This window comes from Arachis hypogaea, chromosome 3 (genome assembly GCF_003086295.3).
Source record: "Arachis hypogaea cultivar Tifrunner chromosome 3, arahy.Tifrunner.gnm2.J5K5, whole genome shotgun sequence".
Taxonomy (NCBI): domain Eukaryota; kingdom Viridiplantae; phylum Streptophyta; class Magnoliopsida; order Fabales; family Fabaceae; genus Arachis; species Arachis hypogaea.
In genome coordinates, this window is record NC_092038.1 from 46,771,545 (window position 1) to 46,843,633 (window position 72,089).

Below are 72,089 nucleotides of genomic sequence, written 5' to 3' on the forward strand. Positions count from 1 at the left end.
GGGTCATTTCTCAAGGAGTCGCAGGAAAATGTGTTTATTATTGGTTATGATGTACTTCTTTTTTTGGGATTTTGAAATAAGAAACAAGGAATGTAAAATGGCAAGAAAATAAACTAATAACTAAGAAAGCTTTTAGCAAGGAAAGGAAATTAGAAGTCCTATCCTCATTATCATCGTCAATTGTGATGGTAAATGTAAATTGCCTTCACTTAGTTAACCTCTAACCAATAAAGGAAAGTCAAGTGCATACAATCAACTTGAGTTCACAAGTCCTAGTCAATTCATAGTGAGAGACTAGATTTAGTGAAGTTCAAGCTAACTGGCAATCTTCAATTTCTAATCAACAAGAGACTTTGACAATTCAAGAGTCTCCAAATCATCAACCCAAGTTAAGAACACCAAAATCTAATTTAAAATCCAACCAAGAATTTTATCAAACACTTGGAAGGCACAAAATAAAAACATAGAAAAATATAAGACTAACACATGCAAGGAATTAATAACCAATAATTAAGGAAAGAAGCCATAAACATTAAATACTTCAAATTGCATTAAAAGGGAATGAATCTAACAAGGAGAGTTCATAAAGTAAATTGGGAAAATAAAGAAATCAACAAGGGAAGATAAACTAAGATACTAGAACAATAAAAGGTAGAAGAACTATATTAAAGCAAGATAAAATTCTGAAGCTAAGAAAAAATAAGACTAAAACCCCTAAAACCTAGAGAGAGGAGAGAGCCTCTCTCTCTAGAATTCTACATCTAAAACCTAAAGCATTTGAATGAATGAATGATTCGAATAATGCCTCTCAGCTCCACTCTACAGCCTCTTGTTTTCATTTTTGGGCCAGAAACTGGGTCAAAATCAGCCCAGAAATCACTCCCAACAAATTCTCTTTACTGAGGCACGTGACACTCGTCAAGCGTACGCGTAAGCTATGTGTACGCGTCATTGGACTCTGCATTGGCCACGCGTAGGCGTCAACCACACGTACGTGTCATTTGGTTATGGCTCGGTCATGCGTACACGTCAGCCATGCGTATGCGTGGATACCAGCTTCTCAAAACTTCGATTTCTTGTATGTGTTCCTTCTACTTTTGCATGCTTCCTTTTCATCCTCTATGTCATTCCTGCTCTATAAATCCTGTAATTACTTAACGCATATATCATGGCATCGAATGATAATAACAGAGGATTAAAAATTAGCAATTTTAAAGTCAAAGAAGCATGTTTTCAATCATAGCACAAAATTAGGAAGGAAACTCAAAAACATGCATTTACATGGATAAGTGTGAGAATAGTTGAAAAATTCACTCAATTCAATACAAGATAAACCGTAAAATAGTGGTTTATCAATCTCTCCACACTTAAACATTAGCATGTCCTCATGCTAAGCTCAAGATAACCAAAAGAGTGAAGGAAAAGGGTAGGACTTATGCAATGCAACTTATCTATATGAATGCAACTAAATGCAAAATGCTTCTACCTACTTGTTTAAAAGTAAATAAATCTTTCTAGAAAAAATATAAACTGGATTCTACTAATTCAAATCTCAAAATGAAGTACAAGTATACTTGTAGAAGAAAGCTCGTGAAAGCCAGGAACAAAGGATCGAGTAGCGAACCCTCACCGAAAGTGTATATATTCTAATCACTCTAGTGTTTTAGGGTCGATTCTCTCGATTCTCTACTAATATTATTTTCTAAGGATTGCTCTTCTTCTACCAATAAAAAAAATTTAATGCACAAATACACATATCAAGAAGTCTTTTAAGGGTTGTAATGTGGTTAGGGTCAAGGTAGGAATGTATTTGGTTAAGTGGACTAAAATCTGAATCCTTGATTAACCTAAACTTCCCACCTAACCTAAGACAATCGATGTAATCAAAATGCAAAAACCTAACTACCCATTGACTATCTTTTGCCACATATTCATGCATCCTAAATTCGAGTATAATACATATGCCTTGCCAACACCACTTACTTTAGGGCATTTTGTCCCCTTGTTATTGTTTTCTTTTTTGTTTTTTCTTTTGTTTTTCTTTTTTTTTTCTTTTTTATATGTGGTGGATTATATATACATATACGAGAGATCAATGCATATGATGAAGGTATTGAATGCAAGAATATGCTCAAAACACAAATGGAACTTTGACTTGGGATAAGTTATGGAATTCCTTCCTTGCCATGACCACAACTATGATAATTATGATGGATTAATCTCACTTAGTCTACCCTTAACATCGAAGAGTAAGTCAAGTGAGCATAATTGTTATTAATCCACAAATCCTAGCTAACTTACTAATTATCTTAGCAAGAAGCTAGCGTTAGTGGAAACAATAATAACTAACAACTCAAGAATTATCACTAAATGTCAGACATTATGACTCTAGTGTCCCATATACTCATTTTCCCAAGGCAAGGGGTGGAAATTTACTCCATAATCAAAATTGGCATTTTATCAAACACATAGAGGGCATAATAATAAAACATGACAAAATTGGGAAAATGGTGAAAACTATGAACCACAAATGATCAAAATCAACAAAGGCAACTCAAACAAACATCAAATCAACTAACTAGAAATCAAAATTGCAAAACTATATATGTAATGATAAAGGAAAGTAAAATATAAGAAAGTGTAAAACAAGTAATGTAATAAAAGAAAAATTAAAGAAATACTTACAATGGGAAATGGCTAGAATCAAAGATCAAAACTTGAACTATAAAATTCTACAAAATTCTAATTAAAAATCTTAAGAAATTTGAGAGAAAATCTAACTTAAAACTACCCTAAAACTACTCCTAAGTGTATTCTCTAATGCATGATAGTGTATGTTGTGATATGGTGTTGCTTCCCCCTTCATATATGCTCTAAAGCCTTCAGAAATGGGCCAAAAATTCCCTCAAATTGTAATCCACATGACTTTTTAATGAAGTCACACGCTGGTACTTGTGCGTATGCACAGGTCTGTGTGTACGCACACTTGCGGATTTCAATTCTGTGCATGGGCACAGGTGCTGATTTTTTACCCTTGTGCGTGGGCACAGGCTAAAATGCCTCTCTCCTTTGATTTCTTCATGTTTTCTCCCAATTCTAAGCTTTTTTTCCACTCTCATCAAGCCATTTGATGAGTGAATAATTTATACGCTTTTTGGCATTGTTTTTAGGTAATTTCTAGTATGTTTTAGTTATTTTTTAGTATATTTTTGCTAGTTTTTATGCAAAATTCACATTTCTGGACTTTACTATGAGTTTGTGTGTTTTTCTATGATTTCAGGTATTTTCTGGCTGAAATTAAGGGACCTGAGCAAAAATTTGATTTAGAGGCTGAGAAAGGACTGTAGATGCTGTTGGATTCTGGCCTCCCTGCACTCAAAGTGGATTTTCTGGAGCTACAGAAGCCCAATTTATGTGCTCTCAATTGCGTTGGAAAGTAGACATCTTGGGATTTCTAGAAATGAATAATAGTCTATATTTTTCCCGATATTTGATGGCCCAAACTGGCGTTCAAATGCCACCTAGGGACCCTTTTCTGGCGTAAAACGCTAGAACTGGCACCAGAACTGGAGTTAAACGTCCAAACTGCCACCCAAGCTGGCGTTTAACTCCAAGGATGGCCTATGCACGTGAAAGCTTCAAAACTCAGTCCAAGCACACACCACGTGGACCCCGGAAGTGGATTTCTGCACTATCTACTCATTTTCTGTAAACCTAGTTTACTAGTTTAGTATAAATAGCACTTTTTACTATTGTATTGAGGGTCTTCTTTGGAACCCTTGAGCTTTATGATCATCCTTGGGGTGGCTGACCATTTGGCCATGCCTAGACCGTTTTCTCTTATGTATTTTCAACGGTGGAGTTTCTACACCTCATAAATTAAGGTGAGGAGCTCTGCTATTCCTCATGAATTAATGCAAGTACTATTATTTTTCCTTCAATTCACGCCTACTTCTTTTCTAAGATATACTCTTGTACTTAATTCAGTTAAGTCAGACTGAAAGGGTGACCTGTGACAATCACCCACTATCTTCAGTACTTGCTTAGCCAAGATCCGCGTGCCTGACAACCACAAAGTGGTCTACATAATGTTCAATGTAGTCATTGGACGCTAGCCGGAGTATACTCTCTTGGGTCTCTGATCCATGGATTCGCATCGTGTCTCCTGACAACAGAGCATCCGACCCTGTGATTAGGATCTTCGTGGTATAGGCTAGAATCAATAGACAGCATTCTTGAGATCCGGAAAGTCTAAACCTTGTCTGTGGTATTCCGAGTAGAATCCCAGAAGGGATAACTGTGAAGAGCTTCAAACTCGCAAATGTTGGGTGCAGTGACAGTGTGAAAAAGGATCAATGGATCATATTCCGACACAAGTGAAAACCGAAAGATAATTAGCCCTGCGGTAGCTGTGCCTGGTATTTTTCATCCGAGACGAGAAATCCGACAGTTGATTAGCCGTACAGAGACCGTAGCCAGACCATTTTTACTGACAGGATCACACAGCTTGCCAGGGAAAGGAGGTTGCATGATTAGATGAAGACAACAGGAAAGCAGAGGTTCAGAAGCAACAAAGCATCTCCAAACGCTTATCTGAAATTCCCACCAATGAATTACATAAGTATCTCTATGTTATTTTCTGTCTTATCTATCTTTTAATTATCAATACTGATAGGCAAAATTGTGATTTACTCTTTTCATAACTGGAACAATTCTTAGCAATGGCTCCAAAAACTTGGTGCACACTACTATGGTTCACTCACATTCTTCATAACTTCGCACAACTAACCAGCAAGTGCACTGGGTCGTCCAAGTAATAAACCTTACGTGAGTAAGGGTCGATCCCACGGAGATTGTTGGTATGGAGCAAGCTATGGTCATCTTGTAAATCTCAGTTAGGCGGATTCTAATGGTTAAGATGGTTTTCGAATATAAAATAAATAAAGCATAAAATAGAGATAGAGATACTTATGTAAATCATTGGTGGGAATTTCAGATAAGTGTATGGAGATGCTTTGTCCCTTCTAAATCTCTGCTTTCCTATTGTCGTCCTCCAATCCTTCATACTCCTTTCCATGGCAAGCTGTATGTAGGGCGTCACCGTTGTTAATGGCTACTTCCCATCCTCTCAGTGAAAATGGTCCAAATGCTCTATCACAGCACGGCTAATCATCTGTCAGTTCTCCATCATGTCGGAATAGAATCCATTGATTCTTTGGTGTCTGTCACTACGCCCAACAATCGCAAGTTTGAAGCTCGTCACAGTCATTCAATCCCTGAATCCTACTTGGAATATCACAGACAAGGTTTAGACTTTCTGGATTCTCAAGAATGGCCGCCAAAGGGTTCTAGCTTATACCACGAAGATTCTGATTAAGGAATCCAAGAGATACACGCTCGGTCTAAGGTAAAACGGAAATGGTTGTCAAGCACGCGTTCAAAAGGATGGATGATGATGAGTGTCACGGATCATCACATCCATCAGGTTGAAGTGCAGTTAATATCTTAGAATAAGAATAAGCTTGAATCAAATTGAAGAACAATAGTAATTGCATTAATTTTTGAGGTACAACAGAGCTCCACACCTTAATCTATGGTGTATAGAAACTCCACCGTTGAAAATACATAAGTGATAATGGTCTAGGCATGGCCGAATGGCCAGCCTCCCCAAATGGCATATGAATTCAAAAATAGGAAAAAGGACCTGGTCAAAGACTGACACTAGTACAATAGTAAAAAGTTCTATTTATACTAAACTAGCCATTAGGGTTTACAGAAATAAACCTAAGTGCAGAAATCCACTTCTGGGGCCCACTTTGGTGTGTGCTTGGGCTGAGCTTGAGCTTTGCACGTGTAGAGGCTTCTCTTGGAGTTAAACGCCAAGTTGTAACGTGTTTTTGGCGTTTAACTCTGGTTTGTGACGTGTTTCTGGCATTTTACTCCAGAATGTAGCATGGAACTGGCGTTGAACACCAGTTTGCGTCATCTAAACTCGAACAAAGTATGGACTATTATATATTTCTGGAAAGCCCTGGGTGTCTACTTTCCATCACCGTTGAGAATGCGCCATTTGGAGTTCTGTAGCTCCAGAAAATTTATTTCGAGTGCAGGGAGGTCAGAATCCAACAGCATCAGCAGTCTTTTGTCAACCTCCTATCAGATTTTTGCTCAGGTCCCTCAATTTCAGCTAGAAAATACCTGAAATCACAAAAAAATATACAAACTCATAGCAAAGTCTAGAAATGTGAATTTTTCATAAAAACTAATTAAAACATCCCTAAAATTAGCTAGATCCTACTAGACACTACCTAAAAACAATGCCAAAAAGCGTATAAATTATCCACTCATCACATCACCAAACTTAAATTTTTGCTTGTCCCCAAGAAACTGAAAATCAATTAGGATAAAAAGAAGAGAATATACTATAAATCTCAAAACATCAATGAATATTAGTTCTAATTAGATGAGCGGGACTTGTAGCTTTTTGCTTCTGAACAGTTTTGGCATCTCACTTTATCCTTTGAAGTTTAGAATGATTGGCATCTATAGGAACTCAGAATTCAGATAGTGTTATTAACTCTCCTGGTTAAGTATGTTGATTCTTGAACACAGCTACTTTTATGAGTTTTGGCCGTGACCCTAAGCACTTTGTTTTCCAGTATTACCTCCAGATACATAAATGCCACAGACACATGACTTGGTGAACCTTTTCAGATTGTGACTCAGCTTTGCTAAAGTCCCTAGTTAGAGGTGTCCAAAGCTCTTAAGCACACTCTTTTTTCTTTGGATCACGACTTTAACCACTCAGTCTCAAGCTTTTCACTTGGACCTACATGTCACAAGCACATGGTTAGGGACAGCTTGATTTAGCCGCTTAGGCCTGGATTTTATATCCTTGGGCCCTCCTATCCATTGATGCTCAAAGCCTTGGATCTTTTTTACCCTTGCCTTTTGGTTTTAAGGGCTATTGGCTTTTTTCTGCTTGCTTTTTCTTTTTCTTTTATATTTTTTTTGCCACTTTTTTTTTTCGCAAGCTTTTGTTATTCACTGCTTTTTCTTGCTTCAAGAATCAATTTTATGATTTTTCAGATCATCAATATCATTTCTCTTGTTCATCATTCTTTCAAGAGCCAACAATTTTAACATTCATAAACAACAAGATAAAAAATATGCACTGTTTAAGCATTCATTCAGAAAACAAAAAGTATTGTCACCACATCAATATAATTAAACTAATTTCAAGGATGAATTCGAAACTCATGTACTTCTTGTTCTTTTGTATTAAAACATTTTTTATTTAAGAGAGGTGAAGGATTCATGGAATTATTCATAGCCTTAAGACATAGACACTAGACACTAATGATCATGTAGTAAAGACACAAACATAGATAAACATGAAGCTTAAAAATCGAAAAACAGAGAGATAAGAACAAGGAAGTTAAGGAATGAGTCCACCTTAGTAATGGTGGTGCCTTCTCCTTGAAGGACCAATGGCGTCCTTGAGCTCCTCTATGTCTCATCCTTGCCTTTGTTGCTCCTCCCTCATAGCTCTTTGATCTTCTCTAATCTCATTGAGAATGATGGAGTGCTCTTGGTGTTCCACCCTTAATTGGTTCATGTCATGACTCAATCCTTCTAGAGAAGTGTTGAGTTGTTCCCAATAGTTGTTTGGAGGAAAGTGCATCCCTTGAGACATCTTAGGAATTTCTTGATGATGAGCTTCCTCATGCATCTCTTGAGATCCATGGATGGCCTCTCTTGTTTGCTCTATCCTCTTCTTAGTGATGGGCTTGTCCTCTTCAATGAGGATGTCTCCTTCTATGACAACTCCAGTTGAGTAGCATAGATGGCAAATCAGATGAGGAAAAGCTAGCCTTGCCAAGGTGGAGGGATTTTTGGCTACTTTGTAGAGTTCTAGAGAGATGATTTCATGAACTTCTATTTCCTCTCTAATCATGATGCTATGGATCATGATGACCCGATCCACAGTTACTTCAGATCGGTTGCTAGTGGGGATGATGGAGCGTTGGATGAACTCCAACCATCCTCTAGCCACAGGCTTATGGTCCAGTCTTCTTAATTGAACCGGCTTGCCTTTTGAGTCTCTTTTCCATTGAGCTCCTTCTACACATATGTCCATGAGGACTTGGTCCAACCTTTGATAAAAGTTGACCCTTCTAGTGTAGGGGTGTGCATCTTCTTGCATCATAGGCAAGTTGAACGCCAACCTTACATTTTCCGGACTGAAATCTAAGCATTTCCCCCAAACCATTGTAAGATAATTCTTTGGGTTTGGGTTCATACTTTGATCATGGTTCCTAGTAATCCATGCATTGGCATAGAACTCTTGAACTATTAAGATTCTGATTTGTTGAATGGGGTTGGTCAGAACTTTCCAACCTCTTCTTTGGATCTCATGTCGGATCTTCGGATACTCATTTTTCTTGAGCGTGAAAGGGACCTCAGGGATCACCTTCTTCTTGGCCCCAACTTCATAGAAGTGGTCTTGATGGGCTTTTGAGATGAATCTCTCCATCTCCCATGACTCGGAGGTGGAAGCTTTTGTCTTTCCTTTTCTCTTTCTAGAGGTTTCTCCGGCCTTAGGTGCCATAGATGGTTATGGAAAAACAAAAAAGCTATGCTTTTACCACACCAAATTTAGAATGTTGCTCACCCTCGAGCAAAGAAAAGAAAGAATAGAAAAGGAAGAAAAAGATATGAAGGAGAGGGAGAGGGGTGTGTATTCGGCCAAGGGGGAGAAGAGAGGGTTGTGATGTGTGAAAATGAAGAAGGATAGAGGGGTTTATATAGTGGAGGGAGAGAGTAGTAGGTTCGGTCATTAGGGTGGGTTTGGGTGGGAAAGGGATTTTGAATTTAAAGGTAGGTGGGGTTTGTGGGGAAGAGTGGATGGATGTGAGTGGTGAAGATGTGATGGGGAAGAGAGATTGAGGTGATTGGTGAAGAGTTTTTGGGAAAGAGTGTTATTGGATTGTGTGAAGAAGAGAGAAGGTGAATTGAGGTAGGTAGGAATTTTGTGGGGTCCACAGATCCTGAGGTGTCAAGGATTTATCATCCCTGCACCAATGAGGCATGTAAAATGCCCTCTGCATGCAATCCTGGCATTTAACGTGAGATTGATGCTTGTTTCTGGCGTTCAACGCCAGCTCTATGCTTGTTTTGGGCGTTCAACGCCAATCTACAGCATGTTTCTGGCGTTAAACGCCAGTTCCATGCTTGTTTCTGGCGTTTAACGCCAGCTCTCCTCAGGGTGTAATCTTGGCGTTTAAACGCCAGATTGCTGCTTGTTTCTGGCATTCAACGCCAGATTCATGCTCTGCTCTGGCGTTGAACACCAGTCAGATGCTCCTTACTGGCGTTTAAACGCCAATAAGCTCTTCCTCCAGGGTGTGCTATTTCTTCTGCTGTTTTTGATTCAGTTTTTAATTTTAGTAATTGTTTTATGACTCCACATGATCATGAACCTAATAAAACATAAAAGAACAATTAAAATATAGATAAATAAAAATTGGGTTGCATCCCAATAAGCGCTTCTTTAATGTCAATAGCTTGACAGTAAGCTCTCATGAAGCCTCACAAATCATCAGAGCATTGTTGGGACCTCCCAACACCAAACTTAGAGTTTGAATGTGGGGGTTCAACACCAAACTTAGAGTTTGGTTGTGGCCTCCCAACACCAAACTTAGAGTTTGATTGTGGGGGCTCTGTTTGACTCTGTATTGAGAGAAGCTTTTCATGCTTCCTATCCATGGTTGCAGAGGAAGATCCTTGAGCTTTAAACCCCAGGTATTCTCTATTCAATTGAAGGACTAGCTCTCCTCTGTCAACATCAATCACAGCTCCTGCTGTGGTTAGGAAGGGTCTTCCAAGGATGATGGATTCATCCTTATCCTTCCTAGTGTCTAAGATTATGAAATCAGCAGGGATGTAAAGGCCTTTAGCCTTTACTAACACATCCTCTACCAATCCATAAGCTTGTCTTATTGACTTGTCTGCCATCTCTAATGAGAATGTGGCAGCCTGTACCTCAAAGATCCCTAGTTTTTCCATTACAGAGAGTGGCATAAGATTTATGCCTGACCCCAGGTCACATAGAGCCTTCTCAAAGGTCATGGTGCCTATGGTACATGGTATTAAGAATTTACCAGGATCTTATTTCTTTTAAGGTAAAGTTTACTGAACCCATGTATCTAGTTCACTAATGAGAAAGGGAGGTGCATCTTTCAAAGTCTCATTACCAAACAACTTGGCATTCAGCTTCATGATAGCTCCTAGATATTGAGCAACTTGCTCTCCAGTTACATCTTCATCCTCTTCAGAGGAAGAATAGTTTTCAGAGCTCATGAATGGCAGAAGGAGGTTTAAAGGAATCTCTATGGTCTCTATATGAGTCTCAGATTCCTTTAGGTCCTCAATAGGGAACTCCTTCTTGTCTGGGAGACGTCCCATGAGGTCTTCCTCATTGGGATTCATGTCCTCCCATTCCTCTCTAGGTTCGGCCATTTTGATTATGTCAATGGCCTTGCACTCTCTTTTTGGATTCTCTTCAGTATTGATTGGGAGAGTACTAAGAGGAATTTCAGTGATTTTCTTACTCAGCTGGCCCACTTGTGCCTCCAAATTTCTGATGGATGACCTTATTTCACTCATGAAACTTAAAGTGGCCTAAGATAGATCAAAGACTATGTTTGCTAAGCTAGAGGAGCTCTGCTCAGAATGCTCTGTCTATTGTTGAGAAGATGATGGAAAAGGCTTGTTATTGCTAAGCCTGTTTCTTCCACCATTATTAAAGCCTTTTTGGGGCTTTTTTTGGTCCTTCCATGAGAAGTTTGGATGATTTCTCCATGAAGAATTATAGGTGTTCCCATAGGGTTCACCCATGTAATTCACCTCTGCCATTGTAGGATTCTCAAGATCATAAGCTTCTTCTTCAAAAGATGCCTCTTTAGTACTGTTGGATGTATTTTGCCATCCATTCAGACTTTGAGAAATCATGTTGACTTACTGAGTCAATATTTTGTTCTGAGCCAATATGGCATTCAGAGCATCAATTTCAAGAACTCCCTTCCTCTGAGGCGTCCCATTACTCACAGAATTCCTCTCAGAAGTGTACATGAATTGGTTATTTTCAACCATGTCAATGAGTTCTTGAGCTTCTGTAGGCATTTTCTTAGGTGAATGGATCCACCTGCAGAATGGTCTAGTGACATCTTAGAGAACTCAGATAGACTATAATAGAATATATCCAAAATGGTCCACTCTGAAAGCATGTCAAAAGGACACCTTTTGGTCATCTGCTTGTATCTTTCCCAAGCTTCATAGAGGGATTCACCATCTTTTTATTTGAAGGTCTGAACATCCACTCTAAGCTTGCTCAGCTTTTGAGGAGGAAAGAACTTAGCCAAGAAGGCCGTGACCAGCTTATCCCAAGAGTCCAGACTATCTTTAGGTTGTGAGTCCAACCATGTTCTAGCTCTGTCTCTTACAGCAAAAGGGAAAAGCATGAGCCTGTAGACTTCAGGATCTACTCCATTAGTCTTAATAGTCTCACAAATCTGCAAGAACTCAGTTAAAAACTAGTAGAGATTCTCTGTAAGGTTTTCTATGGATTGTTGTGCTTTAGCTTCTCTAAGCTTCTTCTTCAGAGTCCTTTCAGGTTCAAGATCTGCTTCAACAAGAATGTTCTTGTCCCTGCTCCTGCTCATATGAAAAAGAAGAGAACAAAAAAGAAAAGGAATCCTCTATGTCACAGTAAAGAGATTCCTTTATGTTAGTAGAAGAAGAAAAGAATACAAGAAGGAAAAGAGGAAAATTCGAACTCAGAGAGGAAGAAGGGGTTCGAATTTTTAAGATGAAGATAAGTGTTAGTAATTAAATAAATAAATAGAAAGAGATGAGAAAGAGAATTTCGAAAATTAATTTTGAAAAAGAGTTAGTGATTTTCGAAAATTAAGAGAAGAAATAAAATTAAAATTAAAATTTGAAACAATTAGTTAATTAAAAAGATATTTGAAAAAGAGTGAGGAATTTTCGAAAATTAGAGAGAGAAAAGTAGTTAGGTGGTTTTGAAAAAGATAAGAAACAAATAAAAAGTTAATTAGTTAGTTGAAAAAGATTTGAAAATCAATTTTGAAAAGATAAGAAGTTAGAAAAGATTTTGAAAATGATTTTGAAAAAGATATGATTTGAAAAGATTTGATTGAAAAAGATTTGATTTTTAAAATTAAAATTGATTACTTGACTAACAAGAAACTAAAAGATATGATTCTAGAATTTAAAGATTGAACTTTTCTTAACAAGAAAGTAACAAACTTCAAATTTTTGAATCAATCACATTAATTGTTAGTAAAGTTTTCGAAATTTTGAAATAAAAATAAGAAAAAGATTTTGAAAATTAATTTAAAAATATTTTCAAAAATAAAAAAATGAAAAAAATTGATTTTTGAAAAAGATTTTGAAAAGATAAGATTTTTAAAAATGAAATCTTGACTTGACTAACAAAAAACAACTTATTTTAAAAATTTTTGACTAAGTCAACCCAAAGATTTCAAAAATTATGAGTAAAACAAGGAAAATATATTTTTTTGATTTTTTTGAATTTTTAATGATGAGAGAGAAAAACATAAATATGACCCAAAACATGAAAATTTTGGATCAAAACCAATGATGCATGCAAGAACACTATGAATGTCAATATGAACACCAAGAACACTTTGAAGATCAAGATGAACATCAAGACTTATTTTTGAAAATTTTCAAGAAAAGAAAATCATGAAAGACACCAAACTTAGAAATTTTTAATGCTTAGACACTATGAATGCACAAATGCATATGAAAAACAACAAAAGACACAAAACAAGAAAATATAAAGATCAAACAAGAAGGCTTACCGAGAACAACTTGAAGATCATGAAGAACACATGAATGAATTTTTGAAAAATGCAAAAGTTTTTAAAACATGCAATTGACACCAAACTTAAAAATTGACACTAGACTCAAACAAGAAACACAAAATATTTTTTATTTTTATGATTTTATTAATTTTTTTGGATTTTTTTTCAAAAATAATTTTTGGAAAAACAAAAAAAAATAAAAATTTTTTGAAAGATTTTGAAAAATTTTTTGAAAAGAAAATTACCTAATCTGAGCAACAAGAAGAACTGTCAGTTGTCCAAACTCGAACAATCCCCGGCAACGGCGCCAAAAACTTGATAGGCAAAATTGTGATTTACTCTTTCATAACTGGAAAAATTCTTAGCAATGGCTCCAAAAACTTGGTGCACACTACTATGGTTCACTCACATTCTTCACAACTTCGCACAACTAACCAGCAAGTGCACTGGGTCGTCCAAGTAATAAACCTTACGTGAGTAAGGGTCGATCCCACGGAGATTGTTGGTATAGAGCAAGCTATGGTCATCTTGTAAATCTCAGTTAGGTGGATTCTAATGGTTATGATGGTTTTCAAATATAAAATAAATAAAGCATAAAATAGAGATAGAGATACTTATGTAAATCATTGGTGGGAATTTCAGATAAGTGTATGGAGATGCTTTGTCCCTTCTGAATCTCTACTTTCCTACTGCCTTCCTCCAATCCTTCATACTCCTTTCCATGGCAAGCTTTATGTAGGGCGTCACCGTTGTCAATGGCTACTTCCCATCCTCTCAGTGAAAATGGTCCAAATGCTCTGTCACAGCATGGCTAATCATCTGTCTGTTCTCGATCGTGTCGGAATAGAATCTATTTATTCTTTTGCGTCTGTCACTACGCCCAACAATCACGAGTTTGAAACTGGCATAGTCATTCAATCCATGAATTCTACTTGGAATACCACAGACAAGGTTTAGACTTTCTGGATTCTCAAGAATGGCCACCAAAGGGTTCTAGCTTATACTACGAAGATTCTGATTAAGGAATCCAAGAGATACACGCTCGGTCTAAGGTAAAACGGAAGTGGTTGTTAAGCACGCGTTCATAAAGATGGATGATGATGAGTGTCAAGGATCATCACATTCATCAGGTTGAAGTGCAGCGAATATCTTAGAATAAGAATAAGCTTGAATCGAATAGAAGAACAATAGTAATTGCATTAATTTTTGAGGTACAGCAGAGCTCCACACCTTAATCTATGGTGTGTAGAAACTCCACCGTTGAAAATACATAAGTGATAATGGTCCAGGCATGGCCGAATGGCCCACCGCCCCAAATGGCATATGAATTCGAAAATAGGGAAAAGGACTTGGTCAAAGACTGACACTAGTACCATAGTAAAAAGTTCTATTTATACTAAACTAGTCACTAGGGTTTACAGAAATAAGTCTAAGTGAAGAAATCCACTTCCGGGGCCCACTTTGGTGTGTGGTTGGGCTGAGCTTGAGCTTTACACGTGCAGAGGCTTCTCTTGGAGTTAAACGCCAAGTTGTAACGTGTTTTTGGCGTTTAACTCTGGTTTGTGATGTGTTTTTGGTGTTTTACTCTAGAATGCAGCATGGAACTGGCGTTGAACGCCAGTTTGCGTCGTCTAAACTCGAACAAAGTATGGACTATTATATATTGCCGGAAAGCCCTGGATGTCTACTTTCCAGCACCGTTCAGAGCACGCCATTTGGAGTTCTGTAGCTCCAGAAAATTTATTTCGAGTGAAGGGAGGTCAGAATCCAACAGCATTAGCAGTCCTTTGTTAGCCTCTTATCAGATTTTTGCTTAGGTCCCTCAATTTCAGTCAGAAAATACCTGAAATCACAAAAAAACACACAAACTCATAGTAAAGTCCAGAAATGTGAATTTTGCATAAAAACTAATGAAAACATCCCTAAAAGTAGCTAGATCCTACTAGAAACTACCTAAAAATAATGCCAAAAAGCGTATAAATTATCCGCTCATCAAATACCTCATTACCATTTGAATCCGCTTGATTGAGATTTACAAGATGACCATAGCTTGCTTCAAGCCTCAATCTCCATGGGACCGACCCTTACTCACGTAAGGTATTTCTTGGACGACCCAATGCATTTGCTGGTTAGTTGTGCTGAGTTATGAAAAGTGTGATCACAATTTCGTGCACCAGGTTTTTGGCGCCGTTGCCGGAGATTGTTCGAGTTTGGACAACTGACGGTTCATCTTGTTGCTTAGATTGAGTAATTTTATTTTATGTTTAAGCTTTTTATTTTTATTCTCGAAAAATACAAAAAAAATTAATAAAATCATAAAAACCAAAAATATTTTTTGTGTTTCTTGTTTGAGTCTAGTGTTAAATTTTAAGTTTGGTGTCAATTGTATGCTTTAATTTTTCTTAATTTTCGAAAACATATGCATTTTGTTCTTCATTGATCTTCAAGTTGTTCTTGATGATTTTCCTTGTTCTGATCTTTAAATTCTCCTATTTTGTCTCTTTTCTTATTTTTCATATGCATTTTCAAATCCATAGTGTCTAAACATTAAAAATTTCTAAGTTTGGTGTCTTGCATATCTTTCTTTTCTTAAAATTTTTCAAAAATATGTTCTTGATGTTCATCATGATCTTCAAAGTGTTCTTAGTGTTCATCTTGACATTCAAAGTGTTCTTGCATGTATTACTTGTTCTGATCTTAATTTTTCATGTTTTGTGTCATTTTGTTATTTTTCTCTCCTAATTTAAAAAATCAAAAATATATCTTTTCAAGTAAATAATACAGAGAAATAAAGATTCAGAACATACAGCAGAGGAATCACAGAGAAAAAGCTAGGCATTTAGAAAAACGCTCAGTAAGGAAGGAATTTTGGCGTTAAACGCCAGCCAGGGTATCTGGCTGGGCGTTCAACGCCCAAAAAGGTAGCATTTTGGGCGTTAAATGCCAGAATGGATAGCGTCCTGGGCGTTTAACGCCAGGATGACACAGGGGAGGTAATTTTGTTTCAAATTCAAATTTTTTTCAAATTTTCATGTTTTAATTCATGATTTTAAAATCTTATATTTCTCTTTTAATGCTTTTGAAAATTTTAAAACTAATTTTTCAAAAAAAAAATATTTTTCTTAAATTTTCAAAAAAAAAAATCTTTGCTAACAATTAATGTTTTGATTCAAAACTTTCACGTTTGTTACTTTCTTGTTAAGAAAGGTTCAATCTTTGAATTCTAGAATCATATCTTTTAGTTTCTTGTTAGTGAAGTCATCAAATTTAAAAATCAACTCTTTTTAATTCCCTTTTTAATTTTCTTTTCAATCATATCCTTTTTCAATCAGATCTCTTTCAATCATATTTTTTTTAATTTTAATTTCAAAATCTTTTTCTAACTTCTTATCTTTTTCAAAATTTATTTTCAAATCTTTTTTACTTCTCATTTTCAAAAATCACTAACCCCTTTTTCAAAAATCTTTTTAATTAACTAATTATTTTAAATTCTAATTTTATGTTATTTCTTTTAAATTTTTTGAAAACTCTTTCTCTCTCATCTCTTTCTATTTAATTTATTTAATTGCTAACATTCCTCCTCCACTCATCTAAAAAAAATTTCGAACTCACCTCATCTCTCTTCTCATTCTTCTACTCCTTTTTCTCTGACACATCAAGGAGTCTCTATATTGTGACATAGAGGGTTCCACTACTCCCTTTTGTTCTCTTCTTTTTCATATGAGCAGAAATATGGATAAAAACATTCTTGTTGAAGCTGATCCTGAACCTGAAAGGACTATGAAGAAGAAGCTAAGAGAAGCTAAAGCACAATACTCCGGAGAGGACCTTACAGAGATTTTCGAAAAAGAAGCAGACATGGCAGTCGAACCCAATAACAATGCTAGAGATGCAAGGAAGATGCTTGGTGACTATACTGCACCAACTTCCAACTTCTATGGAAGAAGCATCTCAATTCCTGCCATTGGAGCAAACAACTTTGAGCTTAAGCCTCAATTAGTTTTTCTAATGCAGCAGAATTGCAAGTTTCATGGACTTCCATCGGAAGATCCTCATCAGTTTTTAGCTGAATTCTTGCAAATCTGTGATACTGTTAAGACCAATGAGGTTGATCCCAAGGTCTATAGACTTATACTATTTCCCCTTTGCTGTAAGAGACAAAGCTAGAACATGGTTGGACTCATAACCTAAAGAAAGCCTAAACTCTTGGGACAAGTTGGTCAATGCTTTCTTGACCAAATTCTTTCCACGTCAAAAAATAAGCAAGCTTAGAGTGGAAGTCCAAACCTTCAAACAGAAGGAAGGTGAATCCCTCTATGAAGCTTGGGAAAGATACAAGCAATTAACCAAAAGGTTTCCTTCTGACATGCTTCCAGAATGGAGCATCATATGTATATTCTATGATGGTCTGTCTGAATTGTCCAAGATGTCATTGGACCATTCTACTGGTGGATCTCTTCATCTGAAAATCCTGTAAAAGTCTAGGAACTCATTGAGATGGTTGCAAATAACCAGTTCATGTACACTTCTGAAAGAAATCTTGTGAATAATGGGATGACTCAGAAGAAAGGAGTTATTGAGATTGATACTCTGAATGCCATATTAGCTCAGAATAAAATATTGACTCAGTAAGTCAATATGATTTCTCAGAATCTGACTGGATTGCAAGCTACATCTAGCAGTGCTAAAGAAGCCTCCTCTGAAGAAGAAGCTTATGACCCTGAGAATTCTGCAATGGAAGAGGTGAATTACATGGGAGAATCCTATGGAAACACTGACGTTAGGATTTTTGCTAGTAAAGAATTTGTAAAAATATAGTCGCATTGTGAGTATAGATTCTAAACCAATAGAAAATCCCTTCGTACAAACGTTTTGGTTGTCACAAGTAACAAAACCCAATAAATTTATAAATCAAAATATTCAAACCTCGGGTCGTCTTCTCAAGGAATTGCAGGGAGGTATGTTCTTATTATTGGTTATGCAAAGGTATATTTTGGGGTTTTAAACAGGGTTGAACAAGTAATTTAATTGACAAGAAAAATAAATAAATGACTATAAAATAAACTCTTGGCAAGATATGAGAAATTGGAAGTCCTATCCTAGTTATCCTTATCAGGTGTGATGAGAATTGGATTTTAATCCCACTTAGTTAACCTTTACTAAAGCAAAGGAAAGTCAAGTGGACTAATTTGTTTGATCCTCAAGTCCTAGTCAATCCCTGTGGGAAGACTAGCTTTAGAGCGATCTAGATCAATTAGAATCTGCCAATTTCAACCACTGCTGAGTTTGACAACTCAACAGTTACCAGTTAATCAACTAAAGCCAAAAGGGAATAAAATCTACTTGAATGAAAATAATTTGGATAGAGCCCAAGCATCAATAACATAAATTAGAGAAAACAATCATAAGTCTAAAATACCTCAAATTATATTAATTAAGAAAATCCTAACATGAAAAGTTCATAAGCCAAATAGGCAACATAAGTAATACAAGCATTAAAGCATCTGGAAGTAAAAGAGAAATATAAAGTAAAAGGAATATTGAACCTGATGAAGAGTTGAAATCCTAAATCCTTTAAGAGGAATCCTAATCCTAAATCCTAAGAGAGAGGAGAGAACCTCTCTCTCTAAAAACTACATCTAAAACTATGAAAAGTGAAAATTATTCGCTATCTGATTGTCACGCTCTCCTGAATGCATTCCCTCACTTCATAACTTCTAATATGTGCCTCTTGGATTTGGATCTGGGCCAAAAGGGCCGAAAAATCACTGGAAACGAGATCTGCAAATTCTACAGATCGCGCATGTCACGCGTCCGCGTCACCTGGAGTGTTGCTCTTCCATGCGGTCACGTCAGTCATGCGCCCGCATCAGTTGTATTTCACAAGTCACGCGTTCGCCTCATCCATGTGCTCGCGTCGATTCTCTTTTGTGCGAACCACGCGTTCACGTCGTCCATGCGGATGCGTCACTGCCAGCTGCTCCAAAACTCTAATTTGTGCTTTCCTTCCATTTCTGTATGTTTCCTTTCCATCCTTTAAATCATTCCTGCCCTATAAAACCTGAAAGTACTCAACACACAAATCACGGCATCGAATGGTAATAAAGGATAATTAAATTTGATTATTTTAAAGCATAAGGGACATATTTTCTCATATATCACATAATAAGAAAGGGAAAGTGAAACCATGCAATTTACATGAATAAGTAGGTGAAGGGTTGAATAAATCACTTAAATTGAGCTCAATATACATCATAAAATATGGGTTTATCAAACACCTATAATCCTTCATGGAGGGATCATCCAAATTTCTCATGGAAGGATCAACAGAAGCCTCAACAAGGCTTCAACAACAATAATGGTGAGGGAAATAAGTTTGGAAATAGCAAACCTTTTCCATCATCTTCTCAACAACAAACAGAGAATTCTGAGCAAAGTCTCTCTGGCCTAGCAAACATAGTCTCTGATCTATCTAAGGCCACTCTCAGTTTCATGACTGAAACAATGTCCTCCATCAGAAATTTGGAGGGACAAGTGGGTCAGATGAGTAAAAGAGTTACTGAAACTCTTCCTAGTACTCTCCCAAGCATTATAGAAGAGAACCCCAAAAGAGAGTGCAAGGCCATAACCACATCCAAAGTGGCCGAACCTCGAGAGAGTGAAAAAGTAGTGATTTCCAGTGAGGAAGACCTCAAGGGACGTCCACTGACCAATAAGGAGTTCCCTATTGAGGAACCAAAGGAATTTGAGGCTCATACAGGGACCATAGAGATTCCACTGAACTTATTGTTGCCATTCATGAGCTCTGATGAATATTCTTCCTCTGAAGAGGGTGAAGACATTGTTGAAGAGCAAGTTGCTCTGTATTTGGGAGCAATCATGAAGTTGAATGCCAAGTTATTTGGTAATGAGACTTGGGAGGATGAGCCTCCATTGCTCATCAATGAATTGAATACATGGATTTAGCAGACATTGCCTCAAAAGAAACCGGATCCCGGAAAGTTCTTAACACCTTGCACCATAGGCATCATGACCTTTGAAAAGGCTCTGTGTGACTTGGGGTCAGGTATCAACCTCATGCCACTCTCTGTAATAGAGAAACTATGGATCTTTAAGGTACAAGCTATAAGAATCTCACTAGAGATGGCAGACAAATCAATGAAATAGGCTTATGGACTTGTAGAGGATGTCTTAGTGAAGGTTGAAGGCCTTTACGTCCCTGCTGACTTCATAATCCTAGACACTGGGAAAAATAAGGATGAATCCATCATCCTTGGAAGACTCTTCCTGGCCGCAGCAAGGGTTGTGATTGATGTGGACAGAGGAGAGTTAGTCCTTCAATTGAATAAGGACTACCTTGCGTTCAAGACTCAAGGATCTTCTTCTGTAAACATGGAGAAGAAGCATGAAAAGCTTCTCTTAATACAGAGTCAGATAGAGCCCCCAGCATCAAAAATAGCACTCCCTGGAGAACGAGCTTACTAGCGTTCAAATGCCAGTAAGGCTAGCAAAGTGGGCGTTTAACGCCCAGTTTGGCACCATTCTGGACGTTAAACGCCAAAAATGGCACACAGACTGGCGTTTAATGCCAGAAAAGGGTGTCTGGTGTCTGGCTGGCGTTAAACGCCAGTAAGGGTAGCAGAATGGGTGTTTAACGCCCGGTCTGGCAGCATTCTGGGCATTAAACACCAGAATTGGCAGCCAGACTGGCGTTTAACGCCAGAAATGGGCAGTAGCCTGGCGTTTGATAAACCACTATTTTATGTTTTATCTTGTGCTAAATTGAGTGATTTTTATCAGCTTTTCACCCACTTATTCATATGAATTGCATGATATTACAATGCCTTCCCAAAATTATTCTATGATTGAAAACTTGCTTCCAAAAGCTTTAAATTGTGTATTATAATTTCTCCTTTATACCATTTGATGCCGTGATCCGTGTGTTAAAGTGTTTCAAGCTTCATAGGGCAGGAATGGCTTAGAGAATGGAGAGGAAGCTTGCAAAAATGGAAGGAACACAAGAAACCTAGGTGATGACCAACGAACACCGACGCGAACGCATGGCTCACGCGACCGCCCTAATTGGACAAAATCACAGCGATGCATATGCGTGCTTGACGCGTACGCGTGGATTGGAGTTCGCACAAACGACGTGAACGTGTGCCTGACGCGCATGCGTCGAGAGAAAAATCGCTGAATGACGCGTACGCGTGACCGATGCGTACGCGTGACATGCACAATCTGCAGAAATTACAGAGTACGCTGAAGACGATTTTGGGCCATGTTTTGACCCAGTTTTCGGCCCAGAAACACAGATTAAAGTCATGGAACATGCAGAGACTCAACAGATCAGATCATACACACAATTTTAGGTTTAGATGTAGTTTTTAGAGAGAGGGTTCTCTCTTCTCTCTTAGGATTTAGGATTAGGATTCCTCTTAAAGGAATTAGGATTTCTTCTTCTCAATTTTCAGGTTCAATGTTCCTTTTACTTAATTTCTTAATTTGGTTTATAAACTCTTTATGTTTGGATTGATTTTCTTTTGTTAATGCAATTTGAGATATTTCAGATCTATGATTTTATTTAGCTTTTTACATTCTTAGCTTTGGTTGATTAATTGGAGACACTTGAGTTATCAAACTCATCTGTTGATTGAAATTGGAATTACTGATTGATCTGGATCACTCTAAAACTAGTCCTTCCATAAGGATTGACTAGGATTTGAGGATCAAGCTAATTAGTCCACTTGACCTTCCTTTGTTTAGTAAAGGCTGACCAAGTGGGGTTAAAACCTAATTCTCATCACACCTGATAAGGATAACTAGGATAGGAATTCCAGTTCTCATACCTTGCCAAGAGTTTTATTAATTATTAATTTATTTTTCTTGTCAATTAAATTACCTGTTCAACCCTTTTGAAAATCCCAAAATATACCTTTGCATAACCAATAATAAGAACACCTTCCTGTAATTCCTTGAGAAGACGACCCGAGATTTAAATACTTCAGTTATCAATTTTATTACGGGTTTGTTATTTGTGACAACCAAAACTTTTGTAAGAAATGAATTCTTGTCGGTCTAGAAGCTATACTTACAACAGGAATTTATTTGTGAAAATTTTAGATCGCGCGAGAGTTTCGTTCTTCAATGTTCAACGCCAGAAATGCCACACATAGGGTGTTTAAACGCCAGAAAGGTGCAAGGATGAAAAATCCTTGACACCTTAGGATCTGTGGACCTCACAGGATCCCTACCTACCCCAACTCATTCTCACTCCTCTTCACACCTTTCCATAACACCCTTCCCCAAATACTATTCACCTATCAAATCCTACCCTCTTCCCATAATCTCTTCACCACTCACATCCATCCCCTATTTCCCATCATACAACTCACCTACCCCACCCACTCAAATTCAAACCAATTCCCTCCTAAACCCACCCCTTCTCACACGGATTCCCTCTCTCTCTCTTACCCTATAATACCCCTCCTCACTCCTTTATTTTCACACATCATAACCACTTAAAACCCCCTTGGCCGATTGATGACAGGAATTCACTACCCCTTTTAAAAATTAGTGAATTAGTTCTTTTGGCAAGCGCACCAAAATTATCGCCAAGTAATAACCCACAGTGGAGTGGGATCGTATCCACAAAGATTGGCAAATCCAAGCAGTTTTAATTGATTGATGAATTAGTCAAGTGGATCAATAAGATTGTGAAGTGCAGAATTGTAAATGACATGAATGTAAATAACTAGAATATAAAGAAAAGCAATAAAGTGCAGAAATGGAAATTGCAGAATGTAAAGTGCTAAATCGTAAATGACTTGAATGTAAATGGGAGTGGGGAATTTCTGAATGTAAAATTAAACTATAAAGAAATGGATAGATAAGAATGGGGGAATTCATTGAGATTGGGAGATGTTGTCTCTTTGGATCAAATCTAGCTTATATCTTCTTTAATCATGCAACTCATTGACCTCTTGGCAATCATGATTGATTGAGCCCTAATCCCTTGGTGACTCAATCTCTCAGATCTTGATCAATAGTCAATTCCTTGATCTAATTGCTCATGAAGAGAGATATGCTTGGTCCCTGATTATACCACACACCCTCATAGGTGCAGGTAAAGGGGGGATTATATGTCACGTATCCCATCACCAAAACCCAGATTCTACTCAAGTGTGAGAAGGGATTTCAAGCATGGTTTCATGTTTCCTTTCCCAAGGTTCCCATGAAAACCAATTGCATTCAATCTCTTTCCCAAGATAATTGAACACTAAGCATTAAGAACGAAATTCCTTCTAGCAAATCAAGAGAAGATGAAGAGAAGAAGAATTTCACTATTATCAATCCATCAAGTACAATAGAGCTCCCTCTCTCAATGAGAGGGAAGTTAGCTACTCATAGCTTGAAAAGTACTCAAAAATGGAGTGTAAAAGTGGATCTAGAACTAACTGCTTAACCCCTCTTCAGTACTCCTTAGGGGTATTTATACTAATCCTAGCAAAATTAAAAGAATTACAAAAGTGAAAAAGGGAAAATTACATTTTGGAGGGAAAGAAAACCCTCAATAAGTGTGACTCCTCAGCTGGCGTGTGGCTGGCGCTTCACCGGTGTGTCACGTGCCCTTCAAAATAGCTTGGCGTACCACGCTCAATCCTTCAAGTGGCACGCTCGTCCCTTTATCAACCTTGGCTTGCCATGCCTTCGAACTCAAGTGGCACGCCAAAGTGGAATTCTTGTGTTGGCATGCCACGCCTTCGAGCTCAAGTGGCACGCCCTTTGCTTTTTCCACTTTTCTTTGCCTCTGGAAACTTGAACTAGCGTGACATGCCCAGGGTCTGGCGTGCCACGCCCTTGTTGTGTGCTTGGCTAAGCTCCTCTGGAAAGTTGCACTAGCGTGGCATGCCCAAAATCTGGCGTGCCACGCCCCTTTGTGAGTGAGTGGTTCCTTTGTTTGGCGTGCCACGCCACGAACTCAAGTGGCATGCCCCAATGCTTCTTTGTCCTCTGAATGACACTGGCGTGCCACGCCTGGTTGCTCAAGTGGCACGCCTAAGTGGAGAATAGTAGATGGCGTGCCACGCCTTCGATACCAAGTGGCACGCCCTATGTAATTGGCCTCTTCCATCCTCTCTGGAAACTTACACCAGCGTGCCACGCCTAAAGGTTGGTGTGACACGCCCATGATTTTGTCTTGTTCCAATAGTTGGCGTGCCATGCCTCGGCCTTCAAGTGGCACGCCTAAGTGACATGTTCGGATTGGCGTGCCACGCCTTCGACACCAAGTGGCACGCCCAGTCCTTGCTTATATTATCTTGTGCATTGGCGTGCCACGCTTGGTTGCTCAAGTGGCATGCCTAAGTGAGGTTGAGAGGTTGGCGTGCCACGCCTTCGACTTCGAGTGGCACGCCCAGTCTTCAATTGCCTTCAGCCCCTTCTCTGGATCATTGTATCGGCGTGCCACGCCATGTTGCTCAAGTGGCACGCCCATGTATTTGTGCACTCTTCAAGCTTGAAGTGCCACGCTTGGTCTTCAAGTGGCACGCCAAAGTGACTTTTTGGAGCTGGCTGATAAACCACTATTTTATGGTTTATATTGTGTTTTATTGAGTGGTTTTATCATGCTTTTCACCCACTTATTAATATGATTTGCATGTATTTACAATTCCTTCCTAAAAATATCCTATGATTAATAACTTGCTTCCTAAGGACCTTTTAGTTGTATATTTTTATCTTCCTTCGTACCATTCGATGTCGTGATCTGTATGTTAAGTGTTTCAGGCTTCATAGGGCAGGAATGGCGTAAGGAATGAAGAGGAAGCATGCAAAAATGGAAGGAACACAAGGAATTGAGGAGATGGCCAGCAAGAAGTCACGCGATTGCATGGCTCACGCGACCGCGCGAAATAGAAGGAATTACCGAGAGGCGCTCGTGTGCCTGACGCGACCGCGCGGATTAGAAGCTGCACGAATGACGCAAATGCGTAGACGACGCGCACGCGTGGTACGAAAAACGCTGAGTGACGCAATCACGTGGACGACGCGGCCGCGTGACATGCGCGATCTGCAGAATCACAAAAGTCACTGGCTGAGATTCTGGGCCGCATTTCAACCCAATTTTGGCCCAGAAATACAGATTAAAGTCAGGGAACATGCAGAGACTCAAAGGGGGAATTCATATCAGATCATAATTCAATTTTAGGTTTTAGATGTAGTTTTTAGAGAGAGAGGTTCTCTCCTCTCTCTTAGGATTTAGGATTTAGGATTTCGACTCTTCATCAGGTTCAATATTCCTTTTACTTTATATTTCTCTTTTATTTTCAGATACTTTAATGCTTGTATTACTTATGTTGCCTATTTGGCTTATGAGCCATTCATGTTAGGATTTTCTTTATTTAATATAAATTGAGGTATTTCAGACTTATATGTTATGGATGCTTTGACTTTATCCAAATTATTTTCATTCAAGTAGATTTTATTCCCTTTTGGCTTTGGTTGATTAATTGGTAACTCTTGAGTTGTCAAACTCAGTGGTGGTTGAAATTGGCAGATTCTAATTGATCTAGATCGCTCTAAAGCTAGTCTTCCCACAGGGATTGACTAGGACTTGAGGATCAAACTAATTAGTCCACTTGACTTTCCTTTGCTTTAGTAAAGGCTAACTAAGTAGGATTAAAACCCAATTCTCATATCTTGCCAAAATTTTATTTTATAGTTATTTATTTATTTTTCTTGTCAATTAAATTACTTGTTCAACCCTTTTTAAAATCCCAAAATATACCTTTGCATAACCAATAATAAGAACACCTCCCTGTAATTCCTTGAGAAGACGACCCGAGGTTTAAATACTTCGGTTATCAATTTTATCAGGGGTTTGTTACTTGTGACAACTAAATGTTTGTACGAAGGGATTTTCTGTTGGTTTAGAATCTATACTTACAACGCTACTATATTTTTATAAAATTCTTTACTGGCAAAAATCCTAACGTCACTGGCGTGCCACGCCTTCGACACCAAGTGGCACGCCATGGTGGAGGTTCTTCGTAAGATGGTGAGTTGGCGTGCCACGCCTTCGACTTTAAGTGGCACGCCCATAGTAGTTGATGGGTTAGGCGTGCCACGCCCTTTTTGTGTCCTCTATCTTGCTTTCTGGAATTTTGTATTAGTGTGCCACGCCCAGTCCCTAGCATGCCATACCCACTTGCATGCTTGGATCTCCCTTCTGGAATTTAGTACTAGCGTGCCACGCTTAGCTCCTGGCGTGCCATGCCAGTGTACTTTTGTGGTGTTTGACCCCAAGTGGCATGCCAGTTTCACACGCCCAGCTTCTTGTTTGTCTCCTTCCCATTCTTGATGCCTTTTTCACCTGAAATTTAGCACAACTCATCTCAAAGTAATGTACCATAATATTCCCCAAATAATGCATGAATTGTACTGATCAAATGAGATTTGTGCTCTTTTATGATCTTCTTTATGCAAGAAAGAAGGGTAGATGATGTAAGTCATCACCGAACCACTCACCCCCTCTATCTCCTCTATTTCTTCTTCTTCTCCTCCTTTCTTTCTTCTTTTGCTCGAGGACAAGCAAACCTTTTAAGTTTGGTGTGGAAAAAGCTCTGTTTTTTGTTTTTCCATAACCATTAATGGCACCTAAGGCTGGAGAGACCTCTAAGAAGAGGAAAGGGAAGGTAGTTGCTACCAACTCCGAGTCATGGGAGATGGAGAGATTCATCTCAAAAGCCCATCACTAGAAAGAGAATGGAGTAAACAAGAGAGCCCACTCATGGACCTCAACAAGAGCATGAGGAAGTCCCTCATCAAGAAATTCCTGAGATGCCTCAAGGGATGCATTTTCCTCCACATAATTATTGGGAACAACTCAACACCTCTTTAGGGGATTTGAGTTCCAACATGGAGCAACTAAGGATGGAGCACCAAGAGTACTCCATTATCCTCCATGAAATTAGAGAGGACCAAAGAGCCATGAAGGAGGAACAACAAAGGCAAGGAAGAGATATTGAGGAGCTCAAGCACTCCATAGGATCTTCAAGAAGAAGAGCTAGTCGCCATCACTAAGGTGGACCCACTCTTTAATTTTCTTGTTATTTGTTTTCTGTTTTTCGTTTCTTATGCTTTATGTTTTGTCTATGTTTGTATCTTTATTACATGATCATTAGTGTCTAATGTCTATGCCTTGAAGCTATGAATGTCCCATGAATCCTTCACCTTTCTTAAATGAAAAATGTTTCTAATTGCAAAATAACAAGAAGTGCATGAATTTTGAATTCTATCTTGAAATTAGTTTAATTATTTTGATGTGCTGGCAATACTTTTTGTTTTCTGATGAATGCTTGAACAATGCATATTTTTTATAGTGAAGTTTATGAATGTTAAAATTGTTGGCTCTTGAAAGAATAATAAAAAAAGAGAAATGTTATTGATAATCTAAAAAATCATAAAATTGATTCTTGAAGCAAGAAAAAGCAGTGAAAAATATAAAGCATGTGAAAAAAAAAAGAAGAAAGAAAAAGAAAAAGCAAGCAGAAAAAGCCAATAACCCTTTAAACTAAAAGGCAAGGGTAAAAAGGATCCAAGGCTTTGAGCATCAGTGGATTGGAGGGCCTAAAGGAATAAAATCCTGGCCTAAGCGGCTAAATCAAGCTTTCCCTAACCATGTGCTTGTGTCATGAAGGTCCAAGTGAAAAGCTTGGGACTGAGTGGTTAAAGTCGTGATCCAAAGCAAAAGAGTATGCTTAAGAACTCTGGACACCTCTAACTAGGGAATCTAGCAAAGCTAAGTCACAATCTGAAAAGGTTCACCCAGTTATGTGTCTGTGCCATTTATGTATCTGGTGGTAATACTGGAAAACAAGATGCTTAGGGTCACGGACAAGACTCATAAGTAGCTGTGTTCAAGAATCAACATATTGAACTAAGAGAATCAATAACACTATCTGAATTCTGAGTTCCTATGGATGCCAATCATTCTGAACTTCAAAGGATAAAGTGAGATGCCAAAACTGTTCAGAAGCAAAAGCTACTAATCCCGCTCATCTAATTGGAACAAAGCTTCATTTATGTTTTGGAATTTATTGTATATTCTATTCTTTTCATCCTATTTTGTTTTTAGTTGCTTGGGGACAAGCAACAATTTAAGTTTGGTGTTGTGATGAGTGGATAATTTATACGCTTTTTGGCATTGTTTTTAGGTAATTTCTAGTATGTTTTAGTTACTTTTTAGTATATTTTTGTTAGTTTATATGCAAAATTCACATTTTTGGACTTTACTATGAGTTTGTGTATTTTTCTGTGATTTTAGGTATTTTTTGGCTGAAATTGAGGGACTTGAGCAAAAATCTTATTCAAAGGCTGAGAAAGGACTGCAGATGATGTTGGATTCTGACCTCCTTGTACTCGAAGTATATTTTCTAGAGCTACAGAAGCCTAATTGGCACGCTCTTAATTGCGTTGGAAAATAGACATCTTGGGCTTTCCAACAATGTATAATAGTTTATATTTTTTCTGAGATTTGATGGCCCAAACTGGCGTTCAAATGCCAACCAGAGACCCTTTTTTAGCGTAAAACGTCAGAACTGGCACCAGAACTGGAGTTAAACGCCCAAACTGGCACCCAAGCTGGCGTTTAACTCCAAGGATGGCCTACGAACGTGAAAGCTTCAAAGCTCAGCCCAAGCACACATCAAGTGGGCCCCGGAAGGGGATTTCTGCACTATCTACTCATTTTCTGTAAACCTAGTTTACTAGTTTAGTATAAATAGCACTTTTTACTATTGTATTGAGGGTCTTCTTTGGAATCCTTGAGCGTTATGATCATCTTTAGGGAGGCTGGCCATTCGGCCATGCCTAGACCTTTTTCTCTTATGTATTTTCAACGGTGGAGTTTCTACACCTCATAGATTAAGGTGAGGAGCTCTGCTGTTCCTCATGAATTAATGCAAGTACTATTGTTTTTCCTTCAATTCACGCCTACTTCTTTTCCAAGATATACTCTTGTACTTAATTCAGTTAAGTCAGACTGAAGGGGTGACCCGTGACAATCACCCACTATATTCAGTACTCGCTTAGCCAAGATCCGCATGCCTGACAACCACAAAGTGGTTTACATGATGTTCAACGTAGTCATTGGACGCCAGCTGGAGTATACTCTCTTGGGTCTCTGATCCATGGATTCCCATCGTTTCTCCTGACAACAGAGCATCCGACCCCATGATTAGGATCTTCTTGGTATAGGCTAGGATCAATAGACAGCATTCCTGAGATCCGGAAAGTCTAAATCATGTCTGTGGTATTCTGAGTAGGATCTGGGAAGAGATGACTGTGAGAAGCTTCAAACTCGCGAATGTTGGGCGCAGTGACAGTGTGCAAAAGGATCAATGGATCTTATTCTGACACAAGTGAGAACCCACAGATGATTAGCCCTGCGGTAGCTGTGCCTAGTATTTTTCATCCGAGACGAGAAATCCGACAGTTGATTAGTCGTACAGAGACCGTAGCCAGACCATTTTCACTGAGAGGATCATACAACTTGCCATGGAAGGGAGCATGCATGATTGGATGAAGACAATAGGAAAGCAGAGGTTCAGAAGCAACAAAGCATCTCCAAACGCTTATCTGAAATTCCCACCATTGAATTACATAAGTATCTCTATGTTATTTCCGTCTTATCTATCTTTTAATTATCAATACCTCATAACCATTTGAATCCACCTGACTGAGATTTACAAGATGACCATAGCTTGCTTCAATCCGTCAATCTCCGTGGGATCAACCCTTACTCACGTGGTTAGTTGTGCGGAGTTGTGAAAAGTGTGATCACAATTTCGTGCACCACCATTCCTACCTATTACACCTGAAATTACTCATCAAACATATCAAGGCATCGAATGGACTGAAAGTAGAATAAAATTGATTAAATTAAGCACAAAATAGCATGTTTTTACAATTAGGCACAATTTAGAGAGAAAGCACAAAAGCATGCTATTTAGGTGAATAAATGTGGGTTTATATGATGAAATCTACTCAAATTAAACAAAAATATATCGTCAAATATGGATTCATCAATATATTAAGAAGTTATTGTACCATAGTGTAAGTTATTTAATTTTGACATTAGGAAAAACAGAGACGTTGAAACTACAATGCATATACTAGAGTAACATGATCTAAGACTTAATAGACTTATGAAACACTATTTCACTAATCTGATGTTAGGGCATTAGGACATTCTTGCCTGGTATGACCTTCTTGACGACAAAGACCGCATTTTTTCTCGATACTGGTCTTCTAGTCGCCTTCTTGTGCATAGATGGGTTCGGCTTAAGTTTTGCACCATAACATGGGTTTCACATCCACTCATCTGGTATTGGCGGAAACTCCATCTCATAAACCTTGAAAACTGAGGCCATGCAGTACACGGGATCAATGAAGGTTCCCCACTCAATGCTCGCAGCAGCACATGCAGCTAACGCATGACGACATGAATAGTGTAGAGATTGGAAAACCCCACAGTCGCACGTCCATTGGTTGAGCCTAAATACCGATGCCCGACGATTGCAATGGGTGACTCATCTTGTTCAGTGACTCTCTACTCATCTTTATGGCTGCGAGTAGCCGCTGTGAGCATACCTGCCTAGAATGTAACTGAGCATGCGCCTCCTTACACTTGCGACAAATAGTTGTTGCAAGCGCTCATAAGTTTCCCTCGCAATTGCTGCAACCGAAAGGTTTGTTGTTCCCTTTAACACATAGTTGATACACTCTGATAGATTTGTGGTCATGTGGTCATAGCGACTACCCTCGTCACAATGCTGAAGCCACATTGCCTTCCTAAATCAGAGTACCCACTACAGCATATCCCTTGATATACCACCCAAGGTGTCTAAGTACCAATGACAACCTTCTTTGCTTGGACTATATGCTGCATTTATAAGATATCTCTTGCTCTCTGTAGATTTAAATCGAGTATCAAAATTGGAAGCCATATACCATATATAGTATGCATGGTGGGTTGTGGGCTCATGCCATCCACTATTGGTCGAATTAAGGACGGCTTTAATGGCTTGTGATCTATCTGATATGAGAAGTATACCATGTTGCGAAGTGACTTGCTACCTCAAATTCGTTAGGAAGAATGACCATAACTCGGCAGACTCCAACTCCACAATCACAAATCCTATAGGCAGGATATTGTTGTTTCCACCTTGAGTAACAGCAATTAATAGCACATTCCCGTACTTGCCATACAAGTGTGTCCCATCAACTAACACAAACAACTTGCAGTGCTTAAAAGCTTTGACACACGGGGAAATGGTCTAGAACACCTTATTAAGCTGGCTATACTCTCTGTCAATGAGATTCCCATTGTAATATAGAACAGCAACACAATCATGTACGGTGCCAAGGAGGCAGTCAGACAAAGCTTGTAAGAGTATAGGAAACTTATTGTACGACTCTTCCCAATCACCTCTTACTTTGCCTTCCACATCTTTCGATATAATGGCTTGAAATGATAGCTTTGTTGCGCTGCACTTTGTAGCACTGGTATGGATACACTCAGATCAGCATGTATAATTGGTAGGATAACAGTGCAAATCAAAGTGCTATCCAACTGAGCATGATCTTGAGACATCGTTAGCACCAAACAACTATGTGGCCCTCCAAACCTCCGCACCTCCGCACCTCCCTACAAGAGAACTCTCAATTTTCATCATGTAACACAAACTTTAATCAACATTACTTTAATTCAAAATATAGTAAGAAACAATATTTACCAATAGTTTAGATTTTGCCGTAGTGATACCGGAAGGCTTCATGGATACCCAGAAGAAAATTGCTTGCATCGACAATGGTATTTCAGTCTATCGAACTCCAAAACCTTGTTTCAGCGTTTCTTTGAATGCAGTATCACTGCAATCAACACAGCATATCTACTCCTAAATATGTGGCCCAATCAAAATTCCACCCTTGCCATCCATGTTGTAATCTTGTTATCGCTAAGATTGAAAGGGTAATCTAGTTGCATTGCATCTAGATTAAGAGTGTGATAATAGGTTGGAACTTCTGATAACCGTAGAATAACCAATAGGGAGAAGAAGAAACTGAGCACCCCTACAAGTTGAACTCTCCAGCACATACTCCTCAGATGAATCACTCTTGTTGGATGACCAGCTTTCAGCCACATAATCTGAATCAGTCTCACTCAAATCTACATCAACATTATCTCAAGGATCAACAAAGTGAATTGGTGGACGAAATTGTGATCATCAACAATGGCTCCAAAGACTTGGTGCTCTTAGACATGAATCACACTATGTCACAACTCCGCACAACTAACCAGCAAGTGTACTGGGTCTTCCAAGTAATAAACCTTACGTGAGTAAGGGTCGATCCCACAGAGATTGTTGGTATGAAGCAAGCTATGGTCATCTTGTAAATCCCAGTCAGGCGGATTTAACTAATTTAAGATATTATTGGATTCTTGAATAATAATAAAATAAACATAAAGTAAAGATAGAGATACTCATGTAAATCATTGGTGGAAATTTCAGATAAGCGTATGGAGGGGCTATGTTCCTTCTGAATCTCTGCTTTCCTACTTCTTCCTTCCAGTTTTTTATCACTCCTTTCTATGGCAAGCTGTATGTAGGGCATCACCGTTGTCAATGGCTACATCCCATTCTCTCAGTGAAAAAGGTCCAAATGCTCTGTCACAGCACGGCTAATCATCTGTCGGTTCTCGATCATGTTGGAATAGAATCCCTTGATTCTTTTGCATTTGTCATCACGCCCAGTAATCGCGAGTTTGAAACTCGTCACAGTCATTCAATCCCGGAATCCTACTCGGAATACCACAGACAAGGTTAGACTTTCCAGATTCCCATGAATGCCGCCATCAATTCTAGCTTATACCACGAAGATTCTGATTAAGGAATCCAAGAGATATGCGCCCGGTCTAAGGTAGAACGGAAGTGGTTGTCAGTCACGCGCGTTCATAGGTGAGAATGATGATGAGTGTCCCGGATTATCACATTCATCAAGTTGAAGTGCAACGAATATCTTAGAACAGGAATAAATCGAATTTAATAGAAAATAGTAGTAATTGCATTAAAACTTGAGGTACAGCAGAGCTCCACACCCTTAATCTATGGTGTGTAGAAACTCCACCGTTGAAAATACATAAGTGATGAAGATCCAGGCATGACCGAATGGCCAGCCCCCAAAATGTGATCATAGGATCCCCCCCAAAATACAATTCAGGATCCTGGATGTCTAATATGATAGTAAAAAGTCCTATTTATACTAGATTAGCTACTAGGGATTACAGAAGTAAGTAATTGATGCATAAATCCACTTCTGGGGCCCACTTGGTGTATGTTTGGGCTGAGCTTGATCTATCCACGAGCTGAGACTTCTCTTGGAGTTGAACGCCAAGTTGTAACGTGTTTTGGGCGTTCAACTCTGGTTCGTGACGTGTTTCTGGCGTTTGACTCCAGAATGCAGCATGGAACTGGTGTTGAGCGCCAGTTTACGTCGTCAAATCTCAAATAAAGTATGAACTATTATATATTGATGGAAAGCTATGAATGTCTACTTTCCAACGCCGTTGATAGCGCGCCATTTGAAGTTCTGTAGCTCCAGAAAATTCATTTCGAGTGCAGGGAGGTCAGATTCCAATAGCATCAGCAGTCCTTTGTCAGCCTCCTATCAGAGTTTTGCTCGGGTCCCTCAATTTCAGCCAGAAAATATCTGAAATCATAGAGAAACACACAAACTCATAGTAAAACCCAGAAATGTGAATTTAGCATAAAAACTAATAAAAACATCCCTAAAAGTAACTAGATCATACTAAAAACTACCTAAAAACAATGCCAAAAAGCGTATAAATTATCCGCTCATCATGAATCAGCGTCGCCAATATTAGGACTGCTTTGGGTATTGAAGAAGATGACCTAGAATCACCTCCTACATCATGAACCGCAACATACCACTCCATAACATGTTGCGGTATTAGCCTAGTATGTACATCAAATCTTATACTGATGTGCTTATCGGCTTTAACCCAAAACGTCCTGTTAATGAAACCTCCACCAGGCAGTACTGATACGAATCTATATGCGACTTTGCCAACTTCCTTTGAACCAATTGCCCTCATGTTGCTCAATACGACAATTTTAAGCGCATCTAAAGAATCAACACGACAAGTGTGCAGCTCACAGATGAATTACACAAATCACTCCCTTTTCACCGTTTCTAATATTCCCATTAGGATAAACTACCACATAAAAAAATTTATTACTAACAATTTTTTGGAGAAATAACAAGAGGAAGAGTTGATGGAATTGACATGGATTTAGTGTGGTAAATAATTGAACTAATATGCTACTTATATAAACCTTTTTTTAAATGTACTTATCTAGGGTACAGAGAATCTTATACATTTATACACGTATTTCGAGTACAGTAATTTAAATTTGGCCTTGTCTATATTCTGGGTACAATGCATCCAGTTTATGCATAACTATGTCATTGTGTCATATTTAAAGTAGAGAATGATCCTCTCAATTTTTTTTTCATAATTGAGGGAGTAAAGTGTGATTTTTCACTATTAATTTTATAAGCAGGACAAAAATAAATATGAAAGAGAGAATAATAAAAGATTAAAAATCACATTTTACACTTTTAAATTTTTTTAACAATTGAAAGGATCCATTTTCATTTAAAGAATGAATCCTCTCGAATACTCGAATTTTGTTTTTGTTATTTTTTTTAGTATAATGTCCCAATTTGTGGGTTTAACGCATTTTCTCGTTCTGTACCCGAAATATAAGTCCTCCTGTATTTTTGTAAGTTTATTGATTAAATATATTTTCGTAATTATTATAAAACTAAAAAACGAACTCTCCGAGTTGTTTGTTGTTGTCAATTTTTTTCATGAAATGGAATATCCAATACAATTCGGATCCTTCGAATTCTTCCATTGATACCACATGACCGTAAAGCACCTGTATCCCCTATATCTAAATTCAACACCACCGTTACTTCTATATTCAAATTAAAAAGTGACATATAATCTCAAGTAACAACTATAACATTTTGGATCTCTCCATGGATACAGGAACTCCATTTATAGTAGATTAAGGAAAAACAAAAAGAAAAAGAAATTAAAAACAAAGAGGAGCACCAGCCGGAGCAATTGAAGGATGACCTCGGCATCTGAACCCCACTTCCAAAGTACTCTATTGGCCGTACAATGATCCCATTGTTCAAGGCATAGCTCAACCTCTGCTGAACATTTTAAGGCTACATAAAAAAAAGTAAATATTTATATCGGTTAATCAGATTAGTTCTTAAAAAATAATTTATTTTTTAAATTTTTTTAAAAAATTTTGTTAATTAAATTAATTTTTTTAAAATTATAAATTAATTATTTTTATTTTTTAATAATTTTTATTAATAATTAATAATATTGAATATTAAATTACATTATATATGATATCTAACATTTTATTAGATACTAAATAAATATATTTATAAAAATTTATCAATTTAATGTCGTTAAATTATATTAGAATTGAGGTTTATATAATTGAAAAAATATATTAAATTAATATATTATTATAAACATATTTGTTCAACATCCAATTAAATATGTTAGACGTTATATATATTGTCAGTTAATATTTTATATCATCAATAGTTGATAGAAATTATTAACTGGTAGAAAAAAAAATAATAAATTTGTAATTTTGGATAGACTAATTTAATTCATAAAATTATTCAAAGACAAATTTAAAAAATAACTGATTTTTTAAAAATTAATTTAACCATTAACCTATATTTATAATTTTAAAAAGATAATACCATTTTAATTTGATAAACTTTCGCTATAAATATATTTTTTATTAAAAGTGATGTTATCATTTGAAAAAATTAAAATAAAGATTTAGGTATATTTCTATTCATATAAAGTTGATAAATAACGGATAATTTAGTCAGATTTATTAAATTATTTCACAAATTTTCAACTATTACTGAAAACTAACCAAATGAACCGTTTACATAGAAGATAACAAGGAAGGAACAAGAAATCAAAGAAAAATAAAAGAACAATGACAGAGAGTATAACTGACATGATGAAAGGGTTGAATAATCAGCAGTGAGGTGGGTTCTTGAACTGAAGGACGGGAAAGTCATGAAAAGATGTTGATGGAATGGAAATTGATAATTTGGTTGTGGAAGAACATTTGTCATCGGAATCAAATCCTCTGCCTTTGTGGGGCCATTCATCAAAGAAGCTATGAACAGTAGTCTTCTGATCTTGTTCTTGATTTTTTGAGCGCTCATTGAGGCTCTCAATATTGTTGGATAAACTTGTGCATCTCCTCTGTTTTGTGGAGGAAGAAGAAGATGAGGTGCTTATGGTCAATGGTGTGAGTTGCCATGAATCGTCAATGGAGGATCCAGAGAAGCTTTTCAATGTGCTAGAAGGTTCTTTGAAGAAAGCACGTTCATCCGCATCCTCTTTCACTCCATAGACATACCTACTGTTACATTTTTACAAGAGAAATTAACAAAGACGATTTTATTCATCATTCACCAGCACATCAATTAAGCATCTTTTAGGATAAATTACAATTATCACCTTCAAGTTTGGTAAAATTCAACTCCAACTTTCTGTATTTTTCAAAACATTCAATGTTTCTACTTACATTTAAGTAATAGTATACTCTGTAACTTTCTGTTTCTGTAAAAGTTAAAACTAAATTTGTCTACAAATTTAAGACAATTTCAACTATTAGAAGGTTAATGTCATTTAGACGACTAGAAAAAAGAAAAATAATATGTGCATATCGGTCATCAAATTAATTATTTTGTACTATGTATAAATATATGAATTATTTAATTTATTTTAATATATATTTTATATTTTAATATGTATTTTACATGCATAACTAATTAGGTTTTTGTACGTAACAAAGTTGAAAAAGAAATTGCTATCAATTTTACTGAACTTTAGAAAGACCAGCGTAATTTGCCCCTTTTCCCTTATCAATATGGCCAAAACATGATTTAGAAAAAAAAAAACAATAATACTATATATAGTGTCAAAGTACAGACACTAATATCTTACCCAACCGTCTGTCTTATATTATGGGACCTATAAAAGATAACTTCAAACCCCACATATAGAAGAAAGGCGATTAATTAAGATCCTAATATCTATATTTGGAACAAAAAATACGGGTTTTAGAATAATAATTATATTATTGAAAGAGAAACCTGGAGGGAGCAGTGTTGTCTTGAAATGAAAAAGCAACAGCAGATGTTGATGACCTTGATGGAGTGTGGGAATTGAAGACAAAGGAATGCTGATGAAGAAGATTGGAACCATTATTATAGCAAGAACGTTGTTGAGGGTGCTGATTAGTTTTAGTGATTGATGATGGTGATGAGATGATGGTGTGGGTTGTTGCTGAAGAAGCACTATTGCATGCGTTTGTTGTTGTTTTCAAAAGTTCCACAGGCTTTCTTGAACGGTTTTTCCCTCGGTGCATGTGCCTCTCACAGTACTTTGAATCTGGGTATGCCTCTTTTGAGCACCTCCATTTTTTTCCATCTGTTCTTCTGCACCTTCCTGGTTCCGGGTCTATTTTTCTTCCCAAACCCATTTCAAGATAGTTCCATCCAACTGCACAAACTCACACCCAAAACCCCTTCCTTTTTTTGTCAAATAATGCATACACATATTCTATTTTTTTAAAAATGTAATTTTAATACATTAATAATATAAAAAAATTTACACATATATTTAATTTTATATTACCACATTAAATAATTATTTTTAACAATCTAATTTATGAATGATCATATAAACAAACACAAGAATGACTTGTGTAAATTTAGACAGTCATTATATCAAAATTAATTTATTAAACCGAAAATTAATATATAGTACTATGGAAAATGAATATATATTAATAAGAAAAAGAAACTCACAGTGTTGTTGTTGAGCTGCTGGTTGGTGATGAGGCAAATTGAAATGGCTTCTTTTGAGAGTGAAGAGAAGATCAGGAGGGACAGTGGTACCTGAAGCCATGTATTTATATATTAGAGCTTGGTGTTCAAGTTCTTGCCATTGTGATGGGGTGAAAGGAAACCTACTGTTTCTACTACTACTGCTGCTGCTGCTGCTACTGTTCATCATCAAATTAAAGCAATAAGGAAACAATGACAAGTAATAGGATCAAATTGAAGGAGATATGCTTATTTATTTCTGATGTGTATGCAAGTAAAAAAGGAAACAGAAATTAAAGTTGATTTCAGAGCAAAGAGTGGAGTGAAAGAAAGAGAAGACAGATTCAGTGTGAAAACCATTATAGCAAAGTGTGTGAGTGAGCATGTGTGTGTTGCTTTTGTTGGGGGAAAAATGTTTCTTTGGACACAAAATTGTCATATTTTTGTGTTCACACTGATTCCATTATCATTATTAGATTTTGGTTTCGTACTTATTTCAACATTTAACAAAAACTCCCAGCAGGAGGATATTAACAAATTCTTTTTGGTATTAAATTTTTTTTTATGATATTCTCTTTTTATTCATAAACTTGTCTAGTGTTTTGTTGATATGAACTTTTAGATATTTAAATAATGATATTCTTTTATACTTTTTCAGTTTTGATATGAACTTTTCTATTTTTAAAAAATTTATTTGTTTACAAATAGTTATTTAATTTATTTAAAAACTTTGAGTAATATTAATTTGTTTCATTTATATCCTTATTTAAGACACAAATAAAAAATAAAAAATAAAATTAAAAAGAATTATGTGAACTTTTATAAAACAGAGTATTATTTTAGTATAAAATTTATGAGAAAGTTTAGGGGTCAATAATTTTTATGTTTTGTGAACAGCATTTAATCATTAAAAGAAAAGTGAATAATTTTTTATCATTAAATATAATCTCATACCATTAAAAATATTATTAATGACTAATTAATAATTACAAAATACAAAAGTTGTTGCTCCTACACTCCTCAAAATTTACTTATTAGTTATTAATAAGTGTAGGGGCTTGGAGAATAGAGTAGGTATATTTCTATTTATTTGCAGGGACCATATGGCTACAGAATCTTCTGTACGTGTAATGTAAAACAGATGGTTCTGATTAGAGTGATGCATGGTGATGCTGATGATGCAGTTTCAACACTCTTTTCTCTCTCTCTCTCTCTCTCTTTCTGTGCTTCTGCTGCCAACCTGTCTCTCTGCCACCTTGTGTCTCTCTTTCTGTGCTTCTGCTGCCAACCTGTCTCTCTGCCACCTTGTGTCTCTGACACACTCCGGAAACTCAGAAACCATGAAACCGTTTTGTTTTTAATATTTACAACAAATTTTATAACAAGTACATTTTCGCATTTTAATATTTATATGATTATGGGTTAGGTGTTCTACCTAAAAATGGTGTAATGTGGTGATTTAACCGCATCTTCTGAAATTAATTATTATTATTATAAATAAGCAAATTTTATTTTTTAATAATATTATGCTTCTCACAGTTTTTCTTTATGGTAGTTACCTTCCTTTTATCTTCTACAAACCCGCTTGGTACTCTGTTTTATCTGCACCATTCACTGAGGAATTATGTTTCGCTCCCCCATAGATCTATGATTCTTTATTTTTTTTTTCTGTTTTACTTTCTTTCCGTTTTTTTTTTTTAAAAGTATAGCTGTTGTTTGCCAGTTTGCCTTGTTTACAGTGATTGTTGATATTTGGTGAACGTAGATGATGGTCGATTGGTAGTACTGATAGAACATAAAGATGAACATGAGTTTTTTATTTGAAAAATTTAGATTTTATATAAATATTAATAACTTATGTCTATATCTTTAATATTTATAATTTTATATTTATGTCTTATCATGTGCGAACAAAACATGGTTAAATAAGAGTAAAAACTTAATTAAATTCTTATTAATTTTATTAAAAAAAAAGTTTCTTAACCAAAATAAATACAATCCGTGACACTATTATTTTGGATAAATATAAACTCTTTATTTAAAAGTTTATTAAATATTAACAAAAATTAATTTTATGACGATTTTATTTATAAGGTTTTAAATTTCTAAAAATTTCATGTAACAAAAAAATTTAATTACCATCATTATTATACTATGTTTTTTTTTTATTCTCATCATTATAACTTTTATATTTAGTATTTTTATTGTATTATTATATCTTATTACTATTATTATCTTTTTTTTATCATAGCTAACACCATTATCTTAGTTTTTTTTAAATCATATTTAAAATTTTTTAAATGAATTGAAAAAGACCGAGGTTGAATAAAAAAAAAACCATTTTTACACGTAGAATTCTGATTTTAGGAAATTATTTTCGATTTTGTTTCGTGATTATGCAAAACAGCAAATGCATAAAACAGAAGAAAAAGAGGAATGATGCCTCGATATATCCTTATTCGGCCACAAAATGCAATGTGACTTACCCAGTCTCTACCACAATAATGATAGAATTTTCACTATAAATTTATAATCAAGATAGATTATAATCACCAATTCCAAGAGAATCACACTCTTGTAAACCATCTAAATTATCATGTAGTAATAAATAATAATTTTTCTTTTGCATCAACTAGCCATTGCACCATTTATGTTGAGGTCATTGGCATTGAATGGAGATTCTTTCCATCTTGGTTCTTCATTTATCACGTGCAACAGCTATTCATTAATGTGCAATAAATTCTATTTCATTTACAATAAAGAAGAAAAAAACTTTTTTTTTGAACTCGAAATCACGGTGCATCATCTTTTCTATCTTGGCTTGAGATTTTCTTATCAATGTAGATGCTTTGCATAATACTATCTGAAGGTTACTGAAGGCTTAGAGAAGGGGGGTTGAATCTATGGCCTTCTTTTACTTTGATAGATTATGTCTTTAAACCCAACTTCAACTTTGATTTCTGTTTGAACAATGCAGCAAAAATTTTAAGAGATAATTTTGTTTTGTCTCATAAATTTCTGAAAACAGAACAACAAAAGAAAGGACAAAGTTGATACAGTCATGTATCCTGGTTCAGTTGCCTTGTGCAATGCAACCTACATCCAGTCTCCACCACAACAGCGGTAAAATTTTCACTATAGTCAAAGTATTACATACACCAATTTCTTAGGATTCACACAATCCTATATGGACACACATATTTCTACTTAAACTTGACTTGGTTATGCTAATACCTAAACTCTTCACACTAAGTGCTTACCCAACTTAGCAAGGGGCACCTCACAGGTACAAGACACAAGATAGAAAATACAACCAAAAGGAATCCAAAATCACTCTTGACTTTTCTCTCAAGTGTTTTACTCAGCCTTTTTCACTCTTAGGCTTTTTCTCAATATCTCTCTTTCAGACTTTTACCTCTCAAAGAAAATACACAAAGATATACATTGAAATTGAAATACAAAACTGTAAATCATGAAGGAGATTGATGCATAACAGCCTTTGTTGCTATAAGTTGAACCTGATTTAGCTATCTCTGATGAAACTCTTCATCTTGGCAGAATGTTTCTTTAACTTAGAATCACTGTACAAAACATTGAACTCTTCACAAGGAAGCTCTCAAACAAACTCAGATTCTGGTTCTCTCAACGTTTTTTCAAAACAAAAAAACATTTTTTCTTTTGTAACTTGTGCAAAGTCACGATTTAGGTTTTTCTAAGTCAACTCCTTGGACCTCTCACTTTCCTAATTTTTCACTTCTTTTTTTTCATTTAACCCCCAAATTAGAGAATTTCAAGCTGGTCCTTTTTGCTTGACCGAAGATATCAGAGCAGCAAAAAAAAACCTGTTCAGTGATAAACCCAAATCCAAACCATAAAAAATGTGCTTTGACTCCAAGTAATTTTGTAAGCCATTGATTCACAGCAGTAGAAATCAGAAACCACTTTCTCCATTTATCCCAAAAATAGCATTGCAGAGATGTGGAGAAGAAGTGAAGAAATTATCTTGCATGTAAATAAAAATAAATCACCTTTATCCTCTTACTTAGCTTAACTTGCTTTGATTAGGACAATTAGACGTTTGCTTTTGTGATTTACCTTTCTCTTTCTTTCTTCTCTGGTGAATGAACTAGGAAGAAGAAACTCTCTCTCTTTCTTCAAGAATCTGACCGAAGCAAGCAATGTGAACGTTGTCTTTGGAAGGCTTCAACTTAGATGAATCAACTTGGTCTTGGATTGGCTTTACATACCATTTATTCCAAATGATTTCTTTGCTACTTTTGCTTAGGCTTAGATTGAAGATGTGGGCAGCTCTTTTTTCTTTGTTTCAATTTGTTTGGGTTGCTACATTTTTATTTTTTTTGGTCTACAACACTAGCAAAAGCTTATCAAAAAATAATTGGGTGTTTAACCCAATAAACTAATATTTGTCATCATCATTAAACTAATTGTATTCTTATCTCAACAATCTCCCCCTTGATGACAAACATAATTTCAAGGGATAGAATCAAAGTAATTGACATAGATAAAATAATGTACTTCCCTTTGATGTCATTTAGCAATTTTGATGTGCTCCCCCTATCTTTTTCAATGACTTCTCCCCCTGACTTTGTACTTCTTTTTTTTTTTTGATTTCCTGTTCACATATTGACATAGAGAACACAACTAAGCACAACATACAAATAGCATAAATCTTCACATTATACACACGTTTTTATGCTTGATGATGGTTTAAATAGACAAAAATTACACTTCAAAAAAAATATAGAGAGCATGTAAAATCAAGGAATAAAATAGAGCATATCATAAAAAAGTCAAAAGACAGCACAAAATAGAGCACAAAGAGCATATTATCAAAAAAGAAACCAAAAGGCAACACAAAACAGAGCATATCATCACATGTTCAAACTCACAAAATTAAACTATTTTATCAAACTATTCTACCAAACTATATCAAACTACTCCCCCTTTTGTCATCAAGGGAGAAACCAAAATGCAAACCATCCCTGCAGTAAGCTTAGTTAGAGTTCCAGGTTCATATATGTCTGATTAAACCAAGAGCAAAATAAAACAGTTGGTAATGATTACAGTCATCCAAAACAAAATAAAGTCTAAATCAAACTACAATTATTCCATGAGACAATTATCCAAAAAAATAGAAACCATCAACAAAAGATCTTCTCAAGCATCCGAACCATCCTCCTCAGAATTAGCAGGTTCTTCAGGGTCAGAGGCCATATTGTCATCCTCAAGGGTGTTTTTCAATGAATTTCATGAGAACTGTCACCCTGTCTCTGGACTTTCTGAGGTAGTTTCATGCTTGGCAGCCAGTTTTCTCTACTTTTTACTAAGGTAATCAAATGGTTGGATTGAGAGACAAATTCCTGTACCACATCCTTCACCACTCGATACAAAAGTGATTTATATCTAGTGGAAGCTGAAGTTCCCGAGGCAGATGGAGGATGAGATTTCTCAGGCTCAGAGTCATCATCATCATCATCTTCTAGGACTACCTTTTCAGGTCGAGTAGGTCCTTTTTTCTGCTGTTTTACTGAACCACCTCCTTTTAGATATGAGTGTCTATTTTCATATGATAAAGTTGACAAGTCAACACCAAAATATTCAAAAATACAAGTTAAGAACATGCCATAAGGAAGAGCTTTATCTTTTTCACTTCTTATGCAATCAAACATATGCCTTACCATTAAGTATGCAAAAGAAATATTAGATTTTATGACAATAGCATATAAAACCATAGTATCACAGAAAGACACCCTCTGATAAGAACCACTTTAAGGAAGAATAATGTGGTTCACTATACGATGCAGTTGAGTCCGAAGATAACCAAGGACTTTGTGAGTTGGTGTGAGGCCATCAATCAGAGAGATGTTTTCACACACATGAGCTAGAGCATCTTTATAGGAAACACCTAATCCGTCATCCCACTAACCAGAGGTATAAGCACATGCACCAACATCAGTATATTTAAGAGAGTCACTAATGGTCTCATTATTCAGGACAAGGTCACGACCTTTTACATAAGAGTGAATACTTCCCTCATGATAGGTCATGTTGGCATAGAACTCTAACTAAAACTGGGTAAATAGGTTTTTTTATTTTGAAAAGATGGTGCCAGTCTAGAAACTCAAGATTTTCAGCAAAAATAAAACCTTTCTTTTTCAGTGATGGTAAGTCAGCCAGAAAAGTGGGACAGAGGGTTTGATGAATGACAACACCCTCATAGAAATTATGATTCATGGCAGATAAAAAATGAAGGGGGTTCTAATTTGAGTGAGAAGTTATAAATTATTACTTGTGTTCAAAAGGATCAATGGAAGGTTCCTTAACCGATTTGAGAGGGATATAAGGGTTACCTCGTTGAGGACGTTGAAGGACTGACCTAGGCTTAGGTCAAGATAGTTCGGGCACAGTCTCCTCAGCAACAAGACGTTTTCCTTTTGATGTGCTTGGCTTTGAAGGAGATGGTGATGGAGTAAAAGTATGATCTTTACTGCGAGGAGAAGTTCTAGGCTTATCAGGGAGTTTGTAAATTTTAGCCCTGGGACTCTTTTAAATGACCGTTTTCTTCCTCATTGTTGTGTAGCAAGGGTTTCGCACAAACCAGAAAGTAATGATAGTAGGGAGAAACCAAAGAGGTTGTGGAAGGAGTAATGAAGAGAGAGGATTAGTAACTGCTACAAGAAAGGGATTTCTTGTAACCATGCAGCTTTATCACTTGTGACTAGACCTTGAAAAGACTTGACATCACTATGAAAAGTTTTTATTTTGATTTTATTTAAGAATAAAGTGCTGGGTAGAATAAAACAAATATTGAAATAAAATTTTTTCATTAAAAATGATTTGATTTTATTAAAAAAAAAATATTAGGTAAAAAAATTAATTTAAAGATGAAATCTTTTTTACTAAAACACAACACAAATTCACGCATAGATGATGTATCACTCATTGGGCCCAGAGATGATAAAGTTTAAGAAAACATATTGGACCACAAGAACTCTGAACTGAAAGGTTGGCCCAGAAGATTCAGAACTTAATATTTAGGATGATGATTCTTCATTTGCCCAGAATTGTCTTTTCCCAACATGAGAGACAAAACTTCAACAAACACATCAGCAAGATTCAAATAAGGAATCATAACTTAGAATGCCTAGATTTGTTCTTAGTTTACTAAATCTGTTATAAACCAGAGGTTTGGTGAAAATATCAACTAATTGATTCTCTGATTTAACAAATTGAATGCTAATATTTCTTTTTTGAACAAGTTCCCTTATTGAGTGAAATCTCAGTTCAATATGTTTAGTTCTTGAGTACAAAATTGGATTTTTGAAAATATTTATAGCACTCATATTCTCACACAACAAGGGAATGTTTTTAGCATTTAATTTATAACCAACAAGTTGAGTTTTCAACCAAATAAGCTGAGAACAACAAGAGGAGGCAGTAATATACTCAGCCTCTGCAGTGGATAATGCCACCTGTTCATGCCCTGGGTCGAGCTGTATGACCCGGGCTGATTGACGACAAGTCGACCGACCTCTTCAGGTCAGGATTTTCCGACATCTTCTCAAAAGAGCTCGGCCAAATCGCCAGAGAAGCCCAAAGGAGGCCCAAACTAAAGGAACCCAGCCCAAATCTAAAGGCAGTTAAAACCTGCAAAGATAAAGGCGGTTTCCCTTAAAGATAAGATGACTTCATTCAAAGATAAGATAAGATAACTACCTTATCTCCAGAAAGGTCACTCCACATTATTATAAATACACTGGAGCACCCAGGTATAACTCATACTCTGATTCTACAAAAAACCTGCCTAAAGCACGTGCTAACATAAGCATCGAAGTCTCTTGCAGGTATTACCACCCTCCGGTGACGAAGGATCTGCAGCTCCACCAGCTCCAAATAGGTCGGACACAGCAGCACCAACCACCACCACAGATCTCGTCCAAGATCGACCTACAGTTTCAGATAACCCTCAAAATATTGGCACCATTATCGGAGAACCTAGAAGTCATCCCATCATCATGGTGGACAACCTTGACAACGACCACGACTTTAATCTAGAGAACAGGATGCCACATAAGAACGCGGACACCACACCAAAAGATGCATCTCAACCAAATAACGACAAAAATTCACCGAGTACAAAAATCATTGAGGCACTACAAGTTCAACTCCAACAACTCAAAAAAGAAGCCAAGCATCAACGGGAAGCCGAGAGGAACCTTCGAAGAGAAACTAGACGACGCCAAGAGTTAGAGGACAAACTCCTAAAACTCGAAGCCGACCTAAAAACCAAAACCATCCAACCCGGTCACAATGACAACTTCCACAAAGATCAAGACCCCTTCACCAAAGAAATCATGAAAGCTAAGGTTCTAAAGGATTTTAAAGCTCCCGACATGACCCCATATGACGGTACCTCCAATCCAAACCATCATCTCAGCAACTTCAGAAGCAGAATGTATCTCACCGACGCCTCGGACGCCATTCGTTGCAAAGCCTTCCCAAATACTCTAACAAAGACGGAAATTAAGTGGTTCGACAGTTTGCCTCCTAGATCCATCACAAGCTTTGACGACTTAGCCAAGAAATTTCTCGCCAGATTCTCTATCCAGAAAGACAAAGCCAAACACACCTCGAGCTTATTGGGGATCAAGCAAGGAGATCGGGAGAGCCTTTGCAACTACATGGAAAGATTCAACAAAGTATGCTTGGACATACAAAGCCTGACAACAGAGGCAACCATCATGGGCCTCATCAATGGCCTTCGAGAAGGACCTTTCAGTCACTCCATATCAAAGAAGCACCCAACGTCTTTAAATGATGTGCAAGAATGGGCAGAAAAGTATATCAACATGGAAGAAAATTCTCGGCTAGGAGAGACCTCAAAACCTGGATTCTTCTACTCCTCCCGGGATAAAGATAAAAAGTCCAAGAAAAAAGAGATCAACATGGAGAGAAGCCTAAAAAATACCACAATTACACGGCTCTTCGGGTGTCTCTCGTGGAGGTTTACCGAGAAGTATGCCACACCGAGAAGATTCCACCACCTCGTCCAATCAAAAGCAAAAAAGGAGGAGGAAATCAGACAGAATACTGTGAATACCACCGGATCTATGGACATCGTACCAACGAGTGCTTCGACTTGAAGAATGTCATAAAAAATTGGTAAGAGAAGGGAGATTAGATCGGTACTTAGCCAACAAGACATATGAACACATAAAAAGAAGAAAGGACGAAGAGGTCGGACGAGCTGACCGACCACATCACACCCCGGAGAGGCATGTTCACATGATAAATGGAGGATTCGCAGGAGGAGGAATCTCCAAATCATCTTGCAAAAGGTACCTTAAAGAAATATATCATGTCGAAGGAAGAGAAGGACCACCTGAACTCCCTATTATTATTTTATCCCACGAAGACGCGGCAGGCATCGTCCCGGGACATGATGATCCCATGGTCATTACTATCATATTGGCCAATGCTAATCTCCACCGCACACTGGTGGACCAAGAAAGCTCGGCGGATATCTTGTTTAAATCTGGCTTCGACAAACTCGGCTTACAAGAAAAAGAGCTCAGAGCATATTCGAACAACTTGTTTGGACTAGGAGACACTCCAATCCAACCCCTTGGATATATCTCACTACACACAACCTTTGGAAAGGGAACCCGATTAAGGACACTTAACATAGACTACATCGTAGTCGACGTAAGCTCAGCCTACAATGCCCTGATAGGTCGGACAACACTGAATCAGCTCGCCACAGTAGTTTCGACTTCACATCTATGCATGAAGTTCCCAACTCCAAAAGGGATCGCTACGATAAAAGGAGACTAGAAAATAGCGCGATGCTGTTACAACGAAAGTCTGAACCTCAGGGGCAAAGGAGAAGAAATCCACACCATCGAGCTCGGTGGAGTTCAAGGTCGGGAAGAACTTCGTCCGCAACCTGAGGGCGAGATCGAAGAAGTTCAGATCGGAGACACACTGGACAAAACAACAAATATTGGGGAAACCTTAAATGGAGATTTAAAGGAGCCTCTGATTCAGTTCTTAAGGAACAATGTCGACCTCCTTGCATGGAGGGCCACAGACATGCGGGGCATAAACCCCAAACTAATGAGGCATAAGTTGGCAGTATACCCAGGATCTCGGCCAGTATAACAGAAACGTATAAAACTCGGACCCAAAAGATCCCAAGCTGTGGAAGAACAGGTACAAGCTCTACTAGAAGCCGAATTCATAAGAGAAGTCAAATACCCACTATGGCTAGCTAATGTTGTCTTGGTGAAAAAATCAAATGGGAAGTGGCGAATGTGAACCGACTACACCGATCTCAACAAAGCCTGCCCAAAAGACCCCTATCCACTCCAAAGCATCGACGCTCTAGTGGATGCCTCCTCCGGATACAAGTACCTTTCATTCATGGACACTTATTCAGGATACAATCAAATCCTAATGTATCCACCTGATCAAGAAAAGACCTCATTCCTAACTCCAAAAGCAAATTACTGTTATGTCGTCATGCCATTTGGACTTAAAAACGCAGGAGCTACCTACCAAAGGTTGATGAACAAAGTCTTCGCAAAACACTTTGGGAAACTAATGGAAGTATATGTAGACGACATGTTGATAAAAACACAGAGTGAGGAATCATTACTGTCCAACCTCACCAAAGTATTCGACACCATAAGAAAGCATGGTATGCGACTCAATCCAGCCAAATGTACCTTTGCATTAGAAGCTGGCAAGTTCTTGGGCTTCATGCTCACACAAAGAGGAATTGAGGCAAACCCAGATAAATGCCAGGCTATACTCGACATGAAAAGTCCAACCTACGTCAAAGAAGTACAACAGCTCAACGGAAGAATGGCAGCCTTGTCTAGGTTTCTAGCTGGATTGGCCATAAAATCTCTCCCCTTTTACGCCACACTAAGAAAGGGAAAGAGGTTCGAATGGACATCAGAGTGTGAGTAAGCCTTCCAGGATTTCAAAAGATTCCTGGGACAACCACCCATCCTTACCCGGCCACGGGAAGGAGAAGCACTCGTATTTTACCTTGCAGTAGAAAGTCGGGCAATAGTTTCAACACTAGTCAGAGAAGATGGGAATGGGCAACAGCCCATCTACTTCGTCAGTAAAGCCCTGCAAGGGGCTGAACTAAACTATCAAAAGATAGAAAAGTTTGCCTATGCTCTCATACTAACATCCTGACGACTTCGCCCGTATTTTCAAGCTCACACCATCAAGGTTCGGACCAACCAGTCCATAAAAGGCATTCTACAGAAGACCGACTTAGCTGGAAGAATTCTGCAGTGGGCAATTGAGTTATCTGAGTTTGATCTTCAATATGAAACCCGGACGGCCATCAAGTTTCAATATTTAGCCGATTTCATTACTGAGTACACTGACACCCTAGTTACTCCTACAAAATAGAACCTCTACGTAGACGGCTCTTCAAACAAAACTGGGAGTGGTGCAGGTGTGATAATAGAAAGTGACCAGGGAACTCAAATCAAACTTTCCTTAAAGTTTGAATTCCCTGCTTCAAACAATCAGCCTGAATACGAGGCATTACTAGCTGGTTTGAGGCTGGCTAAGGAGGTTGGAGTTCAAAAACTTATCATCTTCAGTGATTCACAAGTAGTCACTTTATAAATAGTGGGGAACTACCAAGCTAAGGATTCTACCATGAAAAAGTACCTGGACAAAACTAAGGAACAACTTGGACAACTCGAAGAATATGAGGTCCACCATATACATTGGGAACAGAATGCCCGAGCTGACACACTTTCAAAATTAGCCAGCACTAAACCAGGGGGCAATAATAGAAGCCTCATCTAGGAAATACTGTAGAGCCCATCAATTTCGGAGGAAGAAAAGGTCCTAGCCATATCAAGCCAAGATCAAGGATGGATGACACTGCAGACTAGAAGGAGGTGAAGAGGCTAAAATGGGAGGCACAATACTACACCATCATAAACAACATCCTTTATAGGAGAGGTATTTCAATACCCCTATTAAAATGTGTGCCGACCTCCAACACAAAGGAGGTTTTGGAAGAAGTACACAGTGGCATGTGTCGCAATCACTTCGGAGCACAAGCTCTCTCCAAAAAAGTACTCAGAGTCGGGTTCTTTTGGCCGACCTTGCAAAAAGAAGCAACCGAGTTCGTTAAGACATGCCCACCATGCCAAAAACATGCCAATTTCTACATTGCCCCACCAGAGGAACTCATCAGCATAACATTACCTTGGCCATTCGCAAGATGGGGACTCGACCTCCTAGGATCCTTTCCCCAAGAATCAGGACAAGTCAAGTTCCTTATTGTAGGGGTAGATTACTTTACAAAATGAATTGAGGCAGAGCCCCTAGCTAATGCCACTGCTCAAAGAAGTCAGAAATTCTTATACAGAAATATTGTTACAAGGTTTGGGGTTCCTCACACTATTACCACAGATAATGGCACGCAATTCACAGATGCGGGTTTTAGGAAGTTGGTAGCTGACTTGAAAATAAAGCACCAATTCACATCCGTAGAACACCCCTAGGCTAATGGACAACTAGAAGCTGCTAACAAAGTCATACTAGTCGGGTTAAAGTGGAGACTACAGAATGCAAAGGGAGTTTGGGCTGAAGAGCTCCCACAAGTCCTATGGGCATATCGAACAACTCCATACTCCACAACAAGGAAATCACCCTTTCAATTGGTTTATGGAATGGAGGCCATAATTCCAGTAGAAATCGAAGAAGGATCACCAGAATGATCCACTACAATGAAGAGGTCAACTCCCAAAACCAAAGAGAAGAGCTCGACCTCCTTCCAGAAATCACAGAGAGAGCTTGGATTAGGGAGGAAGTGTTAAAACGTCGAATGGCCTCAAGATACAATTAGAAAGTAGTTCGGTGAACTTTCGCCAACAACGATCTCATCCTAATCCGCAATGACATTGGAACAGGTCGACCAGGAGAAGGAAAGCTAGCAGCTAATTGGAAAGGACCCTACCGAGTTACAGAGGTACTAGAGAAAGCCTACTACAGGGTGTCCGAACTTGAGGGGCGATAGCTACCAAGGTCATGGCACGCCTGCAACCTAAGAAGGTATTATAGTTAGGGGGTAATAAAAGATCTTAGGACAAGGTGCACTCTTTTTCCTGAAAAGGTTTTTTAACGAGGCACCAAGCCAAGATCTGCAAAATTACCCGACTTAGAAGGGTAAACAACCACATGTATATATTTTTGCCTATATGTCTATTTTTTCTATTTGAATAAAATTTTCCAGATTCTTTGCAAAGCCTCTCTACCAGGACGCATTAAATCTGAAAGCAAAAATTCATCGCCCGATTGCAAAGCTACAGATCGGCAAGGTGAAAACAAATTCACCGCCCGACCACGATGAAAATCGAATTCATCGTCCGAATTTCGACAAAGGTCGGCAAGGTGAAAACCAAATTCACCGCCGATTTCTACAAAATCGGCAAGATGTAAAAGCGATAAAATCATATTAATGCAAGAAGTTATAAAAAAGTAATCCATAGAAAGAGGCCTGACGAGGTCTAAGTAAAAATGGGTTACTAAAAATAACTTAGAACGGACCGACATGAAAAAGTCGGACCAATCAACATGAAAGCTACAAAAGGTTATAAAAAGTAATCCATAGAAAGAGGCCTGACGAGGTCTGAGAAAAAATGGATTGCTAAAAATAACTTGGAACCAATCGACCAAAGCTACAAAAGTTATAAAAAGTAATCCATAGAAAGAGGCTTGACGAGGTCTGAGAAAAAAAGGGATTACTAGAAATAACTTAGAAATATCCGACTAAAGAAGAAGTCGGACCAGACCAATCAAAGTGACAAAGTTATAAAAAAGTAATCCATAGAAAGAGGCCTGGCCAGCGCTGATTAAAAATGGATTACTAAAAATAACTCGAAAAGGAGCGACAAGAGAAGTCGACCAACAGAAGGCGTGTGCTAGAAGGGACACATCTCGACCCAAAGAGCCACGACCTCACCTTAAAAGTATTCTATGATAATAAACAAACAAAGCTAGCCTCAAAGGTCACTTCGACTAAAGCAGGAAATAAGCAAACACGAAAGGAAATCAAAAAGAGGTCGGACAACAAAATTCCAACACTCTTAAGATTCCTGGAAGTGCCAAAAAGTTGCAAACAAACATATCAAGAGAAGCAAAGCTACTATAAATACTCAGAAGGCCACTCGAAAGTCAACCTCAAAGAGTTCAAAAGCGTTTGTTTTTCCTAAATAAAGTTGCTAAGAAAAGCAACTAAAAGTGTCAAAGCCACACCCGGCTCAATTACAAAAAACCAGAGTTTAAAAGCCCACAGACTAGGCTATACAAAATACATCAAAAGATAAGTTGTCAAGAGTCCATTCTCTCCCCCGCAGCAGCACCCTGAGTTGTAGAAAGAGGAATGGTCTTCAAAGGAGTCGCATCCACAGTTCCATCATCCCGATTTAAGATTTGAACATCAGGGTCGGATTCAGGTTGGCTGACCTCAGTAGCAGGAGTTGAAAAAGTTGGGACAGTAGAAGCTTTGAGTGGCGGCTCAGGAGGAGGACCTTCCTCTTCGTCATCATCCGGGGCGGGAACTATCTTACCATCCTCTACCATATTATCCAGGCTGAAAAGTGCCAGGTCGAGTTCAGGAGCTAGAACTCGGACCTGTGCCTTTAAATTCTCATAAGCAGCCGTTACAGAATCTACCAGATGAGGTTGGAGATTGGCATAATTCGCAAGGGTAGATTCAAGCCTTTCTCTCAGTTCCAACAACTCGGTATAAGTACGAGTATAACTTTCCTTGTATTTCTTCGCCGTCTCTTCAGCCAAGTTCGCAGCCACCTCAGCATTGGTAGCTTGAGACTTCTCTTTCTCCAGGTCCAATTCTAACTTGATCACCCTAGCATCAAGCTCATCCTTCACACCCTTAACCCTCTTAAAATCTAACCTGGCATCCTCAAGAAAAGCTTTCGTAGCATGGACAGGCAAACCCTGAACAGTACAGAATAAAGCTGCTCCCATATGGGCCATTTGAATGCTATTATTAGTGATAAAATTCAGGTGATGAAAAATACATCATCCATCGGAAGTCGACCGTAAGGAGCAATTTGATTATCCACAAACCCTACTGCATCAAAGTCAGAAGCATCCAAGTCATAAGGCTCCGCAGTCTTCTATTTTTTGGGAGGAGGACCAACAATAGGAAAGGAAGCAGCACCAGAGGTTGAATAAGGAGGATCAGAAGGAACTACTCGAACCTGGGGAGTTGGGATAACTTTCCTCACCCCAGTAGTATCCAAAGTCAGTTTCTTTAGAGAAACTTGAGAAGATCCCTCACCAGCAGCCTTGGCCGAGATATTCTGAGTGGCAGTGGCTTTCTTGACCTTACGAAAATGTTTTATTGAGTCCGAAGACTTCACCATCTCTGAAACAAAGAGAACAACATAACCAAGTCAGTAAAAGGAAAGAGATAGATTGGCAAAACAAATAAATAAAAGAGCAACTAAAAGAAGTCGACAACTACCCAATTCAACTCGAATAAGGGAAGGATCACCCAAGAACTTCTTCGTATCGAGATGGGGAGGGCTCCCTGATGAGCGGATAATTTGTACGCTTTTTGGCATTGTTTTTAGTATGTTTTTAGTATGATCTAGTTAGTTTTTAGTATATTTTTATTAGTTTTTAGTTAAAATTCACTTTTATGGACTTTACTATGAGTTTGTGTGTTTTTCTGTGATTTCAGGTATTTTCTGGCTGAAATTGAGGGACCTGAGCAAAAATCTGATTCAGAGACTAAAAAGGACTGCAGATGCTGTTGGATTCTGACCACCCTGCACTCAAAGCGGATTTTCTGGAGCTACAGAAGCCCAATTGGCGCGCTCTCAATGGCGTTAGAAAGTAGACATCCTGGGCTTTCCAGCAATATATGATAGTCCATACTTTGCCCAAGATTTGATGGCCCAAACCGGCGTTCAAAGTCACCCTCAGGAATTCCAGCGTTAAACGCCGGAACTGGCACCAAAATGGGAGTTAAACGCCCAAACTGGCACTAACGCTGGCGTTTAACTCCAGAAGGAGTCTCTACACGAAAATGCTTCATTGCTCAGCCCAAGCACACACCAAGTGGGCCCGGAAGTGGATTTTTATATCATTTACTCATCTCTGTACACCCTAGGCTACTAGTTCTCTATATATAGGACCTTTTACTATTGTATTTTCATCTTGGGATCTTTGGATTATTTTAGATCCTTTGATCATCTTTGGACATTTAGTTCTTAGATCATTGGGAGGCTGGCCATTCGGCCATGCCTAGACCTTGTTCTTATGTATTTTCAACGGTGGAGTTTCTACACACCATAGATTAAGGTGTGGAGCTCTGCTGTACCTCGAGTATTAATGCAATTACTATTGTTATTCTATTCAATTCCGCTTATTCTTGTTCTAAGATATCACTTGTTCTTCAACTTGATGAATGTGATGATCCGTGACACTCATCATCATTCTCACCTATGAACGTGTGACTGACAACCACCTCTGTTCTACCTTCGATTGGGTGAATATCTCTTGGATTCCTGATACACGATGCATGGTTGATCGCCTGACAACCGAGTGCTCGCCTGACAAATGAGCCAGCCATTCCGTGAGATCAGAGTCTTCGTGGTATAGGCTAGAACTGATGGCGGCATTCAAGAGAATCCGGAAGGTCTAACCTTGTCTGTGGTATTCTGAGTAGGATTCAATGATTGAATGACTGTGACGTGCTTCAAACTCCTGAGGGCGGGGCGTTAGTGATAGACGCAAAAGAATCACTGGATTCTATTCTGGCCTGATCGAGAACCGACAGATGGATAGCCGTGCCGTGACAGGGTGCGTTGAACATTTCTACTGAGAGGATGGGAGGTAGCCACTGACAACGGTGAAACCCTTGCTTGAGCTTGCCATGGAAAGGAGGAAGAAGGATTGGATGAAGACAGTAGAAAAGCAGAGAGACGGAAGGGAAGGCATCTTCATACGCTTATCTGAAATTCCTACCAATGAATTACATAAGTATCTCTATCTTTATCTTTATGTTTTATTCGCATACCACCATACCCATTTGAGTTTGCCTGACTAAGATTTACAAGGTGACCATAGCTTGCTTCATACCAACAATCTCTGTGGGATCGACCCTTACTCGCGTAAGGTTTATTACTTGGATGACCCAGTACACTTGCTGGTTAGTTGTGCGAAGTTGTGTTTATGCCATGGTATTGAACACCAAGTTTTTGGTTTCATTACCGGGGATTATTTGATTTGTGAAAAGTATTGATCACAATTTCGTGCACCAAGTTTTTGGCGCCGTTGCCGGGGATTGTTGAGTTTGGACAACTGACGGTTCATCTTGTTGCTTAGATTAGGTATTTTTTCTTCAGAGTTCTTGAGAATGAATTCTAGAGTTTCTTGATGATCTGTTGAAATCTGGCTGGCTGTGAAGCCATGTCTAATTTCATTGGACCGAGGTTTCAACTTATCGTCACAAGAGCTTGTTGATTTCTATCAATCTTGTTATTGGAGCAGTGATCTGCTAAGGCTTGGCTGGCCATTGGCCATGTCTAGTGTTTTGGACCGAAGCTTTCCTTGAAAGCTTGGCTGGCTGTGAAGCCATGTCTAATTCCTGGACCGGAGTCTTAGACTAGCATTGCACTGATTCCTGGAATTCTCATTAAGAACTTTGATACCTTTTTCCACTTAATTTTCGAAAAAGCACAAAAAAAAAAATTTACAAAATCATAAAAACAAAAAAATTATTCTATGTTTCTTGTTGAGACACCAGTCTCATGTTAAGTTTGGTGTCAATTGCATGCATTCATTCATGTGTCTTAGTGATCTTCAAGATGTTCTTGATGATTTCTTACTCTAATCTTTAAATTCTCTTGACTTGAGTGTTTTGTGTGTCTCATATGCATTCTCATTAGTGTCAGTAGTATACAAACTGCTAAGTTTGGTGTCTTGCATGCATTGTTATTTGATTCTTGTTGCATTTTGATTTTTCCTTATTATTAAAAATCCAAAAATATTTTTAATTTGTGTCTTCTCAAGTCAATAATACAGAGAATTGAAGATTCAGAACATACAACAGAGGAATTACACAGAAAAAGCTGGGCGTTCAAAACGCCTAGTGAAGAAGGACAGACTGGCGTTTAAACGCCAGCCAGGGTACCTGGTTGGGCGTTTAACGCCCAAAAAGGTAGTGTTTTGGGCGTTAAACGCCAGAATGTGCACCATTCTGGGCGTTTAACGCCAGGATGGCACAAGAGGGAAGATTCTGTTTTTCAATGCAATTTTTTTCAAGTTTTCAAAATCTTTTCAAAATCAAATCTTTTTCAAATCATATCTTTTCAATCAAATCTTTTTCAAATTCAATTTCTTTCTATTTTCAAAGATACCTGCTATCAATTAATGATTTGACTCAACATTTCAAGTATGTTGCCTTTTCTGTTGAGAAAGGTTTAATGTTTGAATCATATCTTTTCTTGTTAGCCAAGTTTTTAATTTTCAAAATCAAATCTTTTTTTTTAAAATGTTTTTCAAATCATATCTTCTCAATCACATCTTTTTAAAACTAATCATATCTTCTTAACCACATCTTTTTCAAAATAGTTTTCAATCAAATCTTTTTGATTTCTCATTTCAAAATCTTTTTCAAAAATCACTTGATTTCTTTTCCACTTTTATTTTCGAAAATCAATTAGTGTTTTTCAAAAATGTTTTCAAACTCTTTTACTTAATTTTCGAAAATTACTTCCCTTCTTCTCACATCCTTCTGTTTATGGACTAACACTATTCCTTAATGCAAAATTCGAACTCCATCTTCTTTGATAAGTTCGAATTTTCTACTTCTGTCTTCTACTTTTCTTTTCCTCTGACACCTAAAGGAATCTCTATACTGTGACATAGAGGATTCCACATTTTCTTGTTCCCTTCTCTTTCTTATGAGCAGGAGCAAGGACAAAAGCATTCTTGTTGAGGCTGATCCTGAACCCGGAAGGACCTTGAAGCGAAAGCTAAGAGAAGCCAAGGCACAACTTCCTGTAGAGGACTTAATAGAAATCTTCAAGGAAAAAGAACACATGGTAGCCGAAAACAACAACAATGCCAACAATGCAAGGAAGGTGCTGGGTGACTTTACTGCACCTACTCCCGACTTCTATGGGAGAAGCATCTCTATCCCTGCCATTGGAGCAAACAACTTTGAGCTTAAGCCTCAATTAGTTTCTCTAATGCAACAGAATTGCAAGTTCCATGGACTTCCATTGGAAGATCCTCATCAGTTCTTAGCTGAATTCTTGCAAATCTGTGACACTGTCAAGACTAATGGGGTTGACCCTGAGGTCTACAGACTTATGCTATTCCCTTTTGCTGTAAGAGACAGAGCTAGGACATGGTTGGACTCACAACCTAAAGAAAGCCTGGACTCTTGGGAAAAGCTAGTCAATGCCTTCTTGGCAAAGTTCTTTCCACCTTAAAAATTGAGTAAGCTTAGAGTGGAAGTCCAAACCTTCAGACAGAAGGAAGGAGAATCCCTCTATGAAGCTTGGGAAAGATACAAACAATTAATCAGAAAGTGTCCCTCTGACATGCTTTCTGAATGGAGCATCATAGGTATTTTCTATGATGGTCTCTCTGAACTATCCAAGATGTCTTTGGATAGCTCTGCTGGAGGATCTCTTCATCTGAAGAAGACGCCTACAGAAGCTCAAGAGCTGATTGAAATGGTTGCAAATAACCAATTCATGTACACTTCTGAAAGGAATCCTGTGAACAATGGGACTGGTCAGAAGAAAGGAGCTCTTGAGATTGACACTCTGAATGCCATATTGGCACAGAATAAAATATTGACCCAACAAGTCAATATGATTTCTCAAAGTCTGTCTGGAATGCAAAATGCACCAAGCAGTACTAAGGAGGCTTCATCTGAGGAAGAAGCTTATGATCCTGAGAACCCTTCAATGGAAGAGGTGAATTACATGGGAGAATCCTATGGAAACACCTATAATCCTTCATGGAGAAATCATCCAAATTTCTCATGGAAGGATCAACAGAGACCTCAACAAGGTTTCAACAATAATAATGGTGGAAGAAACAGGTTTAGCAATAGCAAGCCTTTTCCATCATCTTCTCAGCAACAGACAGAGAGTTCTAAGCAGAATACCTCTGACTTAGCAACCATGGTCTCTGATCTAATCAAAACCACTCAAAGTTTCATGACTGAAACAAGGTCCTCCATTAGAAACTTGGAGGCACAAGTGGGACAGCTGAGCAAGAAAATTACTGAACTCCCTCCTAGTACTCTTCCAAGCAATACAGAAGAAAATCCAAAAGGAGAGTGCAAGGCCATCAACATGGCCGAATTTTGGGAGGAAGGAGAGGCAGTGAACGCCACTGAGGAAGACCTCAATGGACGTCCACTGGCCTCCAATGAGTTCCCCAATGAGGAACCATGGGAATCTGAGGCTCAAAATGAGACCATAGAGATTCCATTGGACTTACTTCTGCCATTCATGAGCTCTGATGAGTATTCTTCCTCTGAAGAGGATGAGTATGTCACTGAAGAGCAAGTTGCTAAATACCTTGGAGCAATCATGAAGCTAAATGACAAGTTATTTGGAAATGAGACTTGGGAGGATGAACCCCCATTGCTCACCAAAGAACTGGATGACTTGTATAGGCAGAAACTGCCTCAAAAGAGACAGGATCCTGGGAAGTTTTCAATACCTTGTACCATAGGCACCATGACCTTCAAGAAGGCCTTGTGTGACTTAGGGTCAAGTGTAAACCTCATGCCTCTCTCTGTAATGGAGAAATTAAGGATCTCTGAGGTGCAAGCTGCAAAAATCTCACTAGAGATGGCAGACAATTCAAGAAAACAAGCCTATGGACTTGTAGAGGATGTTCTGGTTAAAGTTGAAGACCATTACATCCCTACTGATTTCATAGTCCTAGAGACTGGGAAGTGCATGGATGAATCCATCATCCTTGGCAGACCCTTCCTAGCCACAGCAAGGGCTGTGATTGATGTTGATAGAGGAGAGTTGATCATTCAAGTGAATGAAGAATCCTTGGTGTTTAAGGCTCAAGGATATCCCTCTGTCATCATGGAGAGGAAGCATGAAGAGCTTCTCTCAAAACAGAGCCAAACAGAGCCCCCACAGTCAAACTCTAAGTTTGGTGTTGGGAGGCCACAACCAACTTCTAAGTTTGGTGTTGAACCCCCACATTCAAACTCTAAGTTTGGTGTTGGGAGGTTCCAACATAGCTCTGAGCATTTCTGAGGCTCCATGAGAGTCCTCTGTCAAGCTAATGACATTAAAGAAGCGCTTGTTGGGAGGCAACCCAATGTTTTATAATTAACTATTTTCTTTTGTTATTTTATATGTTTAGGTTGATGATCATGAGAAGTCACAAAATCAATGAAAAGAGCAAAAACAGAATGAAAAACAGGAAGAAAAACAGCACACCCTGGAGGACGCACCTACTGGCGTTTAAACGCCAGTAAGGTTAGCAGATGGGCGTTTAACGCCCAATCTGGCACCATTCTGGGTGTTTAACGCCAGAAAGGGGCACCAGACTGGCGTTAAACGCCAGAAAAGGGCAAGAAGCTGGCGTTAAACACCAGAAATGGGCACCAGCCCGGCGTTTAACGCCAGAAATGGCTAAAAACGCAATTTTTGCCATTTGGTGCAGGGATGACTTTTCCTTGACACCTCAGGATCTGTGGACCCCACAGGATCCCCACCTACCCCACCACTCTCTCTCTTCTTCACCCATTTACCAATCACCTCAACACCTCTTCCCCAAAAGCCCTTCACCTATCAAATCCCATCTTTCTCTTCACCACTCACATCCATCCTTCATAAAACCCCACCTACCTCACCATTCAAATTCAAACCACTTTCCCACCCAAACCCACCCATACATGACCGAACCCTACCCTTCCCCCACTCCTATATAAACCCTCCTTCACTCCTTCATTTTCACACAACATACACACCACTTCTCCCCTTCTTGGCCGAAAACAAAAGCCATTCCCCTCTCCTTCATTTCTTCTTCTTCTACTCTCTCCTTTCTTAATTTGCTCGAGGACGAGCAAACCTTTTAAGTTTGGTGTGGTAAAAGCATTGCTTTTTGTTTTTCCATAACCATTTATGGCATCCAAGGCCGGAGAAACCTCTAGAAAGTGGAAAGGGAAGGCAAAAGCTTCCACCTCCGAGTCATGGGAGATGGAGAGATTCATCTCAAGGGTACATCAAGACCACTTCTATGAAGTTGTGGCCTTGAAGAAGGTGATCCCCGAGGTCCCTTTTTCACTCAAAAAGAGTGAATATCCGGAGATCCAACATGAGATCCGAAGAAGAGGTTGGGAAGTCCTTACCAACCCCATTCAACAAGTCGGAATCTTGATGGTTCAAGAGTTCTATGCCAATGCATGGATCACCAAGAACCATGATCAAAGTGTGAACCCGGATCCAAAGAATTATCTTACTATGGTTCGGGGGAAATACTTGGATTCTAGTCCGGAAAGTGTAAGGTTGGCATTCAATTTGCCCATGATGCAAGGAGATGAACACCCTTACACTAGAAGGGTCAACTTTGATCAAAGGTTGGACCAAGTCCTCACAGTCATATGTGAAGAGGGCGCCCAATGGAAGAGAGATTCAAGAGGGAAGCCGGTTCAATTGAGAAGGCATGACCTCAAACCCGTGGCTAGAGGATGGTTGGAGTTTATCCAACGCTCAATCATCCCCACTAGCAACCGGTCCGAAGTTACCATAGACCGGGCTATCATGATTCATAGCATCATGATTGGAGAAGGAATAGAAGTTCATGAGGATATAGCTCAAGAGCTTTATAAGGTGGCAGACAAGCCCTCTACCTTGGCAAGGTTAGCCTTCCCTCATCTCATTTGTCACCTCTGTTATTCAGTTGGAGTTGACATAGAGGGAGACACCCCTATTGATGAGGACAAGCCCATCACTAAGAAGAGGATGGAGCACACAAGAAACCCCACTCATCATGAGATCCCTGAGATACCTCAAGGGATGCACTTTCCTCCACAAAACTATTGGGAGCAACTAAACACCTCCCTAGGAGAATTGAGTTCCAACATGGGACAACTAAGGGTGGAGCATCAAGAACACTCCATCATCCTCCATGAAATTAGAGAAGATCAAAGAATCATGAGAGAGGAGCAACAAAGACAAGGAAGAGATATTGAGGAGCTCAAGCACTCCATAGGATCTTCAAGAGGAAGAAAGAGCCGCCATCACTAAGGTGGACCCGTTCCTTAATTTCCTTGTTCTTTATTTTCCTGTTTTTCGAATTTTAGTGCTTATGTTTATCTATGTTTGTGTCTTGTGATCATTAGTGTCTTAGTGTCTATGCCTTAAAGCTATGAATGTCCTATGAATCCATCACCTCTCTTAAAAAAAATGTTCTTAATTGAAAAAGAGTAGAATTGCATGAATTTTGAATTTTATAACAGTTTAATTATTTTGATGTGGTGGCAATACTTTTGTTCTCTGAATGTATGCTTAAACAGTGCATATGTCTTTTGAATTTGTGGTTCATGAATGTTGGCTCTTGAAAGAATGATGAAAAAGGAGACATGTTACTGAGGATCTGAAAAATCATTAAAATGATTCTTGAAGCAAGAAGAAGCAGTGAATACAAAAAAAAATCGAAAAAAAAGGGAAAAAAAAGAGAAAACGAAAAAAAAAAAGAAAAGAAAAAGAAATAAAGTTGTGATCCAAGGCAAAAAGAGTGTGCTTAAGAACCCTGGACACCTCTAATTGGGGACTCTAGCAAAGCTGAGTCACAATCTGAAAAGGTTCACCCAATTATGTGTCTGTGGCATGTATGTATCCGGTGGTAATACTGGAAGACAGAGTGCTTTGGGCCACGGCCAAGACTCAATAAGTAGCTATATTCAAGAATCATCATACTTAACTAGGAGAATCAATGACACTATCTGGATTCTGAGTTCCTAAAGAAGCCAATCATTCTGAATTTCAAAGGATAGAGTGAGATGCCAAAACTGTTCAGAGGCAAAAAGCTAAAAGCCCCGCTCATCTAATTAATACTGATCTTCATGGATGTTTTTGGAATTCATTGCATATTCTCTTCTTTTTATCTTATTTGATTTTCAGTTGCTTGAGGACAAGCAACAATTTAAGTTTGGTGTTGTGATGAGCGGATAATTTGTACGCTTTTTGGCATTGTTTTTAGTATGTTTTTAGTATGATCTAGTTAGTTTTTAGTATATTTTTATTAGTTTTTAGTTAAAATTCACGTTTCTGGACTTTACTATGAGTTTGTGTGTTTTTCTGTGATTTCAGGTATTTTCTGGCTGAAATTGAGGGACCTGAGCAAAAATCTGATTCAGAGACTAAAAAGGACTGCAGATGCTGTTGGATTCTGACCACCCTGCACTCAAATCGGATTTTCTGGAGCTAAAGAAGCCCAATTGGCGCGCTCTCAATGGCGTTGGAAAGTAGACATCCTGGGCTTTCCAGAAATATATGATAGTTCATACTTTGCCCAAGATTTGATGGCCCAAACCGGCGTTCAAAGTCACCCTCAGGAATTCCAGCGTTAAACGCCGGAACTGGCACCAAAATGGGAGTTAAACGCCCAAACTGGCACTAAAGCTGGCGTTTAACTCCAGAAGGAATCTCTACACGAAAATGCTTCATTGCTCAGCCCAAGCACACACCAAGTGGGCCCGGAAGTGGATTTTTATATCATTTACTCATCTCTGTACACCCTAGGCTACTAGTTCTCTATATATAGGACCTTTTACTATTGTATTTTCATCTTGGGATCTTTGGATTATTTTAGATCCTTTGATCATCTTTGGACATTTAGTTCTTAGATCATTGGGAGGCTGGCCATTCGGCCATGCCTAGACCATGTTCTTATGTATTTTCAACGGTGGAGTTTCTACATACCATAGATTAAGGTGTGGAGCTCTGCTGTACCTCGAGTATTAATGCAATTACTATTGTTCTTCTATTCAATTCCGCTTGTTCTTGTTCTAAGATATCACTTGTTCTTCAACTTGATGAATGTGATGATCCGTGACACTCATCATCATTCTCACCTATGAACGTGTGACTGACAACCACCTCTGTTCTACCTTCGATTGGGTGAATATCTCTTGGATTCCTGATACACGATGCATGGTTGATCGCCTGACAACCGAGTGCTCGCCTGACAAACGAGCCAGCCATTCCGTGAGATCAGAGTCTTCGTGGTATAGGCTAGAACTGATGGCGGCATTCAAGAGAATCCGGAAGGTCTAACCTTGTCTGTGGTATTCTGAGTAGGATTCAATGATTGAATGACTGTGACGTGCTTCAAACTCCTGAGGGCGGGGCGTTAGTGATAGACGCAAAAGAATCACTGGATTCTATTCCGGCCTGATCGAGAACCGACAGATGGATAGCCGTGCCGTGACAGGGTGCGTTGAACATTTCCACTGAGAGGATGGGAGGTAGCCACTGACAACGGTGAAACCCTTGCTTGAGCTTGCCATGGAAAGGAGGAAGAAGGATTGGATGAAGACAGTAGGAAAGCAGAGAGACGGAAGGGAAGGCATCTTCATACGCTTATCTGAAATTCCTACCAATGAATTACATAAGTATCTCTATCTTTATCTTTATGTTTTATTCGCATACCACCATACCCATTTGAGTTTGCCTGACTAAGATTTACAAGGTGACCATAGCTTGCTTCATACCAACAATCTCTGTGGGATCGACCCTTACTCACGTAAGGTTTATTACTTGGACGACCCAGTACACTTGCTGGTTAGTTGTGCGAAGTTGTGTTTATGCCATGGTATTGAACACCAAGTTTTTGGTTTCATTACCGGGGATTATTTGATTTGTGAAAAGTATTGATCACAATTTCGTGCACCATTCCCCCAATTTTCCTCTAATACACTCACGAAGGCCTGCTCGACCTCATCTAGACTTTTCCAGAAATACCTGGTCACTACCACATCCTTTTGCCAGCATAGAGGGAAAGTAGGTTCATCATTCCCATCCAAAAAGAAGGGCCGAGCTCCCTCAACAGCTCGGACCTTGAAGTAATAGTTCTTAAAATCCCTAAAAGATTCATCATACATGGAGAACACTTTTTTCCCTTGGGAAACGCAGAAAGAAATCCAGGAAGCTTTCTTCTTAGCTACCCCAGGTTTTGTCAAAACAAAAAGATAAAGAAAGAGTATTTGAGAAGGTCGGACATCCAATTCTTGACACAATAGTTGGAAGATTTTTAAGAAACTCCATGAGTTTCGGTGAAGCTGAGAAGGAGCTACATTACAGGACCACAACAAGTTGGTCTCAAATGAAGTAAAAGGCATGATGATATTCATTTGGCAAAAAAAGTAGCATACGCATAAAAGAAGGGACGTTTCTCCTTCAACGACGAAGGAAAACAAACCCTCTCCTCGGGTCAGGCACTATCAACTCGTAATTTTTCTCCTGATCTCTATTACCACAGATCCTATGATGCCTTTTAAGTCACACGCAGTACTCGGAATGAACCACACTAACACACATCAGGACAAGAGAATCCAGCCAATCAGACATGCCCTCCGGGACCTTAGTAGACATCTCAACAATATCTTTGCGAGAAGACATGGGCCAACTAGTCCAACAGAGAGAAAAAGGAAAATCAGTTACTAATCAAAACAGCTCAGGCAAATGAGGAAATAGCTCGGACAAAAACAAAAGATAGCTCGGACAATGGCATGCAAATGTTAGAAGTCAGACACGACAGTGAAAGGAAACCCCAGGACTTACACCAAGGTCTGGGGGCATCCTTTGGAGGCAATAGCAAGGTAAGAGCCCAGGAAAAGAGGGAAATCTACAATCTATATCCACACATCTCTCGACAAGAAAACAACCCTCCCTTGACAATGACACTCCACAAAGAAAAGGCAGAAATCACAAAAAGTCATCAAAAGTTATGATCTTTTTATAGTTATCTGCAAAGGGATTTTTTTTTCACATCTAAAGGAAATCATCCATGCCATACAAAACAGCAAACCATCAACATCAAACAGACCACGCAAGAAATCATCAAAGATCCAACCTTTTTGGAAAAAAAATAGTTCACTACCACAAGCTACAAATAGAAAAAGATCAAATCCATCTCTGACAAAATGACGATTCATACAAATTGAAGAAACCCTCAGAGCATGCATTACAGGCGCAGTGACGCAGAAAAACCCAAACTTTCAAATGTTATCCATACAAGATCAAAACTTTTAACCCAAAACAACACAAGCAGAAATGGCATGGAAAGTAAAAAAGAGAGAGGAGAAGACAAACCAACCTGTAGTGGAGAGGGAATGATAACCGATCAAAGATGGAAGTGATAACTAAAATGATGCCAACAAGAACCTTTTCGAGCAAAGAGAAAAAGAGCACGAAGGTCCAGAGAAGGAGGAAGTTACGGTAAAAGGCGAAGAAAAGAGAAACTGAAAGGAGGAGGCTTTGAAAATCGAACGAAGATACAAAGAGGAGTTTTTTTAAATTCAAAAATAAAATGTAAAGGGGAAAGCAAGGGAAACGGAAAAGAGTTTAATGAGCATTTAAACCTTCGCATGTTTCCAAGGAAATGCAAAACGCGCGACATAGTTTAAAAAAGGGGGGAGACAAAACGCTCTGCAACCTATTAGGAGCTCTACAAAACGGATCGACAGAACAACAAATGCTCGAGCTCAACTTTCCCAAAAGGGGTCAAAGTTTAGCAAAGACACGACCTCAAAAGAAAGACCAAGCTCAAGCAGGGGCACTGTTCATGCCCTGGGTTGAGCTGTATGACTCGTGCTGATTGACGACTAGTCGACCGACCTCTTTAGGTCAGGATTTTCCGACCTCTTCTCAAAAGAGCTCGGCCAAATTGCCAGAGAAGCCCAAAAGGGGCCCAAACTAAAGGAACCCAGCCCAAATCTAAAGGCGGTTAAAACCTGCAAAGATAAAGGCGGTTCCCCTTAAAGATAAGATGACTTCACTCAAAGATAAGATAAGATAACTACCTTATCTCTAGAAATGTCACTCCACACTATTATAAATACACTGGAGCACTGAGGTATACTCATACTATGATTCTACAAAAAACTGCCTAAAGCATGTGCTAACTTAAGCATCGGAGTCTCTTGCAGGTACCACCACCCTCCGGTGACGAAGGATCCGCAGCTCCACCAGCTCTAAACAGGTCAGATACAGCAGCACCGACCACCACCACAGACCCGTCCAAGATCGACCTACAGTTTTAGGTAACCCTTGGAACACCACTGTGGACTGCTTCTTACTTGACCAGACATTTAAGGACTTTCCAAGAAAACAACATATGCCTGATGTACTTCTTCTATCCACTCTATCTCTGGCAAAGTCTACATCACAACAACCAACTGCAAAAAACTCATTAGTCTTAGGATACCATAAACCAAAATTGGATGTGCCATGAACATATCTAATAATCCTTTTAACTGCAGAAAGATGTGATTTTTTTGGTTTTGATTGGAATCTTGAACACATTCCAACACTTCGCACAATATCAGGTCTAGAGGAAGTTAGATACATAAGAGATCTAATCATTCCTCTATACCTAGTCTCATCAACATCTTTCTTAGTTTCACCCTTTTCTAACTTTGAGTTAGGGTGCATGGGTGTTCCCATGGGTTTGACATTTTTCATACCAAATTTCTTAACTAATTCCATGGCATACTTCTCTCGATGAATAAAAATTCCATTGTCAGTTTGCTTTATTTGAAGCCCAAGGAAGAAATTAAGTTTACCCATCATACTCATGTCAAATTCACTTGTCATGAGCTTTCTAAATTTAGCACAAAGGGTCTCATTAGCTGATCAAAAAATAGTCATCAACATAAATTTGGACTAAAATAAAAGAATCAACAACAAACAACAACAACAACAACAAAGCCTTGTCCCACTAAGTGGGGTCGGCTACATGAATCAAACGACGCCATTGTGCTCTGTCATGTATCATGTCTACAGAGAGACCGTTTACATGTAGATCTCGTTTGACCACCTCATGGATGGTCTTCTTAGGTCTTCCTCTGCCTTTCGCCCTTTGTCCATCTTCCATCTCATCCACCCTCCTGACTGGATGTTCTATCGGTCTTCTTCTCACATGTCCAAACCACCTGAGACGCGATTCAACCATCTTTTCCACAATAGGTGCTACTCCAACTCTCTCCCTTATATCTTCATTCCTTATTTTATCCAATCGCGTATGACCACTCATCCATCTCAACATCTTCATCTCTGCCACACTCAGCTTATGTTCGTGCTCCCCTTTAGCCGCCCAACACTCCGTACCATACAGCATAGCCGGTCTTATAGCGGTGCGATAGAATTTACCTTTAAGTTTTAAAGGCACTTTTTTGTCGCATATAAAACCAGATGCACTCCGCCATTTTATCCAACCTGCTTGGATCCTATGATTTACATCATGTTCAATCTCTCCATTATCCTGTATGATGCACCCAAGATACTTAAAACTTTTAACTTTTCGTAGGGTGTTCTCTCCAATTTTCACCTCTATATTGGAGTTTTCCCTTCTCAGACTGAACTTACATTCCATATATTCCGTCTTGCTACGGCTTATGCACAGACCATACACTTCTAGAGCTTCTCTCCATAACTCCAACTTCTTATTTAGGTCTTCCCTTGACTCTCCCAAAAGGACGATATCATCGGCAAAAAGCATGCACCATGGCACAGGCTCTTGGATGTGCTCTGTGAGTACTTCTAAGACTAATGTGAAAAGGTATGGACTTAAGGATGATCCCTGGTGTAATCCTATACCAATAGGGAATTCCTCTGTCACACCACCTTGAGTCTTCACACTAGTTGTGGCCCCATCATACATGTCTTTAATTGCCCGAATATATGCGATCCTTACTCTCCTCTTTTCTAAAACCTTCCATAAGACCTCCCTTGGTACACTATCATACGCTTTTTCCAAATCAATAAACACCATGTGTAGATCCCTTTTATTACTACGATACCTCTCCATCATCCTTCTTAATAGGTATATCGCTTCAGTGGTAGATCTGCCTGGCATAAATCCAAATTGGTTCTCTGTTACTTGTGTCTCTTTTCTCAACCTCCGTTCTATCACCCTTTCCCATAACTTCATAGTATGACTCATAAGCTTAATCCCTCTATAATTTCCGCAACTTTGTATATCCTCCTTATTCTTGTAGATAGGTACCAAGGTGCTCTTTCTCCACTCATCAGGCATCTTCTTTGACCTTAAAATCTCATTAAAAAGCTTGGTTAACCAGTTGATGCCTTTTCCTCCAAGACCCTTCCAAACCTCAATCGGGATATTATCAGGTCCTACTGCCCTGCCATTTTTCATCTGCTTTAGAGCCTCTTTTACCTCGAAGTCTCGAATCCTTCGATAGTAGTCAAAGTTTTGATCTTCTTCCCTTGTGCATAATCGACCAAGGCTCGGAAGAGTCTTCTGTCCCTCATTAAATATCTCGTAGAAGTAGCTCTTCCACCTTTCATTAATCTTCTCCTTTTGAGCCAACACCTCTCCATCCTTATCCTTTATGCACTTAACCTGATCCAAATCTCTCGTTCTTCTTTCCCGGCTCTTTGCAATTCTATATATACCTTTTTCTCCTTCTTTCGTGCCCAAAGACTGGTAGAGACCCTCATATGCTCTTGTTCTTGCTTCACTTACAGCCACTTTTGTCTCTTTCTTAGCCGCCTTATATTTTTCCCAGTTATCTGCATTGCGGCATAAAGACCACTCTTTAAAGCATTCTCTTTTTATCTTTATCTTTTCTTGTATACTCGCATTCCACCACCAGGACTCCTTGTCTCTTGGTCCTATTCCTTTAGATTCACCAAAACTTTCTTTTGCTGTTCTTCTAATAACTTCTGCCATCTCCCTCCACATCTCTTCCGCGCTTCCATTCCCATCCTACTTTGCCTCTTCTCCTACCCGTCTTAGGAAGCTTCTTTGTTCCTCACCTTTCATCCGCCACCACCTCGTCCTTGGGTTCTTCGTATGATGTCTTTTCCTCAACTTTTGCTCAACGCGAAAATCCATGACGAGCACCCTATGTTGTGTTGTCAAACTCTCTCCTGGGATAATTTTACAGTTAATACAAAATTTCCGGTCGACTCTCCTCAACAAGAAGAAGTCGATTTGAGAGCTTGTCATGCCACTCTTATAGGTTATAAGATGTTCGTCTCTCTTTTTAAAATATGTATTTGCGATGAGAAGATCAAAAGTTGAGGAAAAGTCCAAAATAGTTTTACCCTCGGCATTGATCACCCCGAAACCATGGCCTCCGTGAATACTCCCATATCCAGTCACTTCTCTCCCAACATGGCCATTTAAATCTCCTCCTAAGAAAATCTTATCTCCCAAAGGTATGCCTTGAACCAAACTCTCTAGATCCTCCCAAAACCTTATCTTGTGTTGTTCGTCCGAACCCACTTGCGGTGCATAGGCGCTAATCACATGGAAAGCACCTCCCTCCACCACAAGTTTGATAGAGATGATCCGATCTCCCACCCTCTTGACATCAACTACGTCCTTCTTCCACTGCTTATCCACAATTATTCCAACTCCATTCTTATTCTTCACCTCTCCTGTATACCAAAGTTTGAAACCAGAAGAATCCAACTCCCTAGCCTTTGCACCAACCCATTTCGTTTCTTGTAGGCACATAATGTTAATCTTCCTCCTTGTCATGGTGTCCACCACCTCCATGGACTTTCCTGTTAGAGTGCCTATGTTCCATGTCCCAAATCTCAACCTTTTGTCGCTTCGACCTTTACCTTTTCCTTTGTGAACTAGCTTATTTACCCTCGTCCGTTCACAAAAACGCGAGAACCCTTGCTCATTTAACACTACATCCGGGCACCGATGCAGCGGCTCTTGCTTTGACACCGTACTCGAGCCATACGGCGCGTTACTTCCGGGTAACGACCTAGCTTTAGCACAATAATGTCTTTGATTCATGTCATGGGGGTTCGGCTATATTTTTACATTGGTTGCCGAAGACCTAACATAACCCTCCTCCTTTATCCGGGCTTGGGACCGGCTATGTACCGCAAGTGTAACATAGGCGGAGTTACTAAAATAAAAGAATCATTAGAATTTTTAATAAATAGAGTAGTATCTGTGGTGTCTTTTTGAAATCCATTTTTCAAGATAAAAGAACTAAGTCTTTCATACAAAGCCCTAGGTGCTTGTCTTAGTACATAAAGAACTTTTGAAAGTTTGAAAACATGATTAGAAAATTCCTTATTTTCAAAGTCAGGTGGCTGAGCCACATACACTTCTCTATCTATTACTCTATTAAAAAATGCACATTTCACATCCATTTGAAATAATTTAAAACCACAATAAGCAGCATAAGCAAGAAGAAGTCTTAAGGCTTTCATTCAGGCAACAGGGACAAAGGATTCATCAAATTTTATTTCTTTCTCTTGATCATATCCTTGTGCCACCAATCTTCCTTTGTTTCTAGCTATGCTTCCATCTTCACCCAACTTGTTCCTGAAGATCCACTTGGTGCCGATCACTTTCTTTCCATTTGGCTTTGGAACAAGTGTCCAAACTTGATTCTTTTCAAATTCACGAAGCTCTTCCTCCATAGCCTTTACCCAAGAGGGGTCATCAAGTGCTTCCTTGATGTTTTGTAGCTCAATTTGAGAGAGAAAAGCTAGGTTTGATTCTTCATTTGCTTTTCTAGTGGAGGATCAAGTTGTGACACCTTGAGAGACGTCCCCAATGACAAATTCTTGTGGATAATTCTTTAAAAATCTCCACTTACGGGGTCTAGTGGACTTAGGAGTAGATTCGGTCACTGAGGGATTCAGAGAACTAGTATTCTCAGGAATTTTGCCTGTTTCAGGAGACAAAATATAATTGTCTCTTGCAAGATCTTCTACAGCAGCAATTTCATATTTAGGTAGCCCAGAAATTTCTTTCTCATGATTTTGGGCTTCTCCTTTGTTGCCTTGAACCTAATTTCCTGCATCACAATCTTCCAAGATACTTTGAACCAAGTTAGTGTCACAAAAGATAACATGTATGGACTCCTCAATAATTCTAGCATCTTGATGATAAACTCTATATGCTTTGCTAGTTTTGGAATATCCTACAAATAAACATTCATATGCCTTTGGATCAAATTTTTCTAGATTTTTTTTGTTATTTAGGAAAAAAATTTACATCTAAAGATATGTAGATAATTCAAATTTGGTGGGTGACCTTTCCAAAGTTCATAAGGAGTTTTCTTCAAAAATTTCCTTATGATTGCTCTATTCAAAATGTGGCAAGCCGTGTTAACAGCTTCAGCCCAAAGAAATTTTGGAACATTACTTTCACAAAGCATAACTCTTGTCATTTCTTGAATACTTCTTTTCCTTCTTTCAACAACACCATTTTTGTTGTGGTGTTCTTGGATAGGAAAAATTTTGTGATATTCCAAATTTCTCACAAAATGATTCAAATGATTGCTTTTCACATTCAGTTCCATGATCACTTCTTATTAAGACAATCTTTAAATCCTTTTCATTTTGAATTTTCTTGCTAAAAATTTCAAATGCCGAGAAGGCATCATTTTTGTGTGCAAAAAATAAAACCCAGCCAAATCTTGTGTAGTCATCCACAATCACCAAACCATAATGTTTACCACCTAAGCTTTGGGTTCTTGTTGGACCAAATAAGTCAATATGTAGCAATTCAAGTGGTCTTTTAGTAGAGTTGTCTTCTTTTGATTTAAATGAATTCTTTGTTTGTTTTCCCATTTAACAAGCATGACAAGTGATATATTTGTCAATATTTATCAAAGGAAGACCTCTTATTAATCCCTTCTTGACAAGCTTGTTTATTTGAAACATGCTAGCATGGCCCAATCATTTGTGCCATACCACTTTTCAGATTCTTTGAAATGAAAATAGGCTATATTTTGATTATTTAGTTAATCAAGAGTGAGACTATACACATTATCACAATGATTTGCTACGAATAGCACTTCATTAGATTTTT

The 72,089-nt window shown here is 38.4% G+C and overlaps 1 protein-coding gene and 2 non-coding genes across 6 annotated transcripts; 1 reads left to right on the forward strand and 2 right to left on the reverse strand.

Annotated features, from left to right (window-relative positions):
• The first annotated feature begins 11,282 nt into the window (after positions 1-11,282).
• LOC112793419 (small nucleolar RNA R71) lies at positions 11,283-11,390 on the forward strand. Its single transcript, XR_003198111.1, has one exon. It is a non-coding gene; the product is annotated as a small nucleolar RNA R71 (small nucleolar RNA).
• Positions 11,391-17,175: 5,785 nt separating this feature from the next.
• LOC112792888 (small nucleolar RNA R71) lies at positions 17,176-17,283 on the reverse strand. The gene has a single exon (XR_003197608.1). It is a non-coding gene; the product is annotated as a small nucleolar RNA R71 (small nucleolar RNA).
• A 17,560-nt stretch (positions 17,284-34,843) lies between these two features.
• On the reverse strand, positions 34,844-38,545 carry LOC112790503 (growth-regulating factor 4). 4 transcript variants are annotated; one of them, XM_072232947.1, is made up of 5 exons: positions 38,100-38,543; positions 37,935-38,024; positions 37,218-37,626; positions 36,068-36,481; positions 34,844-35,237 (listed from the first exon to the last, which is right to left on the reverse strand). In XM_072232947.1, exons 1-4 carry the CDS (start codon positions 38,140-38,142, stop codon positions 36,088-36,090), a joined length of 936 nt encoding a protein of 311 aa, XP_072089048.1. In that variant the 5' UTR covers positions 38,143-38,543; the 3' UTR covers positions 34,844-35,237; positions 36,068-36,087. The 4 variants fall into 4 exon arrangements, with proteins under 4 accessions (XP_072089048.1, XP_072089049.1, XP_025688723.1 ...); XM_072232948.1 differs by having other exon boundaries at positions 37,935-38,131; positions 38,310-38,542; XM_025832938.2 differs by having other exon boundaries at positions 36,068-36,478; positions 37,935-38,545.
• Positions 38,546-72,089: the final 33,544 nt, after the last annotated feature.

Coding starts and splice junctions, on each gene's coding strand:
- LOC112790503 (XM_025832937.2), bottom strand. CDS start 38,142: ATGATGAACAGTAGCAGCAGCAGCAGCAGTAGTAGTAGAAACAGTAGG. Junction 37,627..37,934: donor AGCAGCTCAACAACAACACT/GTGAGTTTCTTT, acceptor GAGTTTGTGCAG/TTGGATGGAACTATCTTGAA. Junction 36,482..37,217: donor GACAACACTGCTCCCTCCAG/GTTTCTCTTTCA, acceptor AAAATGTAACAG/TAGGTATGTCTATGGAGTGA.